Source organism: Gymnogyps californianus, chromosome 1 (assembly GCF_018139145.2).
Source record: "Gymnogyps californianus isolate 813 chromosome 1, ASM1813914v2, whole genome shotgun sequence".
Taxonomy (NCBI): Eukaryota; Metazoa; Chordata; class Aves; order Accipitriformes; family Cathartidae; genus Gymnogyps; species Gymnogyps californianus.
In genome coordinates this window covers 100,356,821-100,417,768 of record NC_059471.1, presented here as the reverse complement: position 1 = coordinate 100,417,768, position 60,948 = coordinate 100,356,821, and the positions used below count along the sequence as shown (strand labels likewise).

General features: G+C 42.3%; 1 protein-coding gene across 1 annotated transcript; it reads right to left on the bottom strand.

The window, feature by feature from the left end:
• Nucleotides 1-319: 319 nt before the first annotated feature.
• KCNJ6 (potassium inwardly rectifying channel subfamily J member 6) lies at nucleotides 320-40,890 on the bottom strand. The gene is made up of 2 exons (XM_050915215.1): nucleotides 39,963-40,890; nucleotides 320-645 (listed from the first exon to the last, which is right to left on the bottom strand). Exons 1-2 carry the CDS (start codon nucleotides 40,888-40,890, stop codon nucleotides 320-322), a joined length of 1,254 nt encoding a protein of 417 aa, XP_050771172.1.
• Between the last annotated feature and the right edge of the window lie 20,058 nt (nucleotides 40,891-60,948).

The window sequence follows — 60,948 nt, the reverse complement described above, 5'->3', positions numbered from 1 at the left end:
TTTTTTTTGTTGTTGATGTGAATAAACCTGGAGGTCTGAACTCAGAGAGGTGCCAAGGAAGCCAGCAGTCATTACCAGGGTGGGGATCAAGATTTCACCATCGATAATGGGTATTGCAGCTTTAACCCACGCCTTTGCTTAGTCTGTGAATCTCTTGAGTTTAAATTGGGCAGGTAGATATTTCGCATCTGAAGTATTTATTTTCCCGGAATTAAGAATAACAAGGAAGAAAAAAAAAAAAGGCGTGTTGGAGAAAGAAAAGGGGAGCAAAGAGGGAGAAGATAAAGGAGGTGGTGTGGCCCTTATGCCTCTGGTGGTTCTACACTTTGGACTCATTCTCCAAGTTGGCCACACCACCGTTTCTTTCATTTTGGTCTTCTTGATTCTTTTCTTCCTCTTCAGCTTCCAGCTCAGCATGCTGGTCCAGCTTGCTGGAAACAGACCACGTCAGGGGCAGTTCTGCTCGGCTGGCCATCTCTGCCAGCTCTTTGGCACTGTAAACTGGTGTGTTGGTCTCATATGTTTCATGAAAACTGTTGTAGTCAACTTCATAAAATCCGTCCTCCAGAGTGAGGACAGGCGTGAAACGGTAACCCCACAGGATCTCACTTGTAATGTATGAACTTCGAGCTTGGCAGGTCATTCCTGTAACAGAGAAGGAAGAGGTGCTGTGATAAGGACCCACTGCTTTCCTAAATCCTTGATTATTTTTTCCATATAGGCAGAGAAGTGTATGTAAAAAGGCACATGCCAGAAAAGAATTAGGTTTGACATCATATGAGGTTGAGCTTAGAAAGCAATTTTACAGTGTGTAACCTATTTGACGCCCTTTCCTTCTGTGCATGTACATAATAACAAGTGGTGAGTCTGTGAGCAAGGATTAACATTTCTTTATCAAATGCAGTTCTTCTTCCTGTATTTCATCAATGAGTAACTCACCTGCTGATGAGTCTCAGATGGCTTATTGAGAGCGTACGTGACTTGCACCATGCCACCCTTGGTTCCCTGACGTGTTACAAACCCACGCTGCCACGTTCAACACTTGCCCAGGCTAACCGAGGAACTTACACAAAAGCTTTTCTCTGCTGCAACCAACCCGTGAGCCTGTGATCCATGGGTTGACTTGGTTCCCCTAAAGGTTGGAGCCGCCTTTTAGTTACGCTGCTTTGAGGTTTGGGCTGGTGCCCAATGCACAAACATCAGCAAAACTCCCGAAGGACATTGTCATAGTGTGTGATGTTGAATTCAGATAACTGGGACTAACTTCTTTGTTACCTTCCCTTCACAGCTCTGCTGAACCTCACTCTGGGAGCTGCTATAGGGCAAAAAAATGTGTAAGATACTGTATTTTGTTGAGAAGCATGGAGAGAGATGGCTCTTCCAAGCTCAAAATGTAGTCCAGAGTGTCCTCTTGGTGAAGAAACACCTGGCCATGGCAGGGACCTGTGATTTGGAGAACCTGTCCCACCTCAGACAGACAACTCAGGGAAGCACTACAATAAAATATTAATGCTCAGGAGTGGAAGGGGAAACCCAGCTGATGAGGAAAAAGGTCAGGAGAAGTGAGTTTAAGAGACAAAAACATGCTGCCAACAAAATGGGAGTACATGGAGAGAATGTGATTGTTTTCCTTCAATTATTTGCACATTATTAGCCATGTATTACTAAGCAAACTTCAGCTGAACAGTATATGTCGAATACTTAGTAAATAAAGTTACATAACCCCTGGACAAGCCTGCCACACATCAGTTATTTACAAGGTAATCATAAGCAATTTAAAAAAATGTTTAATTTTGGGGGCTCAAATGGCAGTCCGTAGAAATGCACATTGTTTCTCTGCACTGCTGGCATCATATAAAGTCACACGGAGAGTCTCGGGAAGAGCAAACATTGGTAGTTTAATGTCTCCGATCTTTTTCAGGGCTGTGCAAACTGCTCCAGATAATTCTGCCCTCATTCTCTCGAGCCTCCTCTCCAAGCTCAGATAGCTTGCTTCTGATGGGTGAAAACTGCTGTTTCTTGGTACTCTGTCTTTTCACTTATAACATTACGTCTAGAAAGACATTTACCAGCTGTTGCCACACTGTGGTACTTCAGCCCTTCTCCAGTGTTTCCCTCCACTTACTGCAGTGCCTCAGACCCTGCGGAGTTGTGACTGTCAGGGAAAGCTTTAGTGTGAAAACTGCTGCACTGTACCTACCTGCTACAGCCAGGCAGAAACACGACCGTACTTCTACTGTGCTTACTGATGGTATTTTCTCTTTCCTTATGCCTGACGGAAGTACTCAAGCCTTCATTTTTCTCGGTTTTGCAGGACAAGACATGTTTGCATTTCAGTTCTCAAGTAATGCGCAAATGGAAATAAAAGATCTTGCCATTTTTTCTGTTCATTTCACAGGCGGGAAGGGCAGAAGGACACGAAACTATACGACAAAATCATCTCTTGTGAGATTTCCTGTGAGATTCTTAGTCTAAAGGAGATCTTCTTTCCCACAAAATGACAGAGGGAGGGGAACTTGGCAGCTCACAGAGCACTATACGTATGAGAAACGCACTAGTTGTGCAGCAGCTTCCCCAAAGGGTCGTTCGTTTTTTTGCAGCGCTCTTCTGGGCAAATCCAGAAGCGTGGGTGCAGTATTTGGTGACAGGATCTCCCTGCCCCGGGAGGAGGCATCAGCAGGCTGGGGGCAGAGAGGGCGGTCAGCAACCAGTGCTGGTCACGATGTCTCCCCTGCCTCCTCTGGGCTGGTCTCCTACCAGCTCCTTTGCCGGTGGTGTGCCGAGACCAGTGACCCCTGGATGGGTTTCCCCCATAGAGTGTGCTGTTCCTAAGACTCATATGTTTCTAATCCCTTTCTCTGCCACTGAAATTTAGCTTCAAACAAACCCTCATCTGAAATTTTGACCTGTCTCGGTTTTTAATTTAGTCTCCCATTCAGCAATGATTTAATACCTGTTTCTTTTCCACAGCTAGACAAAATACTTTCAGAGCTGGAATGAGAGAGTTAGGATTTTTCAAGTTCAAATCAAGAAAAAGACTTTATCTAGAGAGGGACGTGTGTATGAGAGACACCTTATTATGCTCTCTAAAGGTTTGAGAAAGCTAATACAGAAAAAATTTGTGAGTGGATCACAAGGATTTCAGATTAAAAGGTGCCACAGTTGTGGAGACCCTTGAAGTGATTGCCAGTGCACCTGCGTGGCTCTGGAAGCAGAACAGAGAGATTTCTGCAGTTCTGCATGGTGCGGCTTTATCAGCCTCTGCCTGTGCTGGCTCAGAGGTCCTTCAACTCTGCAGTCAGCAGAGCTGCTGGGCTGTCTTTTCTGCATTTAAGCCCTTATCATATATTATGGTCTAATTTACACGTTTCATTATACTCCATGGTTTTAATTGTCCTGTAAAAGGAAATGTGACTTTTAGTGTTTGCCGTAAGTTCTGAAGATGCTCTTCGTTGACAGGGGAGGCTGCATCTTGAGTGAGGGCGTTTTAGGCTTTAGGTTTCCAAGTATTGCGTGATTTATTCAGTAATTGTGTGGTTTATACATAGCTATAGATCTGTTGCATAAAGGCTTTAAAAATGATTGTGGTTTGACATTTTGACTAGTGTCTCATTTTAATTGGATCCCTTAAGGGTAGATGAGAGCTGGGGAGCCTTTGGAGCTACTTAGCTCAGCATTAATTGGACTTTTCCAAAATAAGCCGGGAAATTAAGAGACCCAAATAATTCATTCTAAATTAATTAAAACTATAACTGGAAGGAACAGTCTACTTGAGAAGGAGCGTCGGAGCCCAGCGAAAACCTCGAGGCTGGACTCTCAGGCCCTGCTGTGATGGGCATGGAGTGAAGCCGGGGGGCAGCGGGTGGTGACGGAGGAGCATTCCGGCTGGGCTGGGCAGCCGCTTGCCCCTGCAGGTCCCGGCGCGGTGGCCCCGCAGGTCCCTGCCACCATCTGTCCCCGCTGCCCGGCGCGGGGGGACGGCGGCGGCAGGATTAGGCCGCAGCGCAGCGGGCTTGCGCGTGCACCTGTTCGCCTCGCCGCCCGCCGTATTTTAAAGACGCCGTGGGCTGATGAGACCTCTGATGGTTGCCCTTAACTGCTGTCTCACTCCTTTAAACGCGAAGCATTTTTAATGAGCGGTGATGAGCCTCTGTATATGTTGCAGCTTTCTATTAGGTCTTAATGACAGCATTTCGGTCTGTTTGTTTTGTGTTTACACAGGCTAGGGAATCACGACTGAGTGTTGTGCAAATACTTGATTGATGGGCAAGTTACCCGAGTAGTAAAATTAATTGCCATCTCACTTCATTGTGGGTTTTTTAATCATGTTTAATGTTCAGTTAGAGCTTTGTGGACTGTAACCAGCATCGTAAGAGTTGCCACTTCTCTGTGAAAGACACACACCACGGTGGATACCATTCCTGTCTCTCCCCTGACCCCGTTTCTGGGTCAGAACTATGCAAGGCGAGCTGCAAGCTGAATTTTGGTCCTTGTTATATCAGCGGAGGCAAAATAAATTATGGGCATTGGATGAAGGAGACTTTTTTTTTTGAGGCAGCCAAGCTAACGTGGCAACATTTTTATTGTTTTGCTTTCAAATGGGAACAAAAAAGGTCCTGCTGACAGTGCTGGGATTAGCTCCATGTATCTAAAATCAGCAATTAGTTACTACTTTGGATAGTCTCGTTACCATACAGCCAGTGTAATTAAAACTTTAATTTATCCTCCAAATGCTTATTATTCCCATTCAACAGGTGAGGAGCTGAACTGCACAGAGACTTGAGCAACGCTGCAGAGCGAAAGAGTAGCTCATGAGCAGGAGCCAGCCTGCTAAGCCGCTTTCTGTCTGCACTGAATTTGACACACAGCTGGGCTCCTGCTGCGAGGTACCTGTGCAGGGGTGGGGATGCTGTAGAGGGCTTGGTCACATCCGTGACATTATGTCCTGTTTGCTTCAACAAAAAGTTGGGACCGTGCTCTGGTTCCTGGTAATGTGTGGGCTGTTCCTTTCCAGAGCACAGGCTGCAGTGGCTCCCTCTGCCTGACTGGGAGCGTGGATGCTATTTCAGTGTACCCCATCAGCAATTTTCCTTGCAGTTAGAATGAAAGGTTTTATCAAGCTTAATGTTTGCACCATGCAGTCTAAGCAAATGACAGAATAATTCCCCTAAGCTGTTGCTGATATGCGGGTAAGGTTACAACCCCCCCTTTGACTGATTAGAATTAATAACGAAATTGATGCCACCTCCAGATTCATTACTCTTGAAAAGTAGCCCTGTGCAGTTATTTTGAGGTTACAGTTTGTTCATGCTGTCTACTGCTATTTAGGCTTATGCTTTGCACTGTCTTACAGTGCTACAAGGGTTTGGTGTGGTGACCCAGAGTGACTTGATGCCTTTCCTCACAGCGCACTTAATTTAAGATTTCATGGTAGCTTACACAATAATATGTTGTGTCATGCACTTGTACATATATTATTTCACTTTGTGATGGGAGCCATCAAAAATAAAATGCTATAAAAAAGTCAGGGGAAAAAAAGGTACTTCAGAATCACGGAATCAAATACATGTTTGGGCCAAAATACAGTGGTTTTCAGCTCTAGGTCAGCCTCCTGCAGATTACACATAGCGACAGCCTCATTCAGCTTTTGTTTTACTTGAGGTGGTCTTTATTACAACAGGAATTCTTATTTTCAAATTCCACTCTTGTGATAAAAAAAGGACTCTAAATGAAATGAAGGGGGCAAGAATTATGGCCCATTACTGACTGCATCTTTTTGGCTGACAGCCACAATGTCAAGCCGATTCCGAGGTTCAGCAATTCCCTGCTGGCACTTAGCGGAACGAGGCAGACTTTCTGCTGCACAAAATTGAATGAGATATCCCATAAGAATGACCTGTTTTCAATCATTGCATGGGAAATTTGCTTCACAGTTCAGCCTGGAGTAAGACCTCAGCAGCAGAGGACTCAAGTCTGCACAGAAAACTGTGGTGTCCCCATTTCTGGGGTGAGTGGAGTTTCACTCATGTACAGGAGTACAGAATTTGGTCTGGGGTCTCCAGCTGGGAGCTGAGACTTCCATGTACATGTGTGATGCTCCTGTTATGTTGCTTTCACCCTGTCTTTATTCATAACCTCCTTTGCTGAGGTATCACTGTGGAAGTTTTGATCTACTTCGTCAAAAGGTTCATTTGTATCATAAGAACCTTTTAAAAACAAAACCAAACACGTAGGAAATTCTCTGCCCCTTGAGATTAATTCCTACAGCCTCTGTGTTAGTGCTCATGATGAGAGTATTTTGCTGCAGGAATTATGAAGAAGGGGGGGTGCTGACCCGTAGCGTTAGAGCTGACTTTTGCACCTTGCCTGGAGCAAGGGTGAGAAGATGGGGGAATTTTACTTAAACACTGTGCTAATGGCACTAATATTGAGGTAATTAGGTGAATGTGCACGTAGTGTCTGAAACTCCAGTATGGTGTTCAAAAAAGCTACAGTGACTTTCTAGGTTTGTATCTGAGCATTGCTCCTGTGTTCATTAAATATCACCAAGCAGCATGCTACAAGGCAGAGAGATGGTCTCTGCCCGGATGACCTTTTGGTCTCAAATATATTTGGTACAAGATTTGTCAGTCTGCTATTTTTAGATGTTAAGGAGAATGAGAAAGCAATGTGTGCTATTAAAAACAAGCAAAAGGCTAGGAGTCAGGAACTCCTGACTGATACCTTGGTTCTCCTGCAGACATTGTGTGGGCTTTGGCAAATTACCTAGCTTTGCTGGGTCTGTTTTATTGGTGTGCCACAAGGGACATGCTGAGATTTAAAGGCAGTAGATGTGCTTGCAGTGTATTCTCTTCCTCATCTAGACTTTCACTGTGAAATTTGTACTAAACAATTCTCCCTGCTGTGAAAATGATTGCCTCAAAAAAGAACAGAGATTTAGAACAAAATTTCCATAGTGCCACCAAGTTATTGTCAGAAACATTCCATATTAGTTAATTTGTTCTCTTTGATCAAGCTAAAAAAAAGAAAAAAAGAAAAAAGTCATGTTGTACACTGGACTCACCACTTTTTGTAAAGCATGAAGCATCAGTTGTCATTGCTGGAAAATGTTGCAAATACCATGCTGTGGTAAGACGTTTTCCCCCTCCTTTTTGTATTTGTGTACATCTGACAAGAAATCAGCGTTTTTTTCAGTTTTGAGTAAAAATAATTAAATATATATAACCTCTCATTCAGAGCTAGCAATGGGAAATTCCCAGGGGTTCTGATAACTTGATTCAGAACACACCTGGAAATTGGGTGCTCATCCTGAGCAATGTCTAAAGCTCTTGAAAGGAGTAAAAACTGGAAGGGTGCTCGTGACCATTTCAATGTATCTGTGTTTCAGCACGCCTGGGAATCTGTGCACAACATCCTCGTGTTGTGGGTTATGAACAGTGTGCGTGTCTTCTTCATGTCCCAGCTGCATCGCAGCATGGCCACTCCTGGCTCTGGTGCAGCGACTGCAGAGAGGAGCGTGTCTGTGAGCGGGAGAGGAAGGGAGGAGGGACAGATATTTTTTCCTATAAGAATATAAGGAATTAACTTTCATTGGCTTTTTTTGTTTGTTTTCTTTTTCCTTTTTTAAAGCTGAAACTGGTGCTTTTTCTCCTGTAAAAGATTTGAGTAATTTGGTATTTCTATTTGCACATTTCTTAGTTAATCAGACCAAGAAGCTGATCACTATATTTGAAATTTTATGGCTTTGATATAATGTTATCTGTGAATTCTGATCAGAGGTCTTTGTGGTAGCTGCTGTCTTCGTCTCACAGGTGGTGACGGGACCAGGGACAAGCTCCATATCAGAAAATGCAAGTTGTCACGGAGTGGGCTGGAGCGGCTGGCCTGACCACCAACAATGGTAGTAAAATCACATCCCCCGTGGGAGAAGGCATATATTATTATGTCACGTTTGCACAAGAGGTGAATATGCATAGGAAATTGAGCTGGTGAGAAGCCATAATTTCAAGTCAGTGGGACTTTCTGACACTCCAATATCTATTTCTTTCTAAACAAGATGAAAACAAATAACAAGTATAAAAAAACGGAATTAAGTTAAATTCTAAACAAAGTCTAACCTGGATCAGTCAAAGCATTCTGTTTTCATTCTGACTTCTTAAAATGTGATATATTGTATAATGCAGCATCTAAATTAGAAAAAGATGGCCATGTTTTAGTCTTTTTCAAAATATTAAAAAAATACACATTTTTTTCCCCCAGTAGGAGATTTCAATGCCAGTGAAATGATATTTTCCAATGGAAAAATGCTGAGTTAGAAATGTTCGATTTACTTGGCTAATATTTCTCCTATCAAGAATTAAATATATTTCATTGAGTATTTTGTGTCTAATTTCTTGCTTTCTAGCTGCATGTAGCTTAGGCTGAGAAATGGTACATGCATAAGGCAGAAAAGCTTGTCTGATTCAATCTCAAATGTGCTGCCACTTTTAGCTAACAGTACCATATACATTCTCAGTAAACAGCTTCTCAAAGAGATGGTACAATTACTATTCAGCCAATATTTAACCTTCATTTAGCCTTATATTCAGGCCATGCCCAGCAAATCAAGCTGCCTGATGTGTATGAATTTTAATCATTTTTTCAGCTGTGCTTTTTCAAATGGATGATGATTACATTTTTCTGTCGACTAAATCTGTGAAATTTAATATATCAAATAACGCAGTGTCTGACCAGGGAGAGAAGTGCGTTCCAGAATTGGCACTCGGAGTCCTTGGAAACGGGAAACTCAATTCAGTGGAGCTGGAACATGAAGTACTAGGATTTTGTACCCTACTCTGTGTTTGACTGTTGGGATACATTTATAGATTCGGTGGTTTCTCAGACATCTAATAAGCACCACACAAGTGCTTTATTTCTCCTAGCAGGTACCCGCCAGCGGAGGATACAGGAGAATTTTGTTTAAAAGAAGCTGCAGTACACAGTTGTATCTACGGTGTCTCTGCTTTCAAAATGCAGTGCGGAGTAAGCAGAAGACCTGTCCTGACCTTTTAAAAATACATTGCTATTAATCCGTGGGCTTCCTCCTGAATTCTGGCCCGCAGATGGGACGCTCTCCTCCGGCGTTGTGCGCGGGCAGCCTGCTCCGCAATTCCCTGACAAACAGCCGGGAGCAGGCAGCAAAGGCACCGGGCTCCGGCTGCGCCGCCTGCTGCTGCCTCGCCGGAGAAGGGTCTTGCCAGGATTTTTTGCTAAGCAGCGCAACCTGACCCACCGGAGCAGAGGTACGGCATGGAGCAGAGAGGATCCTCGGTGGCAGGAGGTGTGGAGAAGACCGCCGGCAGTACTTTAAGGCTAATAGTCCTGTTTACGGTTTCGGACCTCTCCAGCTGTCTTGCTAGGTGGCTTCCATAACAGCGAGGATGACAGGGCAGCAAGAATCACAGCCTTTGCATGAGTTCCTGTTGGCTCCCTATTTCTTTTCCACAGTCATAAGCAACATCTTTAATTCTTATACCAGAGATCCTCAGGAAATACATAGTTCACACAAATATTCCAGTTTAGTTACCTTGGCATTTGAAAGCACTTTGGGCTCAGCTGTTTTATGGTCTCTCTCCAGTCACTAGATTCCCTGCTGCTGGGGAAAACATCTCATAAAATCACCAGGAGAGGAGAGGATGGGGGACACCCAGCTGCACACTGGTGTGCAGCGATGCTGTGCCACAGCTGGCTTCCTACAGCATGATCTCAGGCTGAGAGAAACTAAGGGAGTCCCTTTTCCTCCAGGGGCTCTGAGTCCCCTGCCCTTTCCCTCACCTTTTATGAAGGGGTGGAAGGCCACAGGAAAATCTAGTTTTGGACAAAAGAAGGGTGAAGAAGGAGGTCTCTGATCTGCTGCTTTACTCATCTTGGGGAAGAAAGCAGTAGAACAGCTCCTGTTCTTCTCTGTTCTGCATAAACCCAAAGGCTAAATGAGATCAGCACCACAGAAGCAGGTTCCTCTCTTTCCATTCCTTGCTGGGGAGGCAGAAGATGGGAATGGGACAGATATAAATCGCAGGTAGAAAATGAAGAAAAGAAAACACATCCTCTAACACTTCTAAGCTTCACAGTTTGATAAAATCCTATGTCTTTTTGAAAACTCCAGCTTTGATGTGCAGTTTGGATGGGAACTGATGCTTCTGCAAAACGTTCAGGCTAACACTGCAAGACGCAATTTCTCAGACGCACCTGCAGCAAGCTTCCCAGGGCAATGCCCACAGACGGCATTAGTAGAGCTGGATGCTCTGCAGGTTGCCTGCTCAGCTGCTGAGAATATAGACTCTAAATGCATTTGGCCTTGGAAAGGGGTAGAAGCATCGTTTATGTGAGAGCTCTTCCAAGATGGCATCCTTTAAGACGTATACACAGAGAGCCAATCTTCTGTGGAAAAATATAGCTGACTGCTGTATTGGCTCTATGCTACATAATGCATAGCATATGCGTCCCTGTGGAGGAACATGTGGCACACAGTGGTAACTGGGACTGAGACTAGAACAAGGCATGTTTGGGCGTTGCTGAAATCCCACATTAGCATTAATGGCAAGGGATGGCTGGGAGAAAAACCCCTTTAGTTGGAATGATGCTTGCTGTGAAAGAAGCATTTTCTGTAACAGCTTGTACCTGCTGCACACTTGCGCTGTCATGACTGTGAGATAAATGTTTAATTAAAATAGATGTGTGATCTATTTCACCTCTTGCTGTGCAGACTTCTTAAACGTGTAATTTGTGTCTGCATGTTTGGATGCCTTTTGTTTCTCTTCTTAAAATGCTACTTACAAAGAGAACAGAACATCCAAGGTTTGCTTTATCCTGAACTTTACTGACTTAGAGATTTTTATAAAAATGTCACATTTTACTGTGGAAATGTTTGCGAACCCAGGACTAAAGACAAAACAGTGTGAACACGCAGCTTGGCATGCTGTAAAATTCAGGAAATAAGGAAGATCACTAGTTTTTTGACATCAAAATCTGTGAATCACCCACAAAGTACTCTGGTGGTTGTTTCTAGGTTTGTGGCTAATGGCATTGCTGAAGCCTGGTTTAGCTGTTGTGAAATCGGAGGAGGAGACGAAAGAGAGTTCAGGATAAAGCACTTGTTTCTGCCAGGAGGATGTTGGTGAGAAGTGATGTTTGGAAATGCAACACAAATAAAGAGAAATTATATTCTGTCCAAACTCACTTGGATTTTTGGTAAGCAACAAAACATTTCAGTGGCGTTGCCTGGGCAGTTTCATAACAGTGCATCCTTTTAGGTGGGCTGGAAAACAAGCTAAACGTGGGTAGGTGGTACTTGCTTTTAGAAGAGACAACTTGAAGAAATCAGTTTTTCTAAAGATATCTTATTTTCAGAGATTATATTTTTGATTTATATTTCACCCAAAAGAGTACCAAGAGGACTGGTGTAGAGGTGCTCCATGGGTTTCAGAAGAAAGCTCTAAATCCTGACATCATCACTGAAACCGTCATAGCTGCCATTTGAGAAGGCCAGCTATTACCACATGTCAGCCTACAAAAAGCAGCTGGGCATGGGGATGTGTGAGAGCTGGATCAGTCCAGCTCTGTAGCACCGGCTAATAACAGCCCAGCTGCTTTCTGGTTCTTTAACCAAGCAAACAAGCAACCAGCCCTTTCTCTGGGCATTTTGCATGAAGCTCAGCTCCTTGAAGGTGCTGCCCTTTGGTGACGGTGGTTGGACCTGTGCTCAATTCAGCTGGCAGCTCCTCCTCTCTTCTCTCTGGTGGCTTAAGCACGGACCTGCCTCTAGTCCCGTTCCTGTTCCTATGACCTGTTGGCAGTAGAGCCCTTGGCAGGTGGTGAGATTTTGCTCAGATAGTTTGAAGCATGTCCCTGGTCTTACAAGTCTTCAGTGTAAGAGCTGAAGGGGCTCAGTGCTGCAGTCCTCTCTGAAGGACCCCCACACTGTACGTGGCCCAGAGCTAACTTAGCTGCTCTGGGAGGAGGAGGAGGAGGAATATCTGGGCTAGTTTTGTTAGTATTTCAAATGATGGGTTTGGATAGTAGACCTTATATCCTTCCATTTTCTTAATGGGAGAGAGTTTAAGCAAACAAACATTTGTTCATGCTATTATTTAGTGTGATTGGTCATCTCCTTTATAAAAATATTTTTAAGGGAAACTGTTAAACACTCTAAGCTTAAAAATTCATCTGTCATAACAATAATCTTTAATTAAAATTTAAATTAGGTTTATTGATTCAGCTATTGTTATCTTTATCATAACAAAAGAATCAGCCCATCCCAGACTTCATGCAGCTCTGATTTTTTATGAACTTTTGCAGGCCTTCTAGCAGTTATGCAAAGAAAATCATCTGCGCTGTTAAAATCCTCCCACTGAATAACAAGTGGGTTTTGATTTTTTTTTCTTTTTTTTTTTCAGTTCATAGGATGAGACTTATTAAGTTGATGCTTTCAGGTTAACAATATTGGCTATCTGTCAACTTTAGCAGCATATTTTTGAAACGTAGGACTGAGCAAAAACTGGCTGCCTCAGGGAATGAGATGCAAAATCTTTCACTTCTGAAACACTATTTAATATTCAAGTTATGACAAAATTTGTATCCGTATTTTAGCTGCTTGGCATCCTGTCTGATAATAGGTGCTATTAATATACCTGTTAGTAGATAAAGGACCATTTTAGAAAAATTAATACTTCATTTGGTTTTAATTGACTTTGGTTTTATTTGAGGTGGTGAGGAAGAAGCTGATTCTGATCTTTAATTACTGCCTAGCATTTAGCAATGAAACCAATAAAGGAGAACAGCAGCAGTAGAGTTGGGATTTTAGGAAAGCTTCAGTACTACTCTCCTGATATTTCTATTCCGGGAAAAAATAGGAACAACACACTTCAAGCTCTAGCCTTTTCAATCTAGCATTTTCCTCAATGCCTGAATTCATATAAAGGGGGGGGGGGGGGGGGAGGGGGGGGAAGAAAAGAAGCAAAAAACCAGCAGAAGGTTATTTTGCTCTATTCCTTGTTCATGTGTTGTAAATATTTAAACTAACAGTTTCTGGGAGGAGCATAGACAAATCAATCCCTGAGAATATGTGTCTGATTTTGCCACTAACATTTCCAGCTGGTGATGGAGCAGAGAAATTCTGAGTTTCTTTGACATGTGCACCTCACTTATGGAAGAAACAAAGAGTCATTAAGACTTTTTAGCACCCCAAAATTCTCCTTAGTTTAACAATATTTATCTCAGCTGGTGAGAAAAATTAGTTGTTTTAGTAATGAAAAAATAATGAACTTGAGAAGAGGTGGCTACATATGGGGAAAGCTATCTGAGGAAGCAAGGAGAAGAGGGTGCTCGTGCTCAAAATTCCAGTTCACAGAGGAGAGGTACCTAAGATAGTGCAGAGGAGCCTGGAACAAAATGACTGGCCTTTTGAAGCGAGAAGCACCTTGTATAGAAGCCTGCAAAATGTCTGTTTCTCCTGAGTAATTAATTTCTGTTTAACACTGAGGATGGGCTTGGTGTTCAGCAAAGATGCTAAGCTTTTTCTCCTGGAACACAAAGCACTTCTTTGGCAAAGGAGCGTTTGTCTCAGGGTGTTGTGGTGCGGGATGAAAGCTGGTTGGGTACACAGGGCATGAGCTGTTCGTCTCCTCCCTGGCCGTGAGCACTTGAGTGCTTTCAGCTTTACCGCTGTGGGTTGTTTCGTTCCTCTATATCAGTCATGAGGTGGCACTCTTCTACCAGAAGAGATAGCTTACAAAGATTTTGAAGTGTGCGTATATCTAAACGAAGAAAAAAGAAGCAATGCCTGGAAAATATTGTTCAGAGATTATTGCAAAAGTTACTTTCAAAATGCCTGGGCAGGCAGGCAGATGAGACACCACCAGGACACTGTGTGTTTGTGGCCGGAATGTAGTATTTGAAGCAGATACCTTGCTGAACTCTCTTTGAGCTACTTGATTTTCTTCTGACTCCCATACGGATTTGAAGCATTTCTGTACACCAGCTGCAGACTATATTTTTCTTCATGACAAGCACAATTACACAGTCTCTTTCTTGCAGCTTTTATTACTGCTGCCAGACCACTGCTAATTTGGAGCACTTCATTGATATATGCTTTGTACAATAAGCACTTGGCTAAAACTGGACATCCTTCACTCTGATGGTATCCTGCCTCTCAGAAAATAAACTAGACCAGGCTCCCAGTTTCAGAGGTAAATGGGGGAAAAAAATAAACCCAGGCATTTCTGGCTAGAGAGATCTATCTCTGAGATTGCATATGAGTGTTTAACGTGAAGTTTTAAAAAAATGTATGCCTTAGCAAATGGAAAGCACGACTCCAGATTCTAGCCTCAGTCAGCAGCAGTTCAAACCAGCAGCATCTTCCGTCAGGATACAGCTATTCCAGACTGCAGACCTGACTCAGATCTCCACAGTTTTACACCTCCATGGGATCCTTGCTAAGTCCCAAGCAATCTAGCAGATGTCTGCTTGTGAGGCAGCATCCTCTGGCTCCTGCTGTGTTCCTAAGGCATGCTTAACCTCCAGGATGGGAAAGAGAAATAAAACTTGGCATGGTCTCTGTGAAAGCTTGCTGCCCCCTTCTCTCCTTGCTTGCAGTGAACCAGGCTTGGGTAGTAGGGGAGCTCAGGGATAGCTTTAAAGCTAGTCATGCTTCCCTCAAACAGTGTAAATCACAACGTCTGGGAGGAATAATGCAAGAGTTTGGAGACAAGGCAGGCTGACGAAGGGGATGTGAGTTTGGGAGGAGTTCAAGAAGGCATCGGAAGAACGCTGAATCCAACCAGCTCTGTGCCATGCGGCAAGCACTTCTCTGTCCTCCCACCATGATAAAATTTTCCCTGGCTGCCACATGAAATACACCACCACTGCCTTCACTTTGTACTTACTCCAGGCAGAGCTTTTTTTAACCAGAGAGATAAAAGAAGCAAAAACTCTGCATAAGGCACTTCATTATCTAACCAAAAGTGGGAGGTGCTCTTGGGACAGGTGACAGATCCATAGGGCCACCTTGGCTTCTTCCCCTTGCTTCTCCTCAAAGTACAGCTGAGGATCTAGGCCCTGATGTGAGTAAGTGTTTATCACCCCCCCCAGGGCTGAACTCCTGCCTGGCTAATCTGAGATCAGTGCAGGCAGAGCTGTCTCGAAGAATGAAGACTCTCTTTTATTTTTAATCACACGTTTCTAAAGAGAAAAGGGAGAAAAAACTGCAATCGCTTATTCCCAGCATGGATATGAGTACTGGAAATGAATTGAAAAATGTAGCTGCACCCCAAAAAGCCCAAACCCTGACATTACACATTGCTTTAAGAAGCAACTACATGGCTGGCACATGCTGGCTCCTACGTGCAGAGAGCATTAGCTGCTACTCATTCGGTACAACCCAGATTATTTGCTTCTTGTGTTTCCTATCAATTTTTAAATTACATTTTATTCTGATTTTGCTGAAAATGGAGGTCAATGCAAATACAGCAATACAAACGCAGAATGTATTATGCCAATAAGTTTGCATCAGAATCCAGAAGCCCAGCGGGGAATGAATTACTGAAGCTCAGAAAGGATAGTACTAGTAATGTTTGGCTCTTATTTCCTGTGACCTTTTATCTGAAACTCTCAAAGGAAGGGAAATATTATTATTTTTGTTTTACCAATGGGGAAATTGAGGCAAAGAACAGTGACTTGCCCTAAGGCTTCATAGAAGGTGTGTAGCAAAGAAAGGCTACTGTGGTGAGGATACATACATTTTGATAGTCATTTGGGGGCATGCTGGCTATCTGCTGTCCTTTGATGTGAGCAGGAGGATTTTTTGGCCTAAAGCACTGATGCAGTTTTCATGGAGAGCTAATGTTTTGGAACAGCATTTTTTCCAGATCCTGTTATTTCAACACAAGGCAAGCTTCTGCTCATTACCAGGGTCTCAGCAGAGCTCAAAATCTTTCCTAAGACCATTTCTCTCCTTTGCTTTAAGCAGAGCAGGGTATGGATGACAAAACTGGAAAGCTTCTTTTGGGAACAGAAGGCGGATGAGATGAATCACGTCATGGAACGTGAACGTGTTTTCCTGGAGTCACAATTGTGCTTCCTCAGCCTTTTCCTGTTCTCTGCGCAGTGGAACTGTCCCCTTCTTTTAATTGTGATGATTGAAAAATTTCTACTATCAGAATAACGGAGATTTTGCCTGTGGGTGCTGTGATGACATGAGGCTGTGGCATGTGCACACGCACGCACACACATACAGATATAGAGAGATGTACAGAGATACTGAGGTCAGCGATTTTGTGTGTCTCCTATACTCAAAATAGCAAATCCTTGATGTGTGAGCTTTGGAAATCCTCAGTGCCTTCAAATGCTTAATAAGATAGGTTGATTGTCATCAAATGAAAATTACTTCTGTTGTATGAGGGGAGGAGGAGAGAATTTAACTGGCAGCAGTGAGAAGACAATTAACAGACGTCAGAGAGGCACTGGGACAGTTAAGACATTGTTACAAGAAAATAACTGGGAAATGATGGATAGATCAGGCTATTATAAGCATATGGTGAAACTAAACAACAAATCACCACAAAATACTGTGCTATGATGGGATTAAATCAGCCAACACAATAAGTGAAGCTCTGTTGCACCATCACAGTGCAGAAATGTTTGGGTTTTACATTTTTGGGAAAGTTTAATGGCATTTCCTCCTCCCCCCTCCCAAAAACATTTGTAGTGCAGAAAGCTTCACTTGGTTTCTAATTTGGGAAAATGCCGTACAAAAACTCATAATTCTTTTTCTGCACAGTTTACCAGGGTAGTATTACACATTTTGGCTGCAAGAAAGCCCTGTAATAAACGATAGCTCTTTCAGCCTGTTGGCAGTATATGGTCCAGCCATCAGTCTTGTAAATGTTCCCATAACCATTGAAAAGTTGAAATAATTTAGAACTGTGGCTTAACACATTATTAATCACAGAGCAAAGGGTTTGCTCTGATTTCACCAGGCATACTAATGTAAAAAAACCTATGATCCTCTCAGATGCCAGCACAGGGATAAAAACGCAGCTAATCATATGCTGCTCCCATGATTGAATACAGGCCTCAAGCCCAGTATTTCAGGGAGCATTCCTCAAAGTTTGCTCAAGTATGAAGGCTTTCATTTAATAAATCCCTTTGTGAACTTGGCCAGGTTGTTTGTGTGTCGATATATGTGTGTGTGTCTGTGAGTGAAGGAAAAGCTGATTAATAATCTCGTTCACTTTCCTGACTGATAATGAGAAAGAGAAATATGATACGGTCCCCTTGTGAACTGACTGCTCTAGCTGTGATGTGTGCCTTTTGGTCTAACCAGTGATCCCATTTCTACAGGCTTTCAATCAGCCAGCTGATGGGTCCAAAGCCAATGACAAGGTGATGGCCCAATCCAAGCTTCACAAAAGTCAAAAGTATCTTCTTGCTGCAGTTCTTTGCTTTTGGAAGGGAGTGGTTTAAGTCTGGATGAGAGTGGGTTGCAAAAGTCTTCATAGGAATGGGGTTGCTCTTCAGGATCCCTTACCTGCGGGGAATTTCTCCAGTTTTTCGTGTGACTGCTGAATCACATGAATGTTTCTGAATCCAAGTGTGTTAATACATATGGAGTGACAACAAAAGAACTCATTCAAAGGAAATCAGCCCAAGGTAATGAGGATGCCATGACTTGGGTTATTCATATCTAAAAGGTATAATTCAGCTTCATGAACTCTGCGATACCTAACAACAATACCACAACAGCTTTCCACTACATACAGTGCCACGTTCAAGCCAGATCAGGCTGTCCTGCTGCTGTCTGTGTTATTGTTGTACCTTGAACTAAATTGCTGTGAACAAATGTCTCAAAAGAAGGAGCACAATCAGAGCCCTGACACTGCAAAACTCCTGAATAATGCTGTAGCTTGCAGCTCTGCTGCTAACAGGAGAAAGATGGAGATTAAGACAGCAGCTGCAGAAGGAAATTTACTTTGCAGCCTTTTTACACTGTCATATTTGAGAGAAAGCTACAAGTATAACTGATGAGGTATGATGCTTTAGAGGAGGACAGTTTGGATTTGCAAGAAGCTTTGAATTGTTTTCTCACAAGTACTGCCATCTCCCTTGATAAGCTAATTTTAAAAGTTAATGGACTAAATCCTTCAATGTGTTAATGCTGCATTGTACTGCTTCAGTGGTGCGAAAGAGCACTAAAGCAGTCTCCTTCTGTCGCTGGAGGTTTTCCCCTGTCCCAGGGAACTGCCGGGCAATATGGGTCAGCCAGAAGGGATCTTCCATGAGCCCTGATATGTCTGGCGTGAAGACTTCTGGGGAAGAAGTGGGATGAGAGGTGTAACCATACACCTAGATTCTGAGTAACTACTGCTTTAGGGCTGTAGGCTAGCAGCAAAAATAATTTTACAAGCTACTGATAGGGCAAATGTTCCCAAGACTGGAAGAGCATTGAAAGACTCCAAGTGGTGTTTCGCATTGCCACTGCTCCTCCACCCAACCAGGAGATGTGGGTCCCTGCTACTTTTGACTGCACGTTTGGAAGAAGGCTTGAAAAACGGTGAGGGATAAATGATTCCTTGCAACTCGTTTCCTCAGCTGTGCTGACTAAACAGCCAATTCCCTTTTTTTTGTGTGAGTTATGCCTACTGGCACGTGGCTGTGGTCGGTGCACATTGTACTGAGTTAGGCACCAGCTGCTCTGGGATCTGAGGGGGATGCTGACCCAGCAGGGCATCGACACATCTACTGAGCAGTCAAAGGGGAGTGTAAACGAAGGGCTAGTGCTGTGGGTTGCACCACCTACCCAAATCCTGCAACACACCCACTTGCTAACTCCATGCTTACATGATCCAAACCAGGGGTTTTGGAAGGTTTTTGTAGATACCCTGGAAAACCACAGGGTGCAGCAGCAACGGTGTCCATTAAAACAGCACCAACTGTGACAATGTTTGTCAGAGAGAAGAGGAGGCTGGCAGGGAGCATTAACAACTTCAGCTGGCCAGTTTTAATCTGATGTTTTAAGTCAGTCTGACTCCAAGCCAGGGAGAGACACTAAAAGAGGGACTGACTGGACGGAGAGAGCCCCAAGCCCCGCTCTCTGTTTGCCTCACCCTTCTGATGAGAATGCAAGCCCATGGTAAACCAACATGAACAGGGCATCTAAAAAAGGAAACAGCAGTGAATAGGAAATCAGACTGGTCACTGTTACAGCTTGGTGCCAGCATATAGCAATAGTTTAAACTTCCTGCAGCTTAATTCTGTCATCATTCAAGAGCCTAGACAGGCTCCCTGCTCTTCTGATTCGGCTGGATGTTTTCCACACAAGAGCTTAAAGTTATTGTTGCTGTTTTTCAGTTGAAGGAACGATTTCATTTGAATTAGTCCAAAGCTAAAGATGTGGACAGGTCTCAAGCACAGCTGATAGTTCTCCTCCATTCCAGGTAAATGGACTGAATTTGGGCCTATATAGTCCTTTGTCATCTCCTACCTGGGCAGTGCAACGCAGTTTAGCAGAGCATAAAACCATGGGTCAAATCCATGCTGAAGGCCGAAACACTTCCAGAGACACATCTTACCTGTCATTTCATCTCTACAGCAAGAATAAAAACCTGTGCTTATTTTCAAGGTGCTCATTACCTGAGACCAGAATAACTGTGGACTGTTTCCATCTTGGGTAAGGATAGTAAAAATGGAATTTTTCAGTTTTTACAGAGGCAAGAGACTGAGAGAAACTCCAATGACAACTGAAACTCAGTAGTTTTCATCTGAAGTGCCAGACAGGCATTTTTGACCCTGTCTTTTTAATACAAACACAGAATAGCATGGATCAAAGATAAAAAAGAACCAGCCATCACATCTGACACACACTTCTCCTGGTGCAGGGAGGCTATGGACCACTTCTGATACATTTCAGTTGTGCTGCATGAAGTCTTTAGACACCGCAGCAGCAGGGATCTGTCTGAGAATGGGACAAAAAGGAGCTCCCTGGGTAGACAGTAATGAGACCAACAGGGAACACTTCTTCCTGGGAAAAGCGTCACTTACAAAAGGAGTCTTCTTTCTTGGGGCAGTCAGGAAGGGCTGGCAGAAAAGGATGTAGCACTAAGAAATCTGAAGGACAGAATAGCAACTTGAGTAGGCAAGAGCATCTTTTCTTTTTCCCAGAGGTACGTGAGCTGCTGGGGACAAGACGAAAGAACAAGTCTGAATTTTCCTTTTCTGTTCCTGTTGTGCCAAATGCGAGGAAGCAGAGGGTCGATCAGCTGGGCCACCCATGCGTGGAGTGGATGGCCCAGTGGGACAAGCCCTGAGGGTTCATGACCATCTAAGGAGGTGGGGTTGAGGGCTGATTCTTTGTTTCGCATTAGGCTTTGATACTTTAGAGGGGACAAAATCTCTAGGCTAACCCAAAGACTTCTGGTAACCCACTCCCATGCTGCACTTCCCTGAAGGACTGCCATGCAGGAGCAGCAGAGATAGCATCCAGGCTGAGCAAAAATGCTGTGTGATGGAAAACTGTAGACAAGTAGCTGGCATAGGAGCAGACATGCCCCTTCTGCCTTGTAGGTTAGTACAGTTTCACAATGTGTCACGGAGAACTTGGGAAAGACATTTTGATTCCAGAAAATGTTAGTCCTAAATCTCAGTGTTTTATGGCAACATGGCGAGGCATAACTCTCAGGGTGTACCTGTAGGTTGTCAGCACCAGAACACAACCTAGAATGTGAATAACAATAGCTGGAGAAGTTTTGAACTGTGCACATCAATGTGAGCTACAAGAGCAGAGCAAGTTTTACCTGTTCGGGAAGGATGTGCATGCATTTTCTGTGTCCTGAGCCATTCTGGTCCTGGTACCAGTAACACTCCTGCTACCAGTGGTACAATTCAGCATTTTGAGGTAATCAACTCAGGTAAGTATGAGTTGAATGTAAATCTGGCCTCTGTGTGGCTGATCTGTCTTAAGGGAAGGCAGTGGGGAAGATAAGAAAACTTTCTTTACTTTTTCCTTTTGTCTATTCTTTTCTCTTTCTCTCCTTGTCAGAGAATGACAGATGCCTGTATGTCAAACTGACGCACCATCAGGTATAATCTTGAGCTGAAGGAAGGCTGTAATTTGATTAAGGGGCTCTGACAGGTTTCGAAACAATGGCAGTGTTTGAAGAATGAACTTGGAGGATTTCATTCATTAATAGTGTAGGTGCTGCATAATACAGTTTTCATAAACCTTTCCTACTGTAGCAGCTGGAACATTCCTCTGTCTACTCATCCTGCTGAATTCAGAGGGGCTGAACAGAGCTGAAAGATCTTGTGAAAGGGCAGCTAATGAAGTGAAACTTCAGGGAGGTCAGCTTCAGAAAATGAAGACCTGCAGTGATTTGACAGCTGCTGAGAGAACTGTGTGGAAAAGAATCTGAAATTCTCACAAAACAGAGAATTGGTTTGAGATTAATTTCTCAGCTCTTGCTTCAGATCAGTGTCACAAAATTAATAAACCACTGTCATTTGACAAAATCCGTACTTACACATGGGGGCTAGTATAAAACTAGTTGAAACTCAGTAAAGTTGATTAAAGTCCACGATGCTGTTAGCACAGATATAAAGCTTGAGGTGAAAAGCTGTAGGTCAGAATTGAAGAGATTTTTTTCACTTGTCTTTCTGCAGAAAGTATTACAAAATTTTTCTTCTGTCTTGTACGAGGGGCTTAGCAGCTGGGTGGGAATCAGGCATGTGGATCAGACATAATTGCTCTTAGCTCTAACAGATCAGGTTCACTTGGGCTCTGGTTTTGCAGACAGGCAGATGGGATGGCCTTATGGAGCATCCAGGGGAAAGTTGGGTTCATACATTGCCCATTGTCTTTCATGTTTTGGCTAGAAGACTTTGGACATAAGCAAGCTAGTTAAAATAACTGACTATTTTTCTGTTCCTCCAGCACCATGAAGGACACGCAGAGAAAAGGTCTCCAGTTTCTGATGGAGCCAGGATTAGATCACTGGGCTTACCGTGGGACACGGGCTTCACTTCTTTGGAAACAGCCAAAACATCGTAATAAATAAAGGTATCTTCTGGCCCCAGAGAGAAGGAAGACCCAGTCCTCTGGTAGAAGGGAGGGAATCTCTCTTTCATTCCTGAGAGTCTACTTCAGTAGCACCCACGCACTGTTCCTTGTATTGGAAACTTAATAACTTCACTTGAAAATCATACCTTTTTGATGGCAGTGGAAATAACATGACTTTTAAACAAGTAGAGGAGACTATCATTGAAGTCGAGCCAGTTATGTGGGAGTCAGATGATTAAGGTAGATATGATGTAGGAGGGAAGAAATACTATCATTTTGAAAAAAATACTGTATTTCGAACAGGTTTAACATTCTCTTCCAGGAAAGTGGGGTTGTTATTATTAAGTGCATTACCAACATTAGATGCAGGGCTTGATTCTCTGTTGATGTGCCTTCTCTGTAATTGTTCACATCCATGCAAATTGCCTACAAAATGAGTCTAAGTTGTTACTGAGTTGTACAGCTGAAGTCTAGGGGAACTGTGTGCTCACTTTTTCAGATGTAGAAACAAAGAGGCAGAGGGTGAGGTGAGAGGGAATTGCTCTCTCATCCGGGTCACACCAGTGTCTGCCTGTCTGTCTGTAGTGCAGCAGCCTAGGGATCTATTTTCTGATCTGTTCATAAGGTCTGTTTCATTCTTGTTGGCCCGATCCGGGTCACACAGCTCAAGGCTGTGTGATGCTGTTCCCTTTTTTGGGGGGGACAGTGCTGCTCCAGCATGGATAACTTGCCCCTTCCAGGGTTCTCGGGCTTTGAGTCATGTGGGGGTCTCAAACTGGCCTCTGAGGCTGCAGCCCAGCAGCCTTAGAGAGGCTATTGCATTGGTGTGTGCGAAAAGCCCCTTAATTTATACCTTGGCTTAAGGCAGATGCTCAGCACGCGCCCAAAGCTGGTGCCACTGCAGGCAGCCGAGCGCAGCGAGAGCAGCTGGAGGGCAGAGGCAGCATCGCTGGGCGAGCGTGGTGCTGCACGTGAGCTGCAGCAGCTGGGCACCGGCTGATGCTGAAAGGTCTATTCTTGTTCTGAAGCAGGTTTCACTTCCAAAGCTTCAGGCCCTCTGCTCCTCTCTTTGCTGCCCACTGAAGATGCCTTGCTTTTGGAGCATGGCTTCTTCACTGCGCCTGTTCCTGGTTTCTCTCTGTGGGACCAACCCAAAGCCAAAGGAGGACAAAAGGCTTGGATCAGAGCATTTTTTTTCCCCCCCGTATCTTATTCCAATGTGGAAGCAAAGGGCATTGTGCACAATTTGGGAGTTCAAATTTAGAGCTTGAAGTATTCATATTTAGGCTTGAAGTATTGCTCACATGATATCTTTTTTTTTCTAATCAAATGGTCTTGTGTTCAATTACTCTAACATGAGAAAGAGGGGAGGAAGTAGAAAACCTGCACTGAAAACCTAATAAATACAGCATCTGAGATAGATTTAGTGTAATATCTTATGGTCTGGATGCAATAAAATCTCAGTGTGGTGATTAAGCAAATGTAATAAGCCCTGGTGATGATGCGGTTAGACTTGACTCAAAGCGACAAGAGTCTTTCTGTTGATTTCAGTGAACTGAGGGTGTTCTCATACACAATGGCAACTGCTTCATCTTAAGGTCTCAACATTTTAATATAAACAAGTGCCCTCTGGGTAGCAGCCCACAGGAATACCTTTCAAAACGCTGTGTTTTACTATCAAAATAGTTTTGTGCTGTAAACAAATCTTCTCCACAAGCAAATTTCCCTTTCTCCTCCTTGACAAACTTGTACAACTTTCAAAAGTAGAAAAATAATATAAACCATAATCTGTGCTCTAAATACTTTATGCCAGGTTGTAGAAAGCAGCTACTTTCTTCCTTAGCACAATTACTGGTCTCTGAGTTTGCAGTGGAGGAGCTAATTGACCCTGAACTATAACCAGAATGACGACGGACTGCTGTATAACTCAGCCTCTGAGGCCGCAAGATGTTCTGCGTTAGCAAGTATATTTTGATTTGTATCAGTTCTTCTACTTTTCTCTAGCCTTTCTTCCCACATATGTAAACACCATATCCACAAAATGAGTTAGAGGACCCCGTTACTCATTTGTTACTTTGCCTGGGATTTGAGTGACCATGTGTATTTGAGTGGCCTCCGCACACACACTTTCCCTGATATTTATTGTGATTTTATACACTCACTGATTTTTAACAATCTATGGTTAAAAATTTATTGAGAAAATTACGTTTCTTCCTTGACAGATTACAACTGTTTTCAGGGTCCCTTTAGCACTAGGCCTTCAGACTCACAATAATGAAAGTTCAAGATTTTACTGTCTGGAGAACAGAAGGGTACTACCCCAGTACGAATATTACTTTTACAAGATTTTCTAGACTGAGCTTACTGTAACTACACGATGTATGTGGAAAATACAGTTGCTGTATATTATCACCACCTGCTTGGAATATCCTCTTTATATCAGCATGGCTTCATCATTCAGTTGTGGTGTGATGCTACAGGATCTCATGATAAAGACATTATAACACATATTATAAATGCCAGTATGGATTTATGAGACAACCTGCATTTTTTTGCTTTCACAGCACCGGTTGTACACTGAGTGCTAATCTTCTGCCAGTACACCTGTTCCTGCTCAGTGCTATTTTCTTCTCCTTTTGTTTAAACAACCTACAGGTATGTTATGTATTTTGTCTGTTTAAGTAAGTTATGTCTATCCTCAAATTAAATATTCAATTGCTTTAAAATTTATTTTTCCTTATCTTCTGAACTCCTGCATAGCTGGAATAGTGGAGATAAGGCATTCTGTACTGTATTGGGCTGTTTTTACCTGGAAGGTATCTGGCTGAAGTGTACTGCTCTCCCAGTGGCCAGTGATAGCCCTGTGCTGGCTTTTTTGGGGAAATGAGGCTGAAGGGTGCTACTCAAGGGCAGACTCCAGCTGCCTCAGGACTGCCTAGACCTCCATGGGTCCCACAGGTGTGATACTTCCTGCATCCCTGCAGGACAGTGCACATTTTTTTGGTGTCCTCACATCCTCCCAGGTGCCTAGGGGGAAACGCAGTGTGCTGCCAAGGGTCTGAGCTGTGAGGAGGGAGAGAAGTGCCTGGATGCCTGACATAGAAGGTATCCATAAAAATTGAGTAGCATCACTCTCAGTATCTGTTGAATAGACTGCTGAGAGGCAAACCAGACCTAGAAAGCTTGCCTTGGAGAGGATGGCAATTTGAGCCCCTGTTCTCCTGTTGCGGCTGCTGCATTCTGCCTTACTCAGCTCCCCAGGCTCCCTCCCCTCAGGTCCCAAGCCATCAGCCTTTGTGTGACCACAACGCGACAAGAAAACGGCTGGCCTGTCAGCTGAGTGTTTTGGCACTGATGCGTTAAATAGTCTCTCTCACATTTCCATCACACACTCAAAGCAGTGGTTCATATTCGATGGAAAGAACAATGGATGTTTATACATTTGGGTTTTAGAAGTTACTTTTTGCTCTGTCTTCTTTTTTCCAAAGTTCAGGGGCTCTGAGGTAGTCTTGGCATAAATAATTTCTGAGATGGCAGAAGAAACAACTCATACCAGAAGCCAGTTTAGCTGAGCAGCTCTCTCACATCCTCAGGGACAGACACCATGACTTAACTTAAATATTTTGTTTATATTTTCATCCAGCTGTTTTATATATACATGCGCGCACACACACACACATATACTTTACCCATACTAATGTATAAGATGTGGTATTGCCATAGTAAGTTAAAGACATCACTCCTAACCTATGCCTAAATGCCTCTTAAGTGCCATGAACCATCCCTCCGCTTTGTTGCAATTGCTCATACCAGTCCTCCTCAGTCACACAAATCCCCTTTCAGCTCGGTGCAAATCAGCCTATAATTTTTCACCTCTAGCTTGGCTGCTGCTATTGCATTACTGGAGATTTACATTTCTGTTTTGGCCCCCGAAAGATGAATGTGGTCATTTTATGTTCCCTCCACATGGGTTTCCGTGTCACAGTGGAGCATCACATAAAGTTGGTTGAAGAATGTGGGAATGGGAGGCTCACAGCACTAACCTATCATGCCCTGGCTGTTATGCAGTCCTCAGGTGGAAGATGCTGTATGAGTTGCTGGATAGAAATTACTATGATTATTTATTGCTTTCTGTGCATTTTATTTTGGTTGCTTTGTAGACATCAGTACAACTCGGCTGCTGTCTTTTCAGCATCACAGGTTGGGCTCTTCAGAAGACTACTTTGAAATATTGAGATTGTCTGCCTATTGGGTCCTCCTAAAAAGAAGTGAGAATATAAAAACATTAGGAGGAGGTGAGCATGGCAGTGCTAGAACAGTGATGTCCAGACCTCATGTTATAAACAGAGTTTCATGCTCAAGAAACCTCCTTGCTTCTGAAGGGAGAAGGGCTTAATCTGGAAAAAATTTCCAGGGGAACTCCTGGAGACATTTTGATTTTTTTGCTCTCAGTGTTCTTCTGGTCTGCTTGATGTGATATTTACATAGTGTAATGAAAAGAGTTTTGAGAGAGATCTGATCTCTGTCTTGGCTGCCTTAAAGAGGATCAGCCTCAAGATCTGTGTGTGTTTACAAGAGTCTCTAGCTCTCTGCTCTAGTTCTGTTATCTTTTAAATGAAATCATTAGCACATATTTGTAATGGACCTGCTATACCTGGTGAAATTTTGGCTCTTGGTTCCTTTCTTTGTAACAGATTATGCACTAAACCACATATGACAGATGGAAAGTGTGGTAGGAGGTGGTGAATTGAGTACATAAGAAAGGGAGACAGAGTAAGGTGTATTTTCATGGACTGAGCATTTTCATACATAGCAGTGTTTGTATTTGTCGTGAACAGTTTGTAAGATGAACATTCAAGATTTGTTGGGGCTGTCTTTGTGGAACGGCTTGTTCCATCCGTATGCAGAAGGAACAGTGGCTGCAGAGAACAGAACAACTGCAGGACTGCTGCAATACGACATGCCTGAGGGAAAGATACCCTGCTTGATACTACTGTTCCTCCTATAGGTACAGAGTCTCCTCAAATGTCGTGAAGTCCCCTTTTGATAGACAAAACTTCCAGTATGGGTACTTTATCTAGATTATAAACACTTATCTGCTTCTAATCTTCCATTTACCTTTTAATTAGAGTCTTAATTGCTTCTTCTCTGAGGCCATTAGGGAGCTGACAGGCATTGCACAGCTCAATTTATTCCTTTAGAGTCCTAATTCAAAGGCCACCAGAGACTGAGACCTACTCCACAGGTTTGGAAGAGCTTTGGATCAGGCTCAAATCTGTATATTAAACATTTGATACACATTAGTAGGGGGTGTTTCTGGACTGGATTTCTATCACTGATGGCTTTTGAATACTTGAATGGTATTTCATATCCCTTTGGAGGGTAAAGGAAGGCAGATGTAGCAAGGTTAAGATTCATGTTTTGTGTTTTAAACCCTGGATCTTGACTAATTTAACATGGTTTTAAAACCCTGTTGTAGTTGTGTTCAAGACCTGAGGGGAGAGTCTTATAGAGGAGTTTGAGCACGGTTATAGAATAAGCTGTTCTGGAGCACAGACAGGCAACATTCATTCAACTGTTTCTAATTCATTTGTAAGTTGAAAAATGAGTACTGGATCTATTTTGAAAGATTTGTCTTTTGAAAGGACTTAGATCTTTGCCTCATTATTCTTTGCTACAGAAAGAAAAAAAAAGCCACTTAATTGTAAAATCGGAAAGGGGAACAGACCAGTTGTTGTTCTTCAGGGGAACAGCTGGAGGAGGCCAGTTGTGAATGGTGGGCTTGTGCTCATTCTGCACTAGCTGCTGTGATGCTTCCCTTGAGCTGATGTCAACCCCTGTCTCTTGGTGTCGGCTCCCCTTCCTGCCCTGCCCCACACACCTGCAGATCGTGGTGGAAGTGCTGCGAGCGACCGCTTTGCTGTGGTCTTGACACACAACCGTAATGGTACTTACAGCCTGTATTTCTAAAATTAATACTCTGCAAAAATGCTCTGGAAAGGCTTGAGTTGCTGTAATAAGGGCGCACAACATGAGGCCAGATCAATTACTCGTAAAGCACCAAACTCGATTAGTCAGGTGCTGGCACACTGTGGGGCAGTTGTGTTGTGAAGGCAGCTGCTGGTCTTTGTCTTCCCAAGACAGCCTGCCCTTGACTTGTGGTAGGAGAAGGGCATTTTCCTCAGATTGCAAAGCTAAACCTCCTCCACTTCACAGCTGTGTAGATGTGGCTACTGCCTTTGAAGCAGATTTTTGGCCAGACAAGAATCCTTGACTGACTCGAAACCTTTGGCTTTGGACTCTTCTACACTTTTTCATGGCGTTCGTCATGGCCCTATTGGCAGTTAGAAATTCATCGATGCACTTATTATCTGAAAAAGTAGCTCATTTGTTGTCTTCTTACTGTAAAAAGAGACTAATGGAAAAAGAATCTGAAAATTATAAAAAGGGAAGGGGGATTTTCCCATCCTGGAGATCTAAGTGTAATAAATTAATACTTCTTATGCAAGGGTGAAAAAAATTGAACATAATGGCTGGTTAAAAAAAGTGCCAGCACAATTTAATTGGACTGGCTGAGTCATAAATCTTTTTTGTTATGGTGGTGCCTGGCAACTCTGCCATAGTCAGATTGATTTTTCTCCTTTAGTGGTAAGCCCCTGTCTCTTCAGTTCACATTAGTCTGCATCAGTTAGAAATGTGGAATAAAAGTTGTCAACCCTGATGTGCCTTAGGGCTCCCCCCCCCAAGACAAATCTTAAACGTCTTGACTCTGTTGCTAGAAACAAGGCTACCAGTTGTGGTGATGATGACGTTGATGATGATGATAACAACAATAATGATAATTGAGCAATTGCTTGTAGCTGGATTTTGTACTGGCAGCTTGAATCACACAAAGCCTGTCCAACAGAGAGAGAAGCAGGCAATCACAGCAATGTTGGATGCCCATCTCACCCTCCCTCACTGTCTAGAAGGGCAGAAAGATGCAAAAGAGGGTGACTGTGGCCAGGGGAGTGGGACTAAATCCAGGACAAGTAGGGAATGCTGTGAATTAGTGCAATCTTGGGATCAGTCTTCAAAACTAGTTGTCTGATGAAGCACAGCCTTACAAGTTTAAGATTTCCTCTTCCATCAGACCTCCTGGAACAAAGTTTGGTTGCACAGGCTGCCCACAGCAATGAACTCATGCTCCTTACCCAGTTCTGCCTCCCCTCTCTGAGGCACTACTGTCTCCAGTGGTTCAATGGTGGCCACAGAACAGCTTTCAAGTATATAAAACACAATTTCTTAAATGGTGACATGGGAGAACAATGAAAGCTGTTAGATGGGCTATTCATTTTTCAAAGCCATTCAATTCTTCACAGCTATAAAATGCTAGGAGGAGCTGGCTTTGAGTTTTATAATCACAGACTAATTTAGGCTGGAAAGGATCTATGGAGTCATCTGGCCCTACCCATTGCACAGAGCACAGCCAAATAGTTTGAGTTGCTCAGGGCTTATGCAGTCAAGTTATGTCAAGCTTATGCAGCCAAGTTAAATCACCAGGGATGGTGATTCCCCTATCCCCCTGGGCCCCTGTTTCAGGGTCTTACCAGCTTCACGGTAAAAAAAAAAAAAAGTTTTTCCTAGTGTCTAATCAGAATTACCTGCATTGCCACTTGTACGTGTTGCCTCTTTTCCTGTCACCCTGCCTCTCTGAGATGTGCCTGCCTCCATCTTCTCTGTAATCTCCCATTGCCAGGTTCAGACAGCGATAAGATCCCCCCGTACTGTCTCTTCCCCAGGCTGAACAGTCCCAGCTCCCTCTGCCTCTCTTTGTGTGTGTCCCGTGCTCCAGCCTCTGACCATCTTGGTGGCCCTGCTAGACTTGCTCCAGTAAGTCCATGTCTGTCTTGTACTGGGGAGCCTTGAACTGGACACAGCACACAGGAGGTGGCCTCACAAGTGGTAAACAGAGAGGAACAGTCACTTTCCTCAAGCTGATGGGTATACTTCTACTAACACAGTTCAGCATGCAGTTGGCCTTATTCAGCAAAAGGACTTATTTTGGTGTGTATCATTCACTTGCTGAATAGCTCGTGCTAAGAGTTGTAGTTTAATGAATTGCTTAGAACTGTATTTGCAAAGTCTTTTACTCATTTTACTTCAATGAATTTAGTGTGGGCAGCAACGTTCATGGTACTTGTGAACCTGAGCCCATTCAGCTTCTTGGGAAGCCTGTGCCTAAGGGCAGAGGTAGGCAGTGGTGCTTCCCAGCTTCCTTCCTCGTTTTGTCTTTTTCCTCTTTTATTCTCACTGTCACTTTGGTGACATCAGGGACATGCTGGCCTCTTCCAACTCTGTTTAGTAACAGCTATGAATTCAATGACAAATCCCTGGGGTTTTGGCTCCCCTATTAGCCTTGGCCAGTGCTGTGAACTGTCCTGAAGCAGATGTCTTGGCTGCCCTGTCCCCTTCCCTTGCTGCAGTAGTGGCCTCCATTCAGACTGACCTAACTATATGCCATTGCCCTCCTCTGGTGCTCATGGTGTGAGATCAAGTCCTGATCAGGTCTGTCTGGGGAAGCTATTTGTACAGTTCATGGCTTTGTAAAATTAAACTGCTGGGAGGAGCCTGGGAACCTGTAACCTGGCATCCTTTGCAGGGCAGAAAATACCCTAGAGTGTGTGTTACCCTTCCCACTATTTTTTTTGGAGAAGTTAGTGGAGCTGATCCAAATATTCCCTCTGAATTGGTTTTCAAAATAAAATTTTGTCATGCCTCAGAAATCTCAAAGGGGTTTCTCATAACCACTGAAAATTTGGTTTTGGTGATCTCTTTGATTTTTGATTTGTTTTCATGTTTTGAATGTTTCTTTAAATCAAGTTTCTTTATTGACTAAGTTGTAAGAACGGAATATCTCAAATTCAACAATCCTATATTTATTAAAATCCTATTTTTCAAACAAAGGTTTTGTTCTGTTCCACAGAAATCCCAACAAATGGAAATTGTCAAAACCAGGAAGAACAGAAATCTTGGAAAGCGTCGTGACTAATTTTTTCTCTATTTCTCTTGGGAATGGGGAGAATGAAGGAGAGAGAGTGAGCGAGCAAGAGCACAAGGCTGATCACACGAGCTCTTTGTGCATTTCACTTTTGTTGTCATGGCGGCTGCCTCATCTCTCCTGGAAGATCCTCTCTCTTTCCATCTCTTCTGCCAGTACAGCAGGTTTGGAGAAGTGAGGAGTGGAGTACAACCAGAAAAATGAGATGTGGGTTGCTTGGCAGTTACACACATTGTCACACGAAGAAGTGTTTTTTATATCAAAATCAATTTTGTAATAATAAGCCATAGATGTTCGGCATCCCTTACTGAACATTAGCACCTAACATTAAATGACTTGTTAAATTAATCTGACTGTTGTAAGCTGAGAACATGCCGCATTGGAATATGGCTATTTGGTAGCATATTCTCGGGTTGAAGCTCTGGATTGTTCTCCCCACTTAGTGAAAAAAGCAGGCCAGCCTCCCTCCAGGCATGCAGCACAGATTAAGGCTGCTAAGAGTTGCAGGTGGGAGTGCTGAGAAACGTGTGGCTGCTCAGTATAAGCAGTCCATGAGCGTATGCTGTAATTGGTGGCTACGCTGCTGCTTGGACTTGGGCTCAGACTCACCAGCGTGGTGTTAGTTTGCTCCTCTTCAGCGACACAAGCGAGCAGCTCTCGGAACTCCCTTTGGCTACATGGATAAACTGGAGCTCAGCTGCTTTGTAGCATCAGGGTGGTGAAAAACAGGCAGAGCACGTCAGCGAGTCTGAACTTGTGTTAGATTTTCTTTGAAATGCCGTGATTGAGACCACTGAGACCATTGCAATTCTTTGTGATTTGTTTTTGCTGGAACCCCTTGAGGACTTTTCTGTAGTGGCCTCAGGAAACCCAGAAGCTATGCCATAATGGGAGTTTTTAGTGCTGGCAGCAGCTTTCTAAGATAGAATGCATATACTCGTAAGTCTTCTCTGTCTTTTTCATCTAGTTTATGTAGCCAGTGGGGTTAGCTGCAGTCCATAGCTTTGTTCTTTTTAATCTGTCAAACATTGATTTTCAATTTCTGGTTTACTTAACAGCTTTGCTTGCTCATTCTTCAATCTTTTAGGTCACTTTTGACTTTACAGTTACTGCTCTACTCAACTTTGTGGAAACTTTCTGCTGAAAGTGAATAATCTATCTGCTTACATTCATTAGAAACCGATGTAAATACTTGTAACTTCAGAGAGGCCTTACTGTTATCAAGGAGTGTAATGTAACATGTTTATCCTTCATTACAATTCAGTGAGACAGAACAGGAGGAAACAATATTATACAGCTGGAAGTAAGTAAGCACCAAGGGGAGAAGCAAAAAGATCTTTTAGAAATATGGGTGAGAACAGAGTTTGCCAACAATATTTCCCACAGTTTTGAACTGCAGGCTAGTTAAGTATGCTTCACATCTGGAGATTAAACGCGAGTGAACAAGGTAATCAACGTGAAAGAATCAGTTCATTTCGGCAAAAGTTCCAGGGGTGAGACACTGCCCTGACTCAAATCAGTGTGTGCCTGGGATTTCATCGCAGGTGCTCAGCAGCCTTCGTCTCCAGGCTGGTAACAACCTCGGATGACCAAAAACGAAAGTCTAAAATTAGAAATGATAGCTATAGTTTTCCTTTTCCAAATCGGCTGTTTCAGTGCTGACCCTTCATTTACACTGTTCCAAGAGCAAGTGGACAAACTGAGCATGCTCAGGTTAATAGCCATTGTCTTGAAAAATGCTCAGAAAAGTAAAAGGCACTTCGTTGTCCTGAAGCACTTCTCAGGAGGGCTCAGAAATCATGTCTCTGCTTTGTCAGCAGGTGAAAAATGTTCAGTGAGCTAATTCTGCCTGGGGAATCCTTTGACCTGGATAACACTGCTGTGCCCTTTGCAGACAGTCAGCCCTTTGGTTTTACAAACTGGAGATATTTGTGATGGAGACTGTGTGGGCACAGGGGACACAAGCACAGTTCAGTGCAGCTCAGCCTCTGCTTTCTTGGTCCCTCCAGTAACATACAGTCATTCCTTGGTGTCTGAGCTGGGTCTGGAGACCCAAAGACTCCACAGTATCACCTTCGCAGATGCCTTGCTTCTGTGCTAAAACTGCTGGAAAACACAGTTACTTGAAGCTATGCTGGAGGCAGTGATGTTTGCTAAGTGTCTGGCACCGGAGGGTTTTAGTGGGAGTCTGCTGGTGGTGGCTGGTGAGGTCTGGGCTGGTCAAGGAGAAGAGTGCCAGCACAGCTTCCCGCTGTGCCTTTCTGCTAGGGAAACAGCAGTAGGGCCAGTGTTAAAGCACAGCTTTGTGATCCTGTCATTCCTCTGGCCATGGAGATCATGAGCCCTGCAAGGGATAATGTGTGTAGGCTCATGAGTGAGAAGGAGTGGTGAGCAAAGACAAAATTTTGGGCGTCTCTCTCCGCTTGCCACTGTGCTAGGAAAGGAGCAATGCTGACAGCGGAGGTCTGCGGGAGTGTGCAAAGAACTGGAAACTGCCCTTTCTTTGTGCCCAGAGAGACCTAATATGGTTTGCAAGGACATGATGTGCAAAATGAAGCTGCTCTTCTGCAAGTTTAATTTGTGTTCAGAACAGAATTATTTAATAATATCTAATTAGCTATACGAAAGTGTTTTTTAATACAGAGGGGTCTCAAACCTGTTTTTTAGGGATCTTACTTTTTAACATATGAGTTACTGCTTGAATCTGAGTATTATATCTGAACTTTTAGCGGTGAGGGAGAAGCTGTAGCTGTGAAGGGCTGAGCAAATAGTTGGTGAGAAAGGTATGAAAGATGGACAATAGGCTGTTATCAAACACTCGGTAACATGTTTGTATAGTACAGCACTATTCAGAGAATAAAGCTGTTAAACAAAATGTGTAATCCCTTTTCCCTGCCTTCCCTGAAAGCGATATAGATGCTCTCACCAAAATTTTGGTCGAAGTATTCATAATCAGCATATCTCTTTACTCACAAACTTTGCTCCCTGACTTCTTGCTATTCTGCATATTGTTTTGACTATTGTGAAGTTGTAATTGCCTCATTTAAGCCTCATAGTCTCCTTCACCAAATAGATTAACCTTTTCCACCTGTAAAGAAAGCTTCCTGAAAGAAACATCACAATGAAATCGGAGTGCCTTTCTTTGCTGGCATTCAGAACTCCAGCTCACGACTGCAATCACTCATGCTAACATTCCTGATTTTCTGTGTTAGAATTAGTAACAATGAAACATTTTTTTAGAATTAACAAAATGAAAATGTGAGCAAGGAATATAAGCGAAAGGGATTGCTGGCAAGCACTAGGGAAATGGGGATATATGAGAAGGTAAACCTAGATGTCTAAGTCTAGCACCCAGCATCAAGAGAAGTTAAAACTCTTAAAACAGAAAGAAAGGAAAACTAAAGACTGGAGAGCCATTGTATTCTGACCATTCCTGAAATGGTGATGATAAAGCTTAGAGCAGAAGCCATTTATTCTTAACCCTCTTTAAATTGTATTTCAGTCAATGTACATTGGTCACACCCTGGAGCACAACAATCAAATCTACTTTCACCAGTTGCCTTGCGGAAACACTTGGGTGTGAGAAATCGTGGTTCTTTTCTTCCTTTCATCTACATCCCCTTAAGAAGCAATTTGAGAGCATAAACATATCTTCTTTGAAGAGCAGTAAAAAATTCTAGTGAAAAATTGTAACCCGAGCAATGCTTGTTTGGAGAGAGAGCAAAGTCTGCTGAGATGTTTTGAAAGTTTGGAACCGCTAACATACATATCAAAGGGAGATATTTGTTAGGATTGGGCAAGGATAAGGGGTAAACATGGCAATTTATCTGGAAGAAATAAAAAAACCAATAAATCAGTCAGTCAAAGGGGCTGTAGTGAAGAGTGGGAACAGCTTTATACAATGTCTGTCTAGTCGATAGCATCATTTACTATATAAATAACCATCTATGTGAACATTTTATTGCTTTCCACACACATTTTCCACAGCTGGCAAGTGTGTTTGTTTACGCATCTATAAACCATTCTGCAAATACTGCTCTCAAGCTGCCCATGTGTCAGAATTATAAATGCACACTATTACAAGTTTATTTGTAAAATTATCCATATGAACCTAAAGTTATCTGTCTAGCTTTGTTGCCTTTTTTTTTGACAGTTATAAGTGCGTAGATAATTTTCTTGCCTTCGTACTGTTTCAGTTTTCATGTTTTTATTTTTAGGCAGAGGGAATCGCCAGAGTGTCATCTAGTGCACCCTACTGGCCAGATACAACTTCACAAAGTTTGGGGGTCTTGCTGGCTTAAGTAGGTTGAAATACGTCATATTCCTTTCCTGTGTTAGAAAATGCTGTTTTCTGTAAATTAGTGCAGGTTTAGAGGAGGGATTTGAACCAGGCTGCTTATGATTCAGGAACAACATTACCAACAAGGCTATGGGCTGTTCAGGATACTCCTCTTTCTCTCTTTTTTGTAAATCCCTCTCTCTGAGTTTCTCAGTTTCTTTCTCTCTCTCTGAGTTTCTCTAGCTGTCGTAACATACCTCACTTTCCTACTTCATCTCCCGAAATTTAAAAGACTTTCCTTTTCTTGGTCTCGGTTTATTTCCTATGTCAGAATTATACATTTGGAAGTCTTGTTTAATTTTTTAAAATTACTAGTTTGCTTATGATGATAATACCTCCCTTAAAAATAGAATTCACTAGGTGAAAAAGGCTTAAAAATTTCAAGCCTATCGTTAGGAAGAGGTTATTGAATTATCATAAAAAATTCTTACTTGTAGATTTCTTTTAATTTAAAACAAATAAATAAGTTCTTCAAATCCAAGCTTTTGTTCCTGTTGTTTAGGGGAGACAAGGTTCAGGATCTTTGAGCCTAAGTCTTTTTGTTGGTCCAAGGAAAAGAGATAATTTTCTCAAATTCCATTACTATAAATGTGCATACTCTAACAAATCTCTTAATGGGTCTCTAACAAATCTCTTAAGTGGTCTCCAGAAAATAATATGAAAGCAGTGGTGGCACTTTAATATAAACCAACTATTTTGAATGGCAAATATCACATACTGCTGAACTGAGATCAGCGTGTTAGTCATGTTCTTTCCAGTTAGCTCATTTGCATTTAATGTTACAGCTCTCCCATAAGGAGCGAGGGATGCCAGAATCCTGTTTTTTAGTGCTGTGTAAGTGTGGGACCAGAGGATTTGCTGGTATGGGGCTATTCTGTCAATGCCACAGCTGTAGTTTGACACTAAAAGAATCATAAGTGCCTCAGAAATGGCTTCCCTATTAAAGGTGGATGTTACTTTAGTTTTTGCAGAGTTAGTGTTGATCCTTGCATCGCGCTGGCACTCCTACCTGCTGTTAGCATGGTGGGAAATGGAACGGGGGCTGCAAAATGTGGAAATAACAGATGTGTCCTTCAGATATGGTGACGCTCAGTTGGACTTTTTCCCCCGTTCCTGAAGGCTCATCAGTTGCTTCATGGCAGCCTAACGTACTTCACACTATGATTGGGTTTTTTAGACACTTGAGAGATGTGCATCAGTGTCAGGAAAACTACAGGAGTAAATCTTTGCAAGAGTGTTTTCCTATGAACCCAAAAGGATATTTTTGAATGTCGTTGTAAATAAATAAAGAAAATTGCATATTGGAAGGATCCATAACAAACATTTTAAAAAACAGCCTTATTTTGAGTTTTTGCTGATGCTGTATGAAGTAGTCAGATTGACTTCACGTCTTGTTGAAAGTGCCTTGTTGAAGATTCTGCCCTCAGAGTAATCTTCATAGTAGAATGAATGTGAATAGTCAAGGTGTAGTGATACTTCCTAGGCTAATCTTTTGGTATCTGTCTTGGTAAAGACATATCTACTTCTTTTTGCATCTCAGAAAGATATGGTGATGCTTCCAAGGGGAATTAGGGGGTCCTTGATTTGATCTTATTGCTGAATTTTAGTTTGGTTAATTATTTCAGTTTCATTTAATAAAATGCATTATTCTTCATTTCCTGTCCTAACACACAATGCAGAGTTCACATGACACTACATAAACAGTTGTGTTTCATACTATAGGTAGATGTGCTTTTGGAGCCCTTACGGTGGAAAGTATTATATATGTATAAAATGATATCACCTGCTCAGTAAAACTTTAAACAGAATAATATCAATAATTAATAAAAATAATAGCAAATGTTTATACTTAGCATTTTCCACTGTGTAACTTCTCATTAAAGATATAAATGTTGTCAGAGTGGGGAAGCTCTGAAAATAGGGAAAGGATTGTTTTCGCTGGTCAAACTTGGGAGTGGCTTTTCTGGTGAATAACATAAGCTAATGATCTCAATCTGGTTTTGACCCATGAGCAACGATACTGAATGATGATATTGCTATAGCTGAGGACACAGTTTCTTAGCTTCAGCTTTAATGTTTTTGTATCCCATGACTTTGACCAACGTTGGCAGGTATGATGGGCAGTGTAATGCTTGCTCTCCAGGGTTGGAGATTGTTGCTATAAGCAACTTCTTTTGGTGCTCTCACTCTACATCGGGTGTAAGAAGGAAATGTGAATACATGATGGCCTAAATTTGCTTTCAGTGTTTGCCAGGATGTAACTGGAAAATATTTGTAAATTAAAAGAGGGAAAATGTCTAGTTTTAGTAGAAAGTTTGCCTGATTGCACCTTCAACAAAAATAACCCAGTGCCTGTGGGCAAAGCACAGCACAAGTGGCTACTTCCGCACAAACATGTTTTAGAAATTGTGCTGGTAATTATGACATTAATCTTTCTGATGCCATAGTTAAGCGGCATTATTTGATGCCCTCCCCTCATATCTCATGCAGCTAGAAAGCCGACTCAAACAGAACAAAATGGAGCAGCTTAAAACGGTAAATGTAGCTACCCACCCAGTGCCAGGGTAACACCTTAATCCTGGATGGCTTCAGTGGGTTTTCAAATCACTGCATCCAGTTTCTTTGTTAATATGGACTCTTCTAGCATTTTAACTTAAACTTTGCCAGCCCGAGCAGTCTGAGAGGCAGCCCCCTCCGGTGAAGGCCGATAATGGCTGAGTGGAAGATGTGGTCAGTATCAGAGCAGCAAAGGAGAGCCCAGAGAGCCGTGTGAGTGTGCAGAGGTGAAGATGAGGTAAGGGAGGGAGGGTTAAACAATGAAGAGTGACGAAGCTTAAGACAACAAAGCTACATTTGATGCACTGCAGAAGTATACTGTCTTTTGATCTTACAGGTATTTTCAGTGAGATGTTTTTTATACTTCTACTACTTGCCAATAATTTTTGTGGAAAACATGGTGTTCAGTAAACCTGAAAATATCCACTGCTCTTTGGGATGTCAAGTTCATTTAGTTGCAATTCAGAAATTTCAAAATGGTTTCAGCTAACAAACAGCAATTTCCTCATTGTCTCACCCGAAGGTGATGCAGATGTTTGAAACCTCTGGGCCTACTGCACATATCAGAAACTCTAAACATTTCATCTTGATTTCTCTTTGGTACCACCTACTTCCTAGAAAATTTGGAAGCCTTGCATTTACCACTTCAAATTCTCTGCCAAGTTCCTTTCAATTTTTTTTTTGCTCCATTTTTGTCTCACACGTTTATTATATGGTGACAAATGCAGTTTTCTTCTGACACCACATAATAGATGTGTGAAACACACACACATGTTCTAGTAAGAGACTGCTCTTTATTTCCTGGCTCCAGTTGCAAAAGATGAGTCAGGGTTAGAAAGGTTGTACCTCTGTCAGAGATTTGTAATGCGCATCCTCAAACTTTCATAGCTTTTGCTACAGTAGTGGGGAAAAATGGCAAACCTGGTTCTTCTATTTCTATACTCAGTGTTTCCTCCTCCCCAAGCACATCTTTTCTTCATTTTCTAATCACCATTCCCTTGTATTGATTATATTTACTCACTTCAGAGATTGATGCTGTCATTAACAGGAAAAAAATACCTCCAGCTCCTAAAACAAGTATACCAGCACTCTGAGTGCGGGAAATACAGCAGTTTTAGAAAAAGTATCCTCGTACTATTCTGTCTTTAATGCAAAGAAGAAACATTACTAATCCATTTGCTGTGAATTCCAAGCACTATTTTCTCCACGTCAAGTGATATCTGATGTTCTGCTGTATAATTGTAGGTAATGACCAAATAGCCTCTCAACAATTCTCTGGTGACATAACATGCCTTATTTATATATACCAGCTTAAAGTGTTCTGTACACTTCTGCAGTGTGTAGGAGGCCTCAGTGAAATACAAAATCAGACGGATCTTTTGTGAACTGAAGTGGAACAAGCCCCATCTTACAAGTTAACACAAAAACAAGCAAACAAGCAAGCAAAAAGAGAAAACTGAAAACATTATCACTTCCTACTGGATCCAAACAGGCTAGGAATTTTACATGGCAGGCAGTTATTCTGCAGTTACCCATGGGTGACTGGAAGCAGCAGGAACTATGGTGCTTCCATGTTAATCATAGACAGAGTTTTGTATTGAATTCTTTTTTTCTAAACCATTTTATCCCACAAGGTCCTAGTGGTTGAGTTGCTCCTGCAATAGAATGACAAATAACTGGGTGACATGCTGTGAAAAATTTAGAAAAAGAGAAATGCTATCCCGTTTTCCAAACAGAGCAGAAACAACACTAATTCCATTAGGCAAGATGGAACAGACAATTAAACTGGGCATGCTTTTAATTTTGAAGCTAACCGGATAACTGATGCCTTTTTCAAATGTAATGACTATTGAAGTGATTCCTTTAAAGTGAAGCAAACCCACTGATTTTCCTTTCTAAAATTAAAGCATTTACCTTATACAAAGTATAAGAAATGTTACCTGTTGCCTCCACCATTCCTTCTAGGATTACAACAATTTCTAGCTCCTCTTTGGGCAACTGGGCTTTGGAAATCTCCCAGAAAGGACTTTGCTGGTTAATTTCATGGCTGATGATCAGTGGTGAAACCAAAAAGAGACGATCATCCCCTGTGTAATAACCTACGTTGATATCTGTCTGGTTGAGTGGTATAAATTCCCCCTCCTTTGTCTGTTTGGATTTGATCAACTTGGCTCGTATTGATGCCTCTACAATGTGTGAATTCCTAAGGTCTCCTACTCGGAACATCAGACACAGCTTTCCATCCCGCATGGAAATAACTGCGTTTGTAGAAAAAACCAAGGTTTCTGCCCTCTTCTTGGGTTGGGATATTTTCACAAACATGCAGCCAACCATGAAAGCGTTGACGATAGAACCTAAAACAGACTGCACTAAAAGCAGAATAATTCCCTCGGGACACTTGTCCGTGATGACCCGGTAACCATACCCAATGGTGGTTTCTGTCTCGATTGAGAATAAAAAGGCTGAGACAAACCCATTGAGGTTGCTGACGCATGGGGTCCACGTGCTGTCCCCTATATGATCCATATCTCCTCGCACGTAGGCAATTAGCCACCATATCATTCCAAAGAAGAGCCAGGTCACAGTGTAAACCATGACAAAAATCAACAGGTTGAACCTCCACTTGAGATCGACTAAGGTAGTGAAGATGTCAGTCAAGTAACGGTAAGTCTCTCTGACATTCCCATGGTGGACGTTGCATTTCCCATCTTTCCTAACATACCTCTGGATTTTTCTCTTGGCACATTCTTTGTTTATATTTTTTGGTAGATCCTCTCTAGCTTGTTTTGGCAACTTTGGCTGATGAATAGTGACAGGGCTCTCTATGTCCTGCTCCATTGAGTCTTCTTCCAGTACGTTAGCTGCCATGAAAAACAAACAAACAAGAAAAAGGCAGGTATTATTTTTCTTATTATTTCTCTAAGTCAACACACAACTTCTTCCTGTATTACTGGCATGAAATTGCTATTAATCAATAAAATTATCATCCTTGTTCTTTGCTCACCTATTAGATGCACAACACAAAAGTCAAATGATGCCAAGCATCCTCAATTTCTTGCTAAATAGAAATACTTCGAAGGAAAACTCTCATTTCCTATCTATCAGGTCATCCTATCTACACCCATATTTAAATTCTGCAAGATGTGTTTAAGCGCATCTTTCTTTCCCCTACCCCCCTTTACAGTTTAATAAATGAGATTTCTTATGCACCAAGAAAGATCTTCTGGGAGATAGCAGATATAAATGAGGAAATAGATTCACTTGGGGGTTTCAGTCGACAAGATGAGCAGAGAAAATGAGCAATTGTTGAGCTATTTTTTCTATCAATTGCATTGCTATGGGGAAAGTACTAAGTATAAGGAGTTTAAAAAAAACCAACAATTTTTAGAAAGAACCAATCTTACTCTTGTTGAAGGAAAGGCAGGCTACAATGTAATATATGCCAAGAGCAATTCAAGCACATTTCCATAGAAAATCAATGTCTCGCTGATACTGAGACAGGGAATTGTGTGTCCTCCTTCCAGTAATGTAAAACATACAGTACTTCAGAACATGATTTCATTTTAATTCACTATGCCTGTGGCCTTTAATTCAAGCGTACCTTTTTCTCTAACGGTATGGGCCTAAACAGTATTCCTCTGTAAGTGTCTTACAAGAATTTAAAACCCAGAAATGACAGTAACTGCCTTTTTTTTTTTTTAGTTTCCCAGCCTTTTGAGATAAATAGCTTCATTATATTTATGTGCAAGAAAAAAGAGTTTACTGAGGAGGAGAGTGGTTTAATTGAATGTGTTTTGCATGAAGCTGAGGACACAGTGAGGTCTGGGTTAACATTGTCTTTTACTGGAAACCCTTCTGCACTCTGGGGCTTGTTCCTGCAGGAATTTCAGCTCTTGAACTCCTAATTTTCTCCCTTCTGGCTAACTGCTATCATTCTGCTGCCAGGCTGTGAAGGGAAGAGGCTTTTGCTGGCTCTGCCTAGATGCTTGGCTCTGAATATAGTAGCACTGATGTGATGTTGTACCATCGGTTTATGGAGGTGCTTTTCCTGAACAGTCAGGGCATTGACCTGTGTGTCATTGGTGCACCCTGCAATGGCCACAGTTTACACTAAAATGCTGTGGTAACTGCTGTGCAGGCCCAGGTGTGGGCTGCCCAGTCCTGCTGTGGGTGGTGTGACCTTCAAGCAGAGAGCTGGGAGCAAGCAGCTTGGGTTGGGAAGCACTTCATTTCCCTGAGCTCTGGTTGCCTCCGAGTACCTCTTGCCTGGCTGGGAAATGGGGGCATAAAGCCATCAAAGCTCCGGCTTGATACAGCAGTCCTGTCTCTGGCACTCCATGGGCTTGGGTGTCTCTGCCTGGCACTGCCCTGAGCAGTAGACTCAAACGCTTTTGCATGGAGGAGCTACCAGGGAAGCCTGGGCTCTTGTCCAGAGAGAGGGTTGCAGAAGGGGCTGCTCTTGGTGGGTCAGTGTGGCTTGAAGATCATCTTAGTCTCTCACTCTTAGAAACACGTGATACATAGCAGATCATCTGTGGAGTCTCACAGCACCGGTAGCTTTTTCAAGATGTGCAGACTCATCCCTGTGGAGAAAGATCACAGACCCTTGTAAAGTTTTAGAGGCGACTGAAATACCCATGAAAAAAAAATGGGTTGTAGACTGGTTGTCTCTCCTTCTGGCCTGCTCCACTGCCAGTCAAGCCTCTGTTCAGCCCCATAGCCTTTTCTGTGTTAAAAGAAAGGCTCAAAGGCTGTCAGAAGCATAGAAACCTGATAGCAATTGCATGTTTTAAGACTGTGCGCTCTATCCTGTGTCACCTTTTCAGTTTGCTGCTGTGTCTAAAGAGAGCGTTATTCAGGCTGATGGTAGTGGCAGCACTGGAAGTCGTGTCACAAGGCAGTCAGTTCTGAATGAACTTAGCCCAGTTGGTGACAGTGTGCCTACTTGCATTATCACTAATGCTATATAATGTATGACGAAATAAACACAATAAAAAGGCATTGCAGGAACCTTGTGAGGCAGACTTAAGCCAAAGCCAGAAAATTTGAAGTTAAGGCTTCACACTTTATGCTTAACTCTCTATTGTGCCTAAGGAAATTTCAGTCCACAGGAGCTATCACATCACTGCAGTAATAGACCCCTCAAATACTTATGAACAGCCTATGAAGGCTCTGGCTTTTGAGGCTTTAATGGACTGCATGTTAGACTAGTAATGCTCATTTAATGTGGTTCATTATCTTTAAGGCATTATGAATAATTTGCTTTCCCCTCCCAGTTAGAGCCTGGCACGAACACAGAGACAGGGTGCAGGTGTCCCCTGTTGCCTTTGAGAATATACTTTACTTCTGACCTTGCTATTAAAGGCAACTATGTCCTAGACCTCGCTGTCTGAGCATCTCTTACCGGAAACAGCAAAGTGTACTAAAAACCATAGCAGGGCTGGGAGGGGACACAGGCGCTGATTTTATTACTGGCGTCAGGAGAAATCTGAAGGGACATCCGCGTCCAGGGATGCCTACCAGTCATATGCTGCACCCATCTAGCCTGCTTTGCATACAGCGTTTATTTCCTATAGAAGTACTTCGATAGCAATGAAGCACCTTTTATTCATACAACAAGTTTTACTGATGCTTTCAAAATGCTTTGTGTTGATTAAGCCCTTGTGCATCATAACCAGCCTTTCCTGTCTTTCACAGTACATGAGCTGACCCACAAAGAGAGGTAAGGGCCACATTTTCTCAAGCGGCCATAGGTTTTGTAGCAGGAGCAGGGAGCCGCTGTGCTCCCCAGCACATGGTGGTGGGCTGTCACTGTCACTGTGAGTGGGCTTCAGAGACCTGCCCCTTTCAACGTGGGAGGATTTTTCTTAACCTTGAGAGGTCACACCAGAGCTGACTCCCATCTGGATATATAAGAGGGCAGCTTTGGACAACCAAACCCAGTGACTGCATTTAACCAAAGTCTCTCTCAGTATAGCATCTTGCTAACGCTCTTGCAGACATTTTAATCTCCCTGGGGGCATCTGGCCGTTTTGTAAACTCTTCAGGCTCTTTCCAGTGCTGTCATTTCTCAACTCTCAGGCAGTTTCTGAGAGGAAAAATTAAGGTCAAGTTTTTAGTCTTTTTCTGTTTATGCAAGACACCCTTTTACTCTTTCCCTCATCCAAATTCTCCTACTGTGACACCCAACAAATACCTGTATGGGGAGGTTTCTAGATCAGAATCACAGCTCGTCACCCTCTCCTGGTCTGAGTTCTCGCTCCAGAGTGAATCTTGAGAGCAGCAATTCCTGAAATAAGTGATCCAAGGATTGTGCATCTGTGTGTTTCCATGGAAATGCTTGATGAATAAGTTTTAAACACATGGCAGGATCCCTGTTCACCACTAAGTCTGAGGAACAGCCACATATTGTCAGCGCCTTTGCCACAAAACACTTTGACTAATTATATTTTTACTTGATATCAACCCAATTAGCTTATGTTGTTTATTTCATTTAATTTTCCTTTTGGTTATATAATGGCTGTCATGGTTCCAGGAACAGGGGAGTGAATAGCAGCTATCTCACTTGAGAGATATTTTTACTGTGTCCGCTTTTCTTCATGACAAAAATATATACATATTATTAATCTGCACTGAAAAAAAAAAAAGGATTTCTGAACGCTTGCCCCTCTCCCAGTAAACATTATGTTTGTTTGAACACAATGGCAAGGTAGCAATACTGTGCCAATTTAGGCCAATTTAGAGCATTCTGTTCAAAGTATTTGTTTCAGTGAGTCTCTTAGGCAAATGCATACAAGACATATAAGATTTCAGTGACTTGTTTCATTTTCCAGCAAATGACAAGGAGTTCTCCTAAATAAGTCCCTGAATAGTTCACTTGTGTTTCATCATAGCAGTGTGTACTGGCTATGGCTATATTAGCAAATTAAATGTGCACAGGCCTATTCTTTAGCATGGAGGCTAAATGGAGTGGTACAGCCCACACTTGTATTATTGAACTCCTGTTGTTTTCAAAGCAGGGTAGTCTCATACAATCTGCTTATTACGAATAGTCTGTGTCCCATGCTAACACCTGAAATGTAGCCAGGAATTGTGTGTACTCGGTTCTGCACTGGTCAAAACCATGCCAGGGGCTTTTCTAGGAATTTTGCCATACAAGGAGTTGGGTGCCAGTGCTCGGGAACATTTTATTTTCTGGTAAAGATGCAACCAGTGCTGTTGCCCTGGTCTTGTCTATTCCAGAACAGCATTGGAAAGGCACAATCCAGTGTTTCCAAGCACATATTTTTATTTAGAGTCTGTAGAATAACATGAATCTAGTGTCAACGACAAACTATGAGCTCTACAGGAGATGCTCTCACAACCTTCGTGGCTGTGAATGTAACATATTACTATAATCCCTAAGCAACCATTTTATCATTAGCAATGTGATTTTTTTGTACTTTGGTGGTGCTTCAGAAATCTTGTCATGATACTGTACAAATACAAAGCAAAGGGAGGTATGTAAAGGGCATACTTGTTTAACTTAAATACTCATAGCCATTTTTGATTGTATACTGTTGTATACAATGTATACAATGAGTTGTAGGATGACCTGCAAAATAATTAGGAGTTTTAACAGAGAATATTACAAATTATAACTGACCTTTTTGTAACAGAAGCTGATATAGAGAGTTCAGTGAATGTTTCACTGTAATTTAGTAGACTAATTTTCTCTCTTGTAACATCACTGTGAACGGTTTGTATACAAATTCATTGAAAATTCACTAATTTCAAAAAATAGTTTATAATCTACAAATTGTTCTCATGGGCTTTATTGCGCATATATAAATGTCAGGCAGACATCATTTTGACTGTGATTTCTGTCTGCATGCAGGTCATTCCCCACTTTCCTGATAAGATGAGGGAAACTTTTAAGTTACGCAGGTGTTTGCATTTGTAAGGTCCAAACTTGCCTTTTGTGAACAGTCTTCAGTATTCACCTCTCATTTGCCGTGATCACAAGCCTCCCTGACACTGAACTCATCTGCGGAATATTTGGCAGCACCAGGTGCTATTTCTGTTCCCCGCTGCCTCTGTGAGGTTGTTAGGCTTTGACATCAGGAGAAGGCGGCGTAGCACTGCACAGCACGACATTTTCTGCAATGTTCAATACTCTGCTGTAAGTCTGGGTCTTTCTGTTTCTTTTCTTGCTTGTGATGCAAGGAGAAGTCAGAGAGAGGAGGCAGATGGGGAGCTTTTGAAATGCTTTGCCTGATCTCTGGCTGGTTTTAGTCACCGTTTCAGAGCTTTGTAAAATCTCATGTCTGATGAGCTCTGAGGGCACAGGAACAGATACCCTCAGAACAGAGGGAGATTTGCCTGTTTGATGAACTCAGCCTATATCACTCTTAGTGAGACCAGGTAATCCGTACTGCGAGACGCTGTGTATTACCACTAGATATGAAGAGAAAGAGTCTTGTTTACAGAAAAAAATGGAACCTTTTATGATCAGCTAACAATTGTAAGCAGTCATTATCACAAAATGCATGTTTTCTTCTGAAAAAGAAAGGATTTAGGATCTGGTCCTGTGCTGTTGAAATCAATGCAAGATTGTCTATTCACTCAGCTGGGAACATTGTCTAGTCCTCGTTTTGAAATGTTGAAATGTTCAATAAACACTGACTTGGCAAATTTCTTCAAGAACCAAATTACTTATTTGCACCCATAGAATCATAAATATAATTTCAGAGAGAGCATGTGTGTGATTTAAATTTATTTCAGCAGCAGTTTTCACTAGAAAAGAAATGCAAATGGAAGTATATTTATGATTAGAAAAGAGGCTCTAAGGATGATACCTTGTTTTTTCACACTACCTGCTTCATCATTGCCTTCTAATCCAACTTGATAAAAATAACGTTCCACTATTTTCATTTCTTTTAAGCCTGTACAGCTGCAAAAAATCAGCCTGAATGACGCTTTGCCTCTATGCAGTACAAACATTTCCATTCATTTCTGATTCTTGGCTCTTTTATTATGGAGGACAGAAAATGAAGCTGGTAAAGTGAATTTAAAAAAACACAACTCCGTTTTGGTAGTCATTTGACCTTGTAGTTTTTGTCTCGGCTTCTAACCAATTTTGTTACAGAATTTACCACTAAAGGTTCCAGAATGCTGTTTTTACATCTGCTTTGCTAAATGTAGCTTCGTTTGAAGCACAGGGAAGCCAAACAGCCTCGGCTTTGTTAAGTATATGGGGCAGTGTAAAAAGGCTACACATTCTGCACCTGCAAAGATGTGTGGAGACAGTTGATTATCAACGTCTTCTGCCTTTCATTAGGCTGGGGATCCCAAATTGGATTATGGAACTTGTTTACTACCTGAAGTCTGAGTGCTTGGAGTCAGTGTTAGTTCAGAGCCATCTCTTTGTGCAAATGCCTGGCATTGAAAATAGATTTCTGGAATAAGGAGAGTTTGCTGTTACATATTTCTACTCCTGTCTGATTAGTCTAGTTATGCATGATTTTTACCAGACTTTTGGCTTCCAGAAAAGTTTGAGCTAGAGGTTTGGAGCAGGTAAGGATTCTCCTGAAAGCCTGTGAATCTACACAAATTAACCTATTGTTTTTGATGTCAGCATACATGCTGGCCATTGACCCCTACATGTATGTGGTGACTGGGACCAATGTCCAGAGTGTTTTTTGGGGGCCCAGTTCAGTGCAGTCTAGATGCTATTCTTTTGAGCAGACTCAGCATATGTATGGGCTACTGCTGATCTTGCACATGTGCTCTGGCTTGTGCCATGTTCTTATTCATCATATTCCCCTGGATGGTACAAGTAATCTCTGTCACAAGCTATATGTTAAATTAACAACTCCTTCTTATCCTTTATGGCAGATGGTCTATCACCCTTGTCTAGCACTCACTACCTCTTCACGCTCAACCTCCCCACTTTTGTTCCCTTGCTTTCATCAGAAAGGCAAAAGCAAAGATGTTTTCACTTTAAGCAGGTAATAAATAGAAAAGTCTGAGCATGACAAACCCCTAGAGCTACAAAAGGGAGAGAAATAGGTGTCCCATGCAATTTCAGAGAATGTTGAACAATGGAGACTAAGCTCAACATGCTAGAGGGAGCAGTGGTTACTCTGAAAATCGTGGCCTACCAATGGAAGACTACACAATGGAGGACTACCAGAAAGGCAGAATGAAGATTCCTGGCCACGATAAGTGTGCAAGGCTGGCATTAAAATCAGAGACTTTTGCATGCAATTGCTCGTCGCAACGTACAAAGAAGTCAGAGAGGTACTCTATCTCTTTTGAAAAAATCAGACCTCAGTCTCCTTTGCTATAGTATTCTTGTCCTATCCACAACCAATGCAGAAAACAGCCTCCTCAGAAGCAGTGTTTCTTCTGAGAAGGTGAGAAAGATAGAAAGGATGCATTTTTTGCACTTGGAAAATGCATACTATTGTCACTGCTGCTGCAAGCAGTGGAGCAAGGTCAGTGGCAGAGACCACCCTGAGTCATGCCACCTGGCAACATCAGACCTTGGCTCATGTCTAGTATTTCCATGTGGCAAAACTACTGACAACTGCTGTAGTAGGGATAATAGGGATCATTAATGATTCACAGTGCTGACAGGCCTTAATAGCTGCAAATACTGTCCACATGCTTTCTTTCTGATGCCTCTGTGTCAGATGTATGTCTCCCTGAGTTGCTGTGACGTGTCATTGTCTGATGTGCCCTCCGAGAGATATCTTTTTGAAGTTGCTCAACTCCAGCTATTTCTGCCAGTTACTACCACGTGTACTAATGCCAAAATTTTCACTTGTCAGTTGCACTATTTCTTCAGAGATTTATTAAGAACTCAACTTTTCATCTCTGTGAGGTGTACCAGGAAAAGGAGAAAGCATGAAGGAAGTATACTGACCTGAGTGTTTTCAGTTTTAAACTCTTTGTGTTTACATGCTCTAAATGCTAGAAATAGAAAATAAATAAGTTTAAAACCTGCTTAAAATCATAGAATATTTTGGGTCAGAAGTGACCTCTAAAGGTCTCGACCAACCCCCTGCTCAACACAGGACCAACTTCAAAGTCAGATTAAGTTGCTCAGGGCCAAGGATGGGAGTTTCCACAGCCTCTCTGGGCCCTGTCCCAGTGCCGCACCTCTCGCATTAGGGCCTTTTTTTTTTTGTTTATATCCTATTGGAATTTGCCTCACTGCAGCTTGTGCCCATTGCTCCTTGATTTTCCCTGTGCACCTCTGAGAAGGGTATGACTTCATTTTCTCGGCAGCTTCTCTTTTGTATCTGAGCTGTTGAATTACAGCTCAGCCTTCCAGAGAAGTTGTGTGAGGCCTGGTTAAATCCTGGTTTCTCCATATATTTTCCTTGCTGATTACATGGGAAAGAGTATTCTCAAGTTATGTGAGAAGAGATGGGGAGAATCAGTTCCTTCTTCTCATGATTTTTTCCCATTAAAATTTTCCCAACTGAAAACTCTGGAAACAAAAATTAACTGATCAGCTGAACATTTCATATAGGTAATTCTGACTCATTTAATTCTGCAGTTGTATTGTCACTGATATCTGGGGAGTGCTCCTGGTTGTTTCTGGAAGTTGAAGTGTAAATAGGAGCTTGGCTGGCCTGTCCAGTGCTGATTAGCACTGGACAAGCTACCCATCTTGGCTTTGGCCCATGCCACCTCGTGCTCTGAGACAATACGTGGGAATGGTTTGGGAGACAGTATGTGCCAGGGACTGCTCCCATAAGACAGCAGGGATGAGATTGCATCATGTTTGGCTTCTTTCACTCTCATCTGCCAACACTGTACCAGCAGGCTTTGCTCCCTCAGCCATCTCCACAGGCCCTCATACCACCTCTGTATCAAGCAACATATAGCCTTGGTCTGCAACACAGATCTCATGTTATTTCAGATAATTTGAAGTGAAAAAAAATCACTGTCAATAGACTAATTATGCCTTAAAACCAAGAGACATAAAGTACACACAAGACTCAGGGCCAAGTGCTCTGCAGCATGGCATGGACATCCTGTACCACTTGCTCTCAAGGTTACAGAACAATTCCTGGCCTGGTTTTATTTAGCATTGTAGATGTAGTCAGATTGGTGATAGGCCTGGTGCATATTCCAGTATGTGAAAAGTTTAGAAATTAAGGCAGGCAGCTGTTGCCCTTGTCAAAGTCTATCTGTCCAGTTAGGTCACTAGAGAGGAGAGAAATAGACCCTCACAGAAGGAGCTGATATCACCAGTTTTCCCACTTTCATGCTGGCAGAAGCCAGCCCTTCTCTCTCCTTGCTGTTTTCTATCCCAACTCTATTCCTGTCCTTTTTATCTCCCCTTCCTGAAATAGGGGTGGCTTTACTTGACTCTTCATCCTTGAGATAGTGTGCTGGTTTTGGCTGGGGTAGAGTTAATTTTCTTCATAGTAGCTAGTATGGGGCTAAGTTTTGGATTTGTGCTGAAAACAGTGTTGAGAATACAGGGATGTTTTCGTTATTGCTGAGCAGCGCTTACACAGAGTCAAGGCCTTTTCTGCTTCTCACACCACTCCACCAGTGAGTGGGCTGGGGGTGCACAAGAAGTTGGGAGCGGACACAGCCGGGACAGATCACCCCAACTGACCAAGGGGATATTCCATACCATATGACGTCATGCTCAACATATAAAGCTGGGGGAAGAAGAAGGAAGAGGGGGACGTTCAGAGTTATGGCATTTGTCTTCCTGAGTAACCGTTATGTGTGATGGAGCCCTGCTTTCCTGGAGATGGCTGGGCACCTGCCTGCTGATGGGAAGCAGTGAATGAATTCTTTCTTTTGTTTTGCTCATGTGTGCGGCTTTTGCTTTAGCTATTAAACTGTCTTTATCTCAACCCACGAGTTTTCTCACTTTTACCCTTCCGATTCTCTCTCCCATCCCACCGGGGGGGAGTGAGTGAGAGGCTGTGTGGTGCTTAGTGGCTGGCTGGGGTTAATCCATGACAGATAGCCAAATAAAATTTTTACCTGCATTGCTGAACAACCTTGAGACAGCTTTGTGCCTGAATATTCACAGAGCTCCTTGGGCAGGTGTTGGAACCTTCTTGACTGCTACACAGACATACTCTGAGAGCTTGCTTTGCTTTGATCAATGAACTATCATAAATATAAGGCATAGGAAGAATGGAGAAGAATATTTTTGTCAGAAAGGACTTGATTCAACCAATATGCTGTACCATGAAGCCAATAACTTATGCAATGAAGTAAGCCTGCAGACCAAGCACAAGAACTTCTAGTACTTTCCTACAGAAATGGGCAGAAGACGCTATATATTGATACAGGACTTGGACCTGATCAGCTTAGGGTTAGGGGATCTGAGATGACTTTGAGAGTGTACTTTTTGTCTGCAAAACACCAGCTACACTGAGTAAACTTTCCCTAGGTCAAGATGATCGTTCACTGGGGAAACCACCTGGCATTGGCGCTCTGAGTAGCGTCTGTGTGTGCTACGATGCAAAGTAGCGCACACACACACTACCAACTGCTACTTTGCAGCTGATTTTGCCCACCAGCAGCTTCCTAGTGAAGCAAGACTTTGGGAGAGCAGTCTGAATGCCATTGGTAAAGATGAGGTGTTTGAGCTAGAGAGACCTGTCACTTGCTATGTCTGCTTTTTCAAGAAATACGGACTATAGAGAACAGAATGACTTTGAAGGACAGGTACCTGATTCCTCCTAACCCCCAGTTCTTTGAAGAAGAATGAAAAAATGTCACAAACTTCCTTCCTCAAATTATATTTTTTTTCCCCCTCAGTTTACATCCAGCTGCACCCCAAAAAGGCTGCCCTCAGGTCACAGATATTACCTAAGCATATTCATTTTCCTTCTGCTATTACTGTTGCAAGAAGTTACAGAAAGGGCTGGAAAGACTGGGAAAATTGAAACAGCTGAGAACTTTTTTTTTTAGTCTGGTAATGGAGATATCGTTCTTGATAACTTCTTTGCAGTCAAAGGAGGATTTTGGTGGCTTTTGCTTCTAGGCAATGTATTTCAGAAGAGCAAGGTGCTCCTCCCTTACAAAAATCAGGCAGGATTTTAATTTAACTTTTTTGCACACTTGAGAAGAAAAATTACTAAAATTTTTCTCATACACGCTGGGGAAACAACATTTCTATGATTGCTGCTGTCTCTCGTGGTGGTGACTTGGTGGGTGTACGCAGTTTTCTGTCAGTTGAGATGAGTGACATTGTTCATTTGGCCTAACATAAAAAACCAAACTCTTGCATCCAAACATTGCCTCACAAGTAACATTGTCTCAGAGACCAGGCAGTTATCCCTCTTACAATTACTTAGTTTATCTGAACAGCTGCCATGTTCTTTCCACCCTCCTTCTCTTCCATTTCTTGCTGCAGTTGATACTGGGATTCTGGCTGCTTTCTTTAAGCTAAATAATTAGGCCATCACGAGCTTCATCCCCTTTCCCTGCCAAAAGGAGTCACAGTGAAATACAAAGACCTAGTTTCTTGCTACTGACTTCCCATTCTACTTTGTGCAGTTTATAGACTGCAGAGAAAAAATAACTGAGAAATAAGGCTGGAAGTGACATTTTAACAGACATTTAGAAAAAGACATTTTTAAAAAACTCCATAATTTCAGCTGTGTCAATGTTTTGTCTCAGGTTGTGGTATTTTGATAACCTGGAAATGGTAAGTGCAGAATAGTAATTTAGCCATGTTTCCTAAGGAAATGAGCCTTATCCATCACTCTGTCTGGCCTCCCCCCAATCACTTTTGAAACTTTGGCTGGTATTTAGGCTTTTAGATTTCTTTCAGATCTTCAGTTAGATTCTAAAAGGTAGGCATAGCAGCATTTGACAGTGTGCGGAGGTCTCAGAAATACTGAATTCCTACCAGTGTCACGAAAACAGACTGAGTTAACCACACTATCAGATGGCAAGGAATCTATATAAGAGGAAGCTACAAGAAATGTTTCTTTTTCATGAGTGCTGCTGCTCCCAAAGCCACAGTCAAATATTTTTTCAAATAGCTATTCCACTCAATGTCCCTGTGAAGTATCTTCAAAAAAATTGCTCCTGCTTTGTGTGGAGCCTGAATGGTTGTGTGCTTTTATTTTCAGGCCATAAGAGTGCAGCCACAGGCTGGATCTGCCTGATGCTCATATTCAGTAGAAGGACTTCCACGTTCAACAACAGGTTTGTTTAGGTCAGAGTTTGTGGCTTTGTCTACAAAGCAAATTGAGTGTAAGAAAATAAAACTGACTCAACTCATGCTCTTTCTTTTTTTAAAATACATTGTTTAATTGAATCAGAACAAAAGATTGAATGGACGTACGTTTGGTTTCAATCCAGATTTTTTCTTACCTTTGTGTAATTTGGATGAAAAACCATATACCCTTTCTGCAATAAGCATCAGCTATACAGGACTTTATACCCATCTACATATGAATTTGTTAAAAGATGTATTCAGGCAAGTACAACGTCAGACCCAACATGACTGAAAATATAAGTCAAAACCACAAAAAAAATGTTTCCATGTCAACAAATAGCAACTTTTTGTCTTGAAATAAACAATTCAATGGTGTTGAAACTACCATTTACTACGTTATTTCACTTAAGCTACATAATAAAGTAAATAGGTCTATAAATCTGTTTGAAAAAAAGAATCAAAGGAGTTGCTGTGAAATTGCTATAATTGCTATAATTGCTATTATCCTTTTCTCTAGGGAAATAGGTAGCAAAAAAGAATTGCAAGCACTGAAACATTTTGTAAATTGACTTCAATTTGACCAACGGGATTTTCCAAAATATTTTATGAAGGAAAAGACATTTAATTTCAGACTTTCAAAAATGTGGTATTTTGTCTGTGAAATACTGAAATCTAGGAGCTTTTAGCAACAGTTTCAGAATTCAAATTTTCACTCCTTTTTCACAGTAAAATTTTACTTAGCTTTAGGAAACAAAGTTGTTCAAAAGGATTAAATAACCTCCAAATGGAGGGATTATATGAAAGACTTTGTAATGCCTGTTTTGGGTGAGGTAGGGGTTTTCTGTTTGTTTTTCTTACTTTGTTAAAAAGTATGTAAAAGTCTTTTTGATTTGCTCTTAATTTTTCCTGTAGTTTTTCCTAGTCTGACTAAAAATAACCCATCATTCACCAGGATTGTCCCATGCACAAGTCACTAGATCACCAGTTTCCTCTCTAAAAATAAGGTACTTTGAGAGGTAACTGGAACTTTGCTGAAAGAGTAGAAAGACTTGATGGTGCTGGGCTCTCATGTTATCCCAGCTGGCTAGATTGCAGCATCCAGTTTCTGCAAATCTGTTAAGCAGTCTTGATGGCATTTGATTCTGGGTGGCTGAATGTAGAGTTTAATACAAAATTTAAATTTTCTTTCTACAGTATGTATGGATCTCACCAGAACAGGCTGAACTGGTATTATGTTTTTTAAATAATTGACGTTCTAGATGGTATATTAGCCTTCAGCTAGCAAAGCCCATCTATCTTTATTGGAGCTAGCAAAGCTCAGCATGAGCACAAATAATTGAAAGCTTTCATAGCCTTTAGATGTCTTGAGAGAAAAGAGTAGTTCTGCTTTTCACATATCTCCTGATTTGTATAGGGAGAAGATCTACCTCTGAAATGTATGAGCTATCTTTCATGGATTTGCTCATAGACATTAGAAATACAGATTGCTCTTGTTAGAGCTACTATGTGAAACAATAAATATGCTGGAATAAAATGTGAATTTATGTCTTTTTTAGTCAGGTACATGTAGTCGGACTCACTTAAAGAAATAGTTGATGAAGGAGCTGACCTTTTAAAGAGAAAACAGCTCCTGTGCAGTAAACAAAAGTATTGAGCCCACAAAGGAGAGCTTTTGATAAATGAATAGACTGGTAACAAGAACACACTTGTGCATCCAAAAAGCAAAATTAAATGGAAAACTGAGATGGTAAAAATAGAGCTTGGCTGCTTCAGAGCGGCTTTCTGTGCATGAAATAAGAGTGGAACATTTGCAAACAAATTAGCTTGTGTTTTGGGTAGGTTTCTGGTTTTCTTCTGTTTAAAACTAACTCAAAGCCCATTTGTGAGGCTGAGGCCAGTGGCAGAAGAGTAATGCTTTGCCAGGAATGATGCAGGATTTCAGCTGCCCACCATGGTGCCTGAGTCCCCCAGCAGCTCAAGCACCATGGGAGCCCACCTGGCTGGTCTAAAGGATATGAATAGTGGCTTTGTAGATGCCCAGGCTTTCTCAATAGGGACAGCAGTTGCAAGAGAGGGCTTCCAGACCATGTAAAGGGGCAGAAAAGCACATAGATTCATTTTTAATGAAATGACAAAAGCTTTAAATGGCCTTCCCTAGAGGTCTGATTGCGCTATCCTGATGTGCATGTCAATGTGGGAGCATCAGAGGACATGGGTGTGTAGGAAAGAAATGAGGATCCTGGGATGTCAGAGATGTGGGGGGATGGTAGGCAGGCAGAGTGAAATATCTGGGCACTGGCATGGGTATGTTTAAGCATGCAGAAACAGAAAGTGCAGGCAGGCAGTTGGTGAGAAAGGAGGAAGGAGGCACTACAGTAACAGGTAAGGGACCGGATTTGTATTTGAGAGGGTGATGGGAAAGAAAGAGTTTGCAGTATTCAGACTTGTCTGGGTTTGTGCATAGGATGAGATTCATTTGTGGTGTTACAGAGGGTACCTTTGTCTCACTCCTTTCAAATCTGGTGGCAAAACAGCCCCTTTATGCTTGAGCTGTAGCTTCCTTCTCTTTGTCCAGGACAAATGGTGATGGGATGAATTATGATGGGACAAGGAAAAAAAGGTGACAATTCCTTTCAGTGACTTGCCTGAAGCCTTACTCAACTCCTTGACTCTCATCTGGGGTCTCAGCCGGTGCTGGATGCCTCGGGACTTCGATGTACCAGCTATGAGGATAGAGTACCTGCACAGCTCCCCTGGCATCCCATGGATGGCCAAGATGAATCTTAATATTCCTTATTTCCCATCTGAGACCTGAGGCCCAAGGGCTGCTTGGCTTCCAAAAAGGGAAAAAAAAAGATGATAGTCACAGCTCCATTTGTTCTCAGGGCCAGGAGCCACCTTCTAAAACCAGGTAACATCGTATTGTACTGTGTGTGTGCATGGTCCCTGGACCTCAGGAGGCCATAGAAGAACTGGAGAAGGTAAAGGAGACGGGCAGCCAAAGGGGTGGAGGAGTCCCAGCATCTGCCACTCAAAGAGATGGTAAGAAAAGCCTGGACTCTTCAGTCTAAAGAAGGTGAAGGCCGAGAGGGGTGGCATGGAGATGGAGAATGGAGAATCCCACGGTACTGTGGATCTCACACAACTAGTAGGAGGTTGGTCTTGAAACAGTTACAAAAGTATTCCTTTAACAGCAGGTAGTGGTTTCAGAAGCTTACTGCTCCTGGGAGGCTGTGGAGTTGGACTGTATCAGGAAGTTTGAAAGTGGTTTAGCAAGCCATAGACAAGAGCTCTTTGAATAGACAGTGAAAGGATGGGGCAGGGATGCTTCCTCCAAGAGGGCTAATGTGGGAGGTAGGGTTGCAGAGGAGTAGGTGGGAAATGGACCGCCAGGCTTATGTGCTCCCTCTATCATGGTATGGTAGAGCACTTTTCTTCTTATATTCTCCCAGCTGTATAATATACATGTTTCTCTTTTTGAAGTCATTGGCTCCTCCTCTGAGGTTAATGGGGGGGTTCATAAGAAGTGGACACATGCTAAGAAAGATATTTTATCTCTCTTCTGATAGGATAACTTTGTTGTTCATGTAAATACAGTGATCAGTTGACATCAGAGGGGATTGGGCCTTACTTCACTGCTATAAAACAATTTCTGAGTTAAAATATAGTCTTAGACTTATTTTTTTCCCAGCCTGCTAGTTTCCAAGGAGATCTAACCATGTAGATTGTCTGCAAAGGTGGTAATTAGCCAGCAATGAACAAGATGGACACAAAGAACTTCTTGGCAAAAATCAAGATTTCAAAGCACTTCTTTTAATGGCTAGTATGCAGAAGCAATCTGATCAGTTCTTTTCAGACTTTGAACAGGCATCCTCATTTGCCTTCACAGTATTGTTTTGTAAAAAACTGGCTTTCAGATTGGTGGTTGAACAGAAAAATGAAAAATGTCCTCAGATTGATTTGGATGGGATTTTTTTCAGAATATCTGTCAATTTAAAATAGGATCCAACAAATTATTCTGCCTGCCTGTAAATAATAATAGTTTGGATTTATAACTCAGTGTTCAGAAAAATGATAGAGTTACAAGGCAGGGAGGAGCAAAGGCAGGTGCCATTCATAAAACGTGTTCCTCTTTTTATGCTACACAGACTTGGCCATTACATGGTGTCGTGGTTTAACCCCAGCCAGCAACTAAGCACCATGCAGCCGCTTCCCCCTCCCCCCTCCTAGTGGGGTGGGGAGGAGGAGAAAAAAAAAAGTAAAACTCGTGGGTTGACATAAGAACAGTTTAATAATTAAAGTAAAATAAAATACACTACTAACTAAGAATAATAATAATAGTATAATAATAATAATTGTAATGAAAAGGAAATAACAAAAAAAAGGAAATAACACCCAAGAAAAGACAAGTGATGCACAATGCAATTGCTCACCACCCGCTGACCAATGCCCGTGCCATGATTCGCACCTCCTGGCCAGCTCCCCCCTGTTTATATACTGGGCATGATGTTCCATGGTATGGAATACCCCTTTGGCTAGTTCAGGTCAGCTGCCCTGGCTCTGCTCCCTCCCAGCTTCTTGCACACCTGCTTGCTGGCAGAGCATGGGAAACTGAAAAGCCTTGGCTTAAGATAAGCACTACTTAGCAACAACTAAAACCTCAGAGTGTTATCAACATAATTCTCACACTAAATCCAAAACACAGCACTGTACCAGCTACTAGAAGAAAATTAACTCTATCCCAGCTGAAACCAGAACACATGGGGTGAGGATTCTTGGATTTGCCTTCGAGTAAGGCAAAGGCAGGATTTGAACTTGGGCTGTCCTTTATGCCTGATGCTTACCATGGGTATTGGGAGCGAGGAAGGGTGAAGGAGAGGTAAGAAGGATCTTAACTCTTACTGACTCTCTTGGGAATGCCACCTGCACTTCTTTATTAACCTAACCCACAAATATAATACTGTTTCTGTATATAATAGCTATATTTTCCTCCTTAGTAAAAATTAGAAAAATATTTAGTTGAAAAATATTTACCTAGTTCGACCCAAATGTACAGATTTTAAGCTAGAATACTTAAAGCATCATTTGTTCAGTAAACAAGCTATTTGCCATTAAAATGCCTCGTAGCCTATGTCTCAATGTAACTTTCAGGTATCTAGGATGATGTTAAAAGACAAACTTTAGAAGAGAAGTCTTTTGCAATATCAATTGTGGAAGGGTCAGTATGGCTGAGAGTTACCCAGACACAACATGTGGGTAGAAAAGTGGAAAATCTGCCAGTTTACTCTGGCCTTGTCACTTTTGGAAGTTTTATCATTATTATTACAATTTTTATAAGGACTGGATTAAGATTTTGAGCTTGTCTCTGACTTTCACACTTCCCATATATCTCAATACGGACCTTATTTGTGTTAACAAATGCGTATTTATTTCCATCTACACAGAATATGTGGGAGTCATGTGTGAAACGAATAACGAGGACCTGAGATACGTGGAATACAAAACAATGAATATGTCTTCAGGAAGAGTGGGGGAGATGCACAGGAACCTCTTTCGTATCTGTATACAAACAATTTTTTTCCATTGGGTACTGAGCTCTGAAATGGTGACTAAACCCTTTATTTTGGGGCTGTTACTCCTCCTCCAGCTTGTGCAACTGGTATTTCGTTCTGGAAGGCCAGTACATGAAGCTGCATCAGAGACATTTTTATCTGACACTTCCTCAAGCAGGCAACAGGGAGCAGTAGCAGAGCAAGCATTTCCTTCTGCCTGATGTGTTTGGCTGCTGGAGATAGCCCCGGACCTACTGTTTTCCTCTGAAGCCCAAGAGAGCAATGAGTTCATAAATCAGCATTCCTGGAGGAACCTGAAATGATCAGCAGCATGAAAGCAAAGTGGAAAAAGCACTGCTTTCTCTGGTCACAGACTGCCTCTCTCTCATTGGAGGGTGTCAGAGGTAGCGAGTAGGATTTGCCTGCTCACATACACAACACTGGGAAGGCGGCCTGGATGAGGGTGTTATAGTAATGCAACGAGACATTCACTCTCTTGACACCTCTCCTAATGTTGGAATAAAAAAGGTAACGGCGTAAGTACTTTCTGTGGACTGTTATGTAATAGGAGATACTGGTCTCCTCACATTTCTCATTTTTGTGTATGTATAGGGACCCTAAAGAGAGCTTTATCTGAGGGTCCCAGACAAGCTTCTTTGAGGTTTGGTAAACGGGGGATTGGGAACAAAGAGATTTGCTGCTGCACAGTCATCTAAGCCTTCCAGGGACTCAGTCATCACCTCCAAAATAGAGAGAATGTCACTTAGGGACCTTCAGAAAGAGCAAGGAAATGTATAATGACCCACACTGGGTGTTACTTGTGCAGGCACCAAAGAAGCTGCAACCCCATTTCTAAGTTAATCTTCAGTTTGAGCTGTACAAGGAGCTAATGCCCTGAACTGCCACAGGGCTGCCTCCAGTGCGCGACATGACAGTGCGCGACATAACTACACCTTCGCCGTGTTAATGTATTTATTATCACTGTCTTCTTACACAGAGCAAGCTCTGCTAGCAACATCTGGCAAGCCATTAATAACAGCTGACTGTGATAAATGTCTATGAGTTACAACTGACTTCAGCGTTTCATGGCTGACCCGAGTGTAGGCAGTCAGACCGTAATACTATTCACATGTAAATGAAGTACAAGTTCCTATTGCAGGTTTGCTGTGGCTAAATGGGCAACCTTCTTGCTTTTCATCTGTGATCAATTTTAACAAATTGCCTGACTTGCTTGCTTTCACCTTCCCTCTCCTGCAATTACCTTGATTATTTGTTTATACATTTAGCATTAGTATGCCTTGTCTCTGGTAAAACCTCCCTGTCAAATCAGCAAGGAACAGTGCTTCCTCACTCACCCTGCTCATCCTCTTAGTACTGTTTAAGTGTGCTGATATTATTGGGTCCAGAAAAAAATAATAATAGGAGCTAAAAAATGCAGCTGGGTGCGCTGCTAAGTACATTTGTAGGAGGCAGCAATGTATTATGTTATCTCCGCACTGGTGGGGGAAAAGCAGTGCTCAATGCTGTTCGCAAAACGCTCCCTTTCTTTGGCAGGCTGAACACATTTAATCTTCTGTGGTGTTATCCTAGGAACATTAATGCAAATAAGGGTGGCCTGGAATCTCCTCTAAGAGAAGTCATAGCTTAGTCAGGAATTGCAGGGTGAAATTTCAGGGGCCGTACTATGCTATGCATCAGATTTAGCAATTTTAAAGGACCTTTTTGACCTTTTGATTAAAAAGACTCCCAGCATTTGTTCTCCTCCACCTCCTCATAAAGCTGTCACTGTTTTCAGTCCTTCTGTTCTGTTCTCTTCCTACTTAAAATAAAATGAAACTGTTGGCCTCTGGTCAAGTGACTCTGAGCTAGAGAACAAGCCTGTATCCATAGGAGGGAACACCTACACTCTATTTTCCTACGGAAAGCCAGGACCAGTGGATAAAGTAGGGGACTGGCAATTACGCAGCGTGGGATCTCTGACCTGGCAAGGCACTTAAGACTGGACCTAGTATTGGCCTCGAATCCTGTTTTACTTGATTAAGTGCTCAAATTCTTGTCAGGTCCAAAAGTACAGGATGAACCTGCCCTGGACACTTTGTACTCCTGGCACCTACATGCTTTTGTCCAAGTGGCTGTTGCTGAAGTGGGCCTGGTGCTTTCACAGGGGGCTACTGA

Bases quoted from the DNA above. Each gene is read 5' to 3' on its own strand.
- KCNJ6 (XM_050915215.1), bottom strand. From the start codon at position 40,890: ATGGCAGCTAACGTACTGGAAGAAGACTCAATGGAGCAGGACATAGAG. The intron at 646-39,962 runs GTAACATTTCTT...TCTCTGTTACAG, and splicing joins AGGAATGGTGGAGGCAACAG to GAATGACCTGCCAAGCTCGA.